This window comes from Pelobates fuscus, chromosome 8 (assembly GCF_036172605.1).
Source record: "Pelobates fuscus isolate aPelFus1 chromosome 8, aPelFus1.pri, whole genome shotgun sequence".
NCBI classification, from domain to species: domain Eukaryota; kingdom Metazoa; phylum Chordata; class Amphibia; order Anura; family Pelobatidae; genus Pelobates; species Pelobates fuscus.
Window position 1 is genome coordinate 119,940,631 of NC_086324.1, and position 72,089 is coordinate 120,012,719.

General features: G+C 43.2%; 1 protein-coding gene across 2 annotated transcripts; it reads left to right on the top strand.

Annotated features, from left to right (window-relative positions):
- Positions 1–8,249: 8,249 nt before the first annotated feature.
- DHRS7B (dehydrogenase/reductase 7B) lies at positions 8,250–55,826 on the top strand. 2 transcript variants are annotated; one of them, XM_063430251.1, is made up of 7 exons: positions 8,250–8,305; positions 31,521–31,693; positions 43,013–43,128; positions 44,192–44,402; positions 52,614–52,706; positions 54,703–54,855; positions 55,387–55,826. In XM_063430251.1, exons 1-7 carry the CDS (start codon positions 8,286–8,288, stop codon positions 55,590–55,592), a joined length of 972 nt encoding a protein of 323 aa, XP_063286321.1. In that variant the 5' UTR covers positions 8,250–8,285; the 3' UTR covers positions 55,593–55,826. The 2 variants fall into 2 exon arrangements, with proteins under 2 accessions (XP_063286321.1, XP_063286319.1); XM_063430249.1 differs by lacking the exon at positions 8,250–8,305 and adding an exon at positions 27,894–28,105.
- Positions 55,827–72,089: the final 16,263 nt, after the last annotated feature.

Sequence of the window (72,089 nt, forward strand, 5' to 3'; positions counted from 1 at the left end):
AATGAATAAAGGGGGAAAACGAGAGGCACACTTATCCCTAGGGTGGTCTGATTGTTCGGTAGTTTCATTAGTATGATGAACTGAGTGATTTTAACGAACAATCAGTCGAATGCTGCATACAATATGAATACACATAGCAGGAAATTACCGAAAGCACATTTTAACACACAATTTTGGCAGACAGCCTACTGCAATCCGCTACAGGCATCCACTGTGTTACTCTCCGGTATGCCTCGGAGGTGGATATTCCTCCTTCTGTGTCTGGTTTACAGTGCTGTTACTGATCGGGTAAGCTTGTGAATCTGCTGTGCTAGGTCATCCAACTGACTCTGCATGCTCTGCAGCCATTTTTCACAGGTGTTGTCTCTAGATTTCACCCCAATAATTCTTTGATGGAGGATTCCCATCTCCAACTGTGGCTCTTTGATGTCAGCTTTCCGGAGATACACAAGGAGATACATAAGGAGATTCTTTATGTTGCCTTTCATGGCTGGAGAGGGGTCATCATCTCACTTCATGGTAGACATCATCCACGTGAGATGAAGTGAGTTCTTCCCTTTCATCTCAGGCATCCTCATCACTTTGTGCTTCGGGTGCCATCTTGGAGGGAGTTGGTGGTACAGGCCCCTCAAGGGACAAGCGAATCTTGGGGTCTCTAGGTAGCAGTAGATGGTCTATTTTGCCTACCCAGGGTTGACTTGACACAAAGTCAGGATATGTTTGACTGGATTATCTCTATTGTGTGTGTAACTGTATATATGTGTTGTGTATATAAAGCTGTTTAAGAAGACAGGACAAAGGACAACAGCAACATCATTGAAAGGTCACATGCATAAAATGATAGACACCCTTCCAGCGTTCATGCTGGCAATCATTAATGACCCAATAATAAACCCAATAATAAAGGAGGTTTGGAGGGTAATGTCTATTCATGAATTTTTTATTTAAAACCTGAACTTGTTCTTTAAAACAAACTGGGTACAATTTCTCAAGAAATAATTTTGATTTTAAAGAACAAGTTCAGGTTTTAAATAAAAGATAATAAAGAAAAAATAGTGGAAAAGATAAATAGAACAGAAATTCTGAAGAAAACTAGATATAAAAGTAATAAAATAGATTTTAAGATTCCTTTTATAACTAAATAAGTAAGGCGTTTTTAATAGAAAAAGCCATTAAGAAACATTGGCCTATTTTACAGCAAGATCCATTTTTTCAAAAGTTTTTTCTAAAAAAACAGATAATTTATAAGAAAACGCAGAATTTAAAATCTATTGTAGCCCCCCTATCTTGAGGCTTAAAAGCTTTTATGCACAAACTAGAAGTATTTTTTGTGCCACTCTCTTTGTGAGCTTGTTTTTTTATATCAATTTTATACCATTAAATACTTCACTATGAATGTTTGTTTCATTTTACATGTCATCTCTGCTGACCAAGTGGTAATTATAACCCACATATTTGTGATAGTGGCGCCCTCACCTGTATATCTATATATCTTATATTTATACACCTTTTGTATCTAATGTTTCTGTGGGATTTGGGAGTGATCCCTATATAGAGTGGCTTGCCTACACTACTGTTTGCACCTTACCCCACTTACTGTACATTTCTTGTTCTTTACACAAAAAATGCTCAATGCGAAATACAGCACTGCAAGGATTGGCAAATTGTAGATCCCTAGCTGGCAAAGTATTCTGGGACTTGTATGACAGATGGAGATCTACATTTTTGGCCTCAAAAGAATTTCTTGCACCAGGGCTCTCTCCATGTTACTTTCACCACTAGTCCTGCGGGCCCCCCGCAGCCTGTATAGTAAAGAGGGGGTGCAGCACTATCAAGATTCCTGGGCCATTACGCATAGACACACACACACACACTCTCTGCATCAACTCTACACGTACTACACGCACACACACACCGCATCCACTTTACACACCCTGCATCCTTGTGGATGGGCTCGGGGTGGGCACTGTGGGCAGACTCGGGGATGGGCCCAAAGGGCCCAGACCTTGAACTATGTCAGTGGCCCTAAAATTACTGATAGCAGCTCTGTGTTCAAGAGTCTAGTAATTCATGTACTTGGGACAGTTTCCTGGTGCCCACTAATGCAGGACAACATTGAACCAACCCATGACATGGGGATAGGATCCAAAAATTGTGGGAATCCCACTTAAAGGGATCCTTTAGTGCCAGGAAAACAAAACCGTTTTCCTGGCACTATAGTGTCAGGATTACTGTTGATCCAGCATGCAGAAATAGTATCACACCTAGGACTAAGGATAACGTATAACCGGACCTTAGAATGGCCGGACTTAACGTATCCAAGAATAGTCAAAATACTTGCCGAGGTCAGGGATACAGAACGAGACACAATGATGAGGGAAAGATCAAAAGGTAATTTGGGTTTAAACACCCCTCCAGCGTTCATGCTGGCAATCATTAATGACCCAATAATAAACCCAATATATAAATTATCTGTGGTTTTTCAGGAAAAAAACTTTTTTAAAAATTGATCTTGCTGTAAAATAGGCCAATGTTTCTTAATGGCTTTTTCTATTAAAAATGCCTTACTTATTTAGTTATAAAAAGAATCTTAAATTCTATTTTATTACTTTTATATCTAGTTTTCTATTTATCTTTTCCACTATTTTTTCTTTATTATTTTTTATTTAAAACGATGAGGGAAAGCCAAAAGTCAAGGATACCAGAAATCAGGGAAGTCAAACGAAGCCAAAATCAAATACCAGAAATACTACGATCAGGATCGCTCTCTCGTATAACCAGCTAACGGAAAACATGACAGGGCACCGATTAAAAGGTAATTTGGGTTTAAATAACCCTCCTAAAGCTGTAATTGGCTGTATGTGGCCTCTGACCCCAAAACGTGCATGCATGTCTATGACGTGAAGTTGCACGCACGTAAGCACCATCAGTGGCGGCTCTAGACTTTATGAGGCCTTAGCGAAAGTCAAACAAGAGGCCCCCACTAACACTCATAGTAAAAAAACATAGGGGTTGCATCGTGTGTGTATAATGAGCTGCTGTTATATTGAATGACAGGCTTGCAGCACTGGATACAGAGATTTACTCTCTGTATTCACTGTTGGGGTGAGTGTGGCACGGTTGAAGGAGAAAGTGTACCAGTGCGAGGGTAGGTGAGAGTGACAGGATGAGGGAGGGTTATGTGACAGGATGAGTGTGGCATGTCTAGGCAGGATGAGTGACAGGATAGGAGAAGTTAATGTGATAGGGTGAGTGTGGAAGAGCGAGGGCCGGTTATTGTGGTATGAATGGAGAGGGTGAGAGCAACAAGATTAGGAGAGGTTAATGTGAGCGGGGCTGGGTGAAGGGGGCATGACAGCATGTGGGGGGTGACAGTGTGGGGGTGGCTGTATGTGTGTGGAATTGTGACGGTGGGTAGGTGAGAGTGTGGGAGACAGTGTTGAAAAGGGTGACAGTGTGTGCAGGGGCAGTGTGTGGGAGGAGTGACTATGTATTGGGGACAGTGTTGGGGGCTGACAATATGGGGTGCAAGTGTGTGAAAGGGTAACAGGGTGAGGGAGCAGTGTAGAGGAATGTGACAGTTTAGGGGGCAGGGTGTGAGTGGGTGATAGTGAGGAGGAAGATGGCAGTGTGGAGGATGGCGACAGTGTGGGGGGTCAGGGTGTGTAATAGTGTGGGAGGGCAAGGTGTGTGGGACACAGTGTAGAGAGGGCAGGGTGTGCGATAGCATGAGGGGGCAGTGTGTACGACACAGTGTAGGGGGGGAAGGGTGTGTGACCGTGTGGGTGGCAAAGTGTGTGGAAAACAGTGGAGGGGGCAGTGTTTGTGACAGTGGAGGGGGCAGTGTGTGTGACAGTGGGGGGGGGGGCATTTTGTGTGAGAAACTGTGTGGGGGCAGAGTGTGTGAGAGACAGTGTGTATGACAGTGTGGGGTGCAGGGTGTGTGAGAGTAATTGAGTCAGTGGAGGAGGCAGAATGTGTGGTCGTCAGTATGGAGGGCAGTGTATGTGGTGGTCAGTGTGAGGGGCAGGGTATGTGGTCGTCAGTGTGAGGGCAGTGTATGTGGTTGTCAGTGTGGGGGCATTGTATGTGGTTGTCTGTGTTGGTGGCAGTGTATACGGTGGTCAGTGTTGGGGGTAGGGTATGTGGTTGTCAGTGTGGGGGGCAAGGTATGCGGTGGTCAGTGTGGGGGGCAGTGTATGTGGGGGTGGTCAGTGTGGGGGGCAGTGTATGTGGAGGTCATCAGTGTGGGGGGCATTGTATGTGGTGGTCAGTGTGGGGGGCAGTGTATGTGGTGGTTAGTGTATGTGGGGTCAGGGTATGTGGCTGGCAGGGAAACGTAGGTTCAGTGTACGTGGTGGGCAGGGCAATGTGGGTGGCAGGGCAATATGGGTGCAGTGTATGTGGTGAGCAGGGTATGTTGGTGGCAGGGTAGTGTGGGGGTGGGAGGGCAGTGTTGGGGGCAGTGGGGCTGGCAGGGCAGTGTTGGGGCAGGGCAGTGTTGGGGCAGGGAAGTGGGGGGCGGGAGGGCAGTGTTGGGGCAGTGGGGGTGGGAGGGTAGTGTTGGGGGAGGGCAGTGGGGGGGTGGGAGGGCAGTGTTGGGGACAGGGCAGTGGGGGGTGGGAGGGCAGTGTTGAGGACAGGGCAGTGGGGGGTGGGAGGGCAGCGTTGAGGACAGGGCAGTGGGGGTGGGAGGGCAGCGTTGAGGACAGGGCAGTGGGGGTGGGAGGGCAGCGTTGAGGACAGGGCAGTGGGGGTGGGAGGGTAGTGTTGGGGGAGGGCAGTGGGGGGTGGGAGGGCAGTGTTGAGGACAGGGCAGTGGGGGTGGGAGGGCAGTGTTGAGGACAGGGCAGTGGGGGTGGGAGGGCAGTGTTGAGGACAGGGCAGTGGGGGTGGGAGGGCAGTGTTGAGGACAGGGCAGTAGGGGTGGGAGGGCAGTGTTGGGGACAGGGCAGTGGGGGTGGGAGGGTAGTGTTGGGGGAGGGCAGTGGGGGGTGGGAGGGCAGTGTTGGGGACAGGGTAGTGGGGGTGGGAGGGCAGTGTTGGGGACAGGGCAGTGTGTGTGGAGGCTGTAACAAGCCTCCACACAATTAAATACCTTATTTTTGACCCTGGTGGTCCGGTGGTTGAAGTCCCTGGTGGTCCGGTGCAGGGCCGGTGCTTGGATTTTTAGGTACATAGGCGAAGATGCATTTTTCCGCCCCCCCCCCCCCCCCCAAAAAAAACATCTTCACCTATGTGCCTCTTAACCAGCCCCTCCCTGGTCCCTTCCCTGTCCCTTAGTGTTCTTCTCCCCTCCCCCCTCTTTTCCCTGTCTCTTGGTGTTTCTCTCCCATTCCCTCCCTGTCCCTTGGTGCACCCCACACCCCTTTAGTGGTCACACTCCCCTTCCTGGTGTGTCAATGTGTACAGAGTGTAGCGGACCGCGGTACAGGAGCTTCAGTTTTCTGTACCCGGCCGAACTGACAGGGAGTGCTCTCTCTGTGAGCACCTCCTGTCAGTCTGGCCAGGTACAGGAAACAAAAGCTCCTGTACCGCGCTCCGCTCCGCTACACTCTGTACACACTGACAGACACAGACTCATTGACAGACACACTGATAGTCACACACAGACTCAATGACAAACATACTCTCACTGATTTGACAGACACACGCCGTCACTCGCACACACACACACGCCGTCACTCGCACACACACACACATGCCGTCACTCGCACACACACACACATGCCGTCACTCGCACACACACACACACACGCCATCACTCGCACACACACACGCCGTCACTCGCACACACACACACGCCGTCACTCGCACACACACACGCCGTCACTCGCACACACACACGCCGTCACTCGCACACACACACACACACGCCGTCACTCGCGCACACACACACACGCCGTCACTCGCACACACACACACACGCCGTCACTCACACACAGACACATACACTCACACACAGACACACACACACTCACACACAGACACACACACACTCACACACAGACACACACACTCACACACAGACACACACACTCACACACAGACACATACACTCACACACAGACACACACACACTCACACACAGACACACACACAGACACACACACACTCAGACACTCACACACACACAGACACTCACTAATTATTTTACAAATACATATTTTCCACCCAGCCTCCCTACCTGGAGAGCTGGTGTGGATGAGGAATCCTTCCCTGGGGTCCAGTGGGGCTGCTGGGCGGCGTGCGGCTGTGCCGAGATCAGATGCGGCGAGGGAGCTCTAACCTCTCTGCTCTGCTCCCTCGCGGGCTGCCTGTCTGCTGATACCGCGGGAGCCGGAATATGACGTCATATTCCGGCTCTCGCGGTATCAGCAGACAGGCAGCGCGCGAGGGAGCAGAGCAGAGAGGTTAGAGCTCCCTCGCCGCATCTGATCTCGGCACAGCCGCACGCCGCGCCGGGGGCCGAGATGGTGGCTGGCAGGAGGGAGAGCTTCCCTCCTGCCGGTCACTGAAATCTTGCGCCCCCAGAGCCCGTGCGCCCTAAGGCGGCCGCCTGTGCCGCCTTATGGACGCGCCGGCCCTGGTCCGGTGGGATAACTGCTCCGTCTGCAGCTCCGCGAGAACTGCAGACCTTGTTTTTGCGAGTGCCTATAAGAGCGTTGACGTGGTAACCCGCGGCAACGCTCTGTGTGTTCGCGAGAACCACATTTGATCTGCAGCTCTGCACTTGGCGGAGCTGCAGATCTGTGGGCAGACCATGTGGAGGGGCCACCCGGCGGCATACTGGGCAAGCCGCCGGGCCCCCTCTCACTGTCGGATCCTCGGTCATGGACCGAAGATCCGACAGTTCAGTCTGCCCTAAGGCGATTTAGGCGGCCGCGAGGCCTAAATCGCCTAATTAGAGAGCCGCCTCTGAGCACCATCTTTGATATGGGCAAAGGCTAATTCCCTATTAAAAACGGAACTGCAGCGGCCGGCGTCTCTTGTAACACCGCAGACGCTGATGACCGGGATGGATGATCTGCCGCGGGTAAGATAAGTATTTGTTATTTCTGACGGCGTGACCGCTGTGTTTCCGTGCGGCCACGCCGACAGATGTCCGCGGCACCGTGCAGTGCCCCCTCACTCGCTCTCCCCTCCCATGGCGCAGTGTCCATATAATATGGGAGTTATGCCGCTAAAAGGTTTTAGCCTGACTTTTCACTAAGGATTTCAACTCACCATAATTCACTTTTTACACCATATGGTTGTCTGTGTGCCATATAATTAAGTTGTAACATTGTAAGAGGTCTAAATAAAAATATCACCTGTCAATCCACCTGTTCCTGGTTCCCTGACACCATTCAACATAGTGACAGCAAACCTCTGCTCACCATTAGTTTCTGAACTCCATATCCCTTAAAGGGACTCTCCAGTGCCAGGAAAACAATCTGTTTTCCTGGCACTGCAGGTCTCCTCTCCCTCCCACCACCCATCCCTGGTTGCTGAAGGGGTGAAAACCCCTTCAGTGACTGACCTGAGACCCCCGCTGATGTCCCTCGGCGGTGGTTTCGGGTCACCACCGCTCCTCCCCTTCATCACGTTAGCCGGTGCGGGAAACTGATCCCGCCCACCGGCTGAGGAGGCGCAATTAGAGCTCCCCATAGGAAAGCATTGAAAATGCTTTTCAATGCTTTCCTATGGGGAATTGAGCGACGCTGGAGGTCCTCACACAGCGTGAGGATGTCCAGCGACGCTATAGCACAGATAATCTGTGCTATGAAGCAGGAAGTGCCCTCTAGTGGCTGTCTAGTAGACAGTCACTAGAGGTGGAGTTAAACCTGCAAGGTAATTATTGCAGTTTATGGAAAACTGCAATAATTACAGTTGCAGGGTTAAGGGTAGTGGGAGTTGGCACCCAGACCACTCCAATGGGCAGAAGTGGTCTGGGTGCCTGGAGTGTCCCTTTAATGTTTAGTCTGCTTTAAAGATTGGCCGAGCTTAATGGGCTATGATGCTCATAACAAACCTAAGGTGTAACAGCTGTCATTTTAAGATGATCATCACTGATGAAATCATTTTAAGACTATGCACGAAGCTGTCGGATAATTTGAGTATTTTTTTTTCCTTTCCTTTTCCCTAATCAAAGATGGCAGCCGAGAATGCACTGCACAAGATTCGAACGGAACCAATGGTAGTACAACATTCTATCTGATCCAATCACAGCAGTCAGGGGGAGGGAATCTGATCGAATGAGAGACTCCCTCCAAACCCCTTGTGCTACCGGGATCTGCGACTGAATGATTCCTGCGGAAAGAAAGTGAGTAAAAGCAGATAGTGATAGCAAAAGGGCGTCACAGCACGGCGATGACGTCATACAATGGCTTTGAGGGTGACAACACACACACACACACACGTGCATTGCCTAATAGAAACCTTATGGTGGGCCGCAATACATCGATATTCCTGTTAAAATTTATTAAATCATAGGGCTGGCAATATAATACTTTTAATTAAGCATGCCAATAAAAGGTAAATTCTTCACCGATGGAGGGCATATTGCAGTTCAAAGTCCTGGAGCAATTATGACCCTGAGAGGGCTGTGCTATCAGAGCATGATAATAATGCCATGTTATCGTTACGGATTTCCTTGGTTACACAATAAACTGTGTATCGTTATAATGTCACACTCCCCATGTGTCGCTATTTCTTTCCTAAATCCCTCTAAACCTCCTTTTTTAGTTATGTCTCTCTTGTAGGTGATCAGCATTTTGTAATATTTTGTAGGTGCTCAGCATTTTGAAATGTTGAAAAGGTATTTAATGCTCTTCTCTTCATAATTATGTGGTGCCTTTTTGACCACATTCTGTCATAACAATCTCATCAATATTAGGTTTTATGGAGCCAGGAGGTTGCTGACCCCTGCTTACCTTCAGTGGTTAAACTGTTCACAAAAGGTTTAACCCCAAAGTCAATGCTACACCATTCCCCTCTGCCCACCCACCATCTTTCCTCTTTCTGAAACACTTAAAGGACCACTCTAGGCACCCAGAACACTTCAGCTTAATGAAGTGGTATGGGTGCCAGGTCCAGCTAGGGTTAACTAATTTTTTTTTATAAACATAGCAGTTTCAGAGAAACTGCTATGTTTATCAATTAGTTAAGCCTTCCCCTTTTTCCTCTAGTGGCTGTCTCACTGACAGCCGCTAGAGGCGCTTGCGTGATTCTCACTGTGAAAATCACAGTGAGAGCACGCAAGCGTCCATAGGAAAGCATTATGAACGCGTGCGCATTCAGCCGACGGGGAGGAGAGGAGGAGGAGAGCTCTCCGCCCAGCGCTGGAAAAGGGTAAGTTTTAACCCTTTTCCCCTTTCCAGAGCCGGGCGGGAGGGGGTCCCTGAGGGTGGGGGCACCCTCAGGGCACTCTAGTGCCAGGAAAACGAGTATGCTTTCCTGGCACTAGAGTGGTCCTTTAAAGGGATATTTATAGTGTAAGAAATACAAACCTGTATTCCTCTTACACTATAGTTCCATCTGGTCCCTCTCTTCCTTGTGCCAGCCCTGCCAATAAAGGGTTAAAATCTGTAATTTACTCACCCGATTCCAGCTCCCATTTACCTCGGCTCTTGGTCGGTGCCTTACTTCCTCTGACATCACCTGACAGGGAGGGCTAATGCGCATGTGCTGCGAGCATTGCGAGCGCACCAAGCACTCCCCATTTCTATGGGGATTTAAGTGACCCTGGAGATCCTCATGCAGAGCATGTGGATGTGCAGCGTCAAGCGACCAGATGTCGCCTAGCAAGCAGTAAGTGCCTCTTGTGACTTTCTGACAGCCACTAGAGGTAGCCTTAGTCCTGCAATGTAATCATGCAGTTTCTTAAAAACTGCATTGTTTTACATTGCAAGACTAAGTGGGACACTGTACCCAGACCACTTCATGAGCTGAAGTCTCTTTAATAACAGAAGGCTGAGACAGGGGTGCGGCTGATTGACTTAGAGCCGTCAGGTGATGCTCTAAGCCAAGCATGTCAAACTTGCGGCCCACAAGGACCATCTTTGCGGCCCGGCCCGTACATGCTGGTGTGAAAGCAGAGTAGGCACCTGCTTTCCCCATATTGCAGGTGCCTACTCTGCTATAATTTACCGGGCCGGGGAGGAGGACCGCGAGGGAGCTCAGCCTTCCAGCTCCTCACTGCTCCCTCGCGTGCGCCGACTGAAGTGAATCTGGGTGCCGGAATATGACGTCATGTTTCGGCACCCGGCATCACTAAACCGCGCGAGGGAGTAGTAAGGAGCAGGAAGGAGATCTCCAGACAGAAGATCCCCACACCAGCTCCATAAGGTAAGGAGCAATAAATAAAAGTATGTGTGTGTAAATGTGTCTGTCAGTGAGTCTGTGTGTCTGTCTGTCAGTGAGTCTGTGTGTCTGTCTGTCAGTGAGTCTGTGTGTCTGTCTGTCAGTGAGTCTGTCAGTGAGTCTGTGTGAGTCTGTGTGAGTCTGTGTGAGTCTGTGTGAGTCTGTGTGAGTCTGTGTGAGTCTGTGTGAGTCTGTGTGAGTCTGTGTGAGTCTGTGTGTGTCTGTCAGTGAGTGTGTGTGTGTCTGTTAGTGTGTGTGTCAGGGAGTATGTGTGCGTGTGTATGTCTGTGTGTGTCTGTGAGTGTGTGTGTCTGTCTGTGAGTGTGTGTGTGTGTCTGTCTGTGAGTGTGTGTGTGTGTCTGTCTGTGAGTGTGTGTGTGTGTCTGTCTGTGAGTGTGTGTGTGTGTCTGTCAGTGAGTACGTGTGTGTGTGTGTGTGTCTGTCAGTGAATATGTGTGTGTGTCAGCGGGAGGATCAGATTTGGCACAGGGTGCTAGAGGGGGGTGCTGTGGTTTAGTAGAAGGGGGGCTGGGGTTTAGTAGAGGGGGGTGTGGGGGTTATACTGTACTCTTTAAAATAAACCTAGGTTTCTATGAAAATATACAGTATTAATTTTTTTTGCGGCCCACATAAACTTAAACCTTGTTTATGTGGCCTGATCCAGACTTTGAGCTTGACATGCTTGCCCTAAGCCATTAGTAGCTTTCCATTCATAACGGTTTCTTGACAAAGGTGACTGGTGCTATATAATGTTAATGTACTTTTACTTTAGCGTAATATATTCACTATTCACCATTCACCAAATTGTAACGAATTTAAATCTTAATTGCCAGTTTTAAGCAAAACAACTACTGATTTGGGACAATTATGCAGCTTACATACATTTGCAGATTGGTTCTTTATCATAGATTTTTTAATCAGGTTTGCAATTCACAATACAGTTTAGTGAATAAAGTGGTATGAATTAGGCAGTTTTAAATTGATATCACATGCAGACTTTGCAGAATCAGGGTCCTGCTGGCATTCTGGGTTATATCCAGGGCCGGTGCAAGGATTTTTGACGCCCTAGGCATAATAAAAGTTGCCTCCCTCCCCCCTCATATGCTCGGCCCATGATGTGACATCACAAACCCATATGATCTGCCCATATCATGACACCACATCTCCCACCCCTTTCTCAACATTTATATTAAAATAGTTAGAATGGTGGAGAATAACTATCATTACTTTAAGGGACACTCCAGGCACCCAGACCACTTCTGCTCATTGGAGTGGTCTGGGTGCCAACCCCCACTACTCTTAACCCTGCAAGTGTAATTATTGCAGTTTTTTATAAACTTCAATAATTACATTGCAGGGTTAACTCCACCTCTAGTGGCTGCCTACTAGACAGCCACTAGAGGTAACCTCCTCTTTCATAGCACAGATTATCTGTGCTAGAGCGTCGCTGGACGTCCTCACGCTGTGTGAGGACCTCCAGCGTCGCTCATTCCCTCATAGGAAAGCATTGAAAATCTTTTTCAATGCTTTCCTATGGGAAGCGCTAATGCGCTAGGTCTCCTTGGCGAGTGGGCGGGATCAGTCTCGCCCACCGGCCGACGGAGACAGTAGGGGGAGCGGCGCGAAGGAGGAGACAGCGCCGAGGGACATCGTCGCTCCCTCAGGTAAGTGACTGAAGGGGTTTTCACCCCTTCAGTAACTGGGGAGTGGGAGGTGGGAGGGAGAGAGTACCTCCAGTGCCAGGAGTGCCAGGAAAACGGATTGTTTTCCTGGCACTGGAGTTTTCCTTTAAGCCATTGCTAAAGAAACAAGCTTGGGGGGCGGGGCCGGGCCGCCGAACTGGTCGGTCGCAGGCAAGCAGAGCTCCTGCAACAACGCACAAATAATCGATTAAAAATATGCCTTTACACAAAAAAAGCTGACCGACGGCTACGAAGCCTAACGCAGAGGCACCGCTGGATCCAGGGAGAGGCTGGCTCACCGAGCTACAGTCCCCTGGAGGAGATATCCTCGTGGACTTACCTGAGGCCTACTCCGGAGGTGAGTGGGGCTGACGGCCGCTGCCCCACTGGCCTGCCACACAGCACCCAACCTGAAGCACGACGCTGGGCGGACTCGGCCCCGTTCCCCCCCCTATGGACCGGGGGGGTGATCCCGGTCCTCACCCTAAGGCCTTGATCGGGACGCCGCGGCCGATGCTGGGAGGTCTGACCGCTGGGCCCATGATGGCGGGCGCCATGTGCGCAAGCGAAGAAGTAAGGTCTAACACCTAACACTGGCGCCCAAGGCTGACAAGGCGGCTCCAGCTTTTGGACACGGCTAAGCCGAGGAGCGAGCTCACTTACCCCCGCAGCCACTTCAATCAACGACGGCAACGGCGACACAGGGGAGTAGGAGGTAACCCGCAGACTGACTACCGCCGCCTGAACAGATGGAACGTGTCACTGACACAAAGACAAGCCGACCTCGCATCCCACACCACGCCTGAGACAGACTCACCCAAGAACCGAAAACCTCATGCCGAGCTCCCCTCCACGGCTGACGCAGACAATATGAATATCGGGAGGGACGAGCACACTACAGCACAGCCACAGTCCTATGGGAACCAGCCAATACTCCACAAAGCAGCATGAGGGGACTGGGTCCTGGTGCCTGCCCCGATGGACATTCACTTCACCGCATACAACTAAGGCAGAGCAGATTCCTAAAGATAGTGGGGTCGCTGGACCGACAGTAAGACGGCCACCCGCAGAGGCAGCAAAGGTGGTCCCGGTTGGCTGGGGTGATATAAGCATTGAAGCATTGAAGCGACTTACCTATTCATGATTACTATTTACTCACAAAGCTTTAGTTGTCTTACACGATGTATATACTGTACCAGCATGTATTAGTGCATTTAAAGCGAAATCACTGTCCCTATATTACAATTACGCAAACATAACTAACCCATCAAGCGCCAATCATTTTATTTCACCTACTGTCACTTTGACACTCACGACATGTAACTTGTGCCCTAGTCTATGTTCCCTGTTGGTAACCTAAATAATTGTTAAATTAGCTGAGAAATGATTAATCCCTATTTTCCACGTATACCTAGCTCAAATGACGATTTAGCCATGTTGAACGACAGTTATCTTGTTGCATTTTATTTAATTTCACGCTGACGACACAACTGTTTAACCACGCTTGTTAAAAATTATAAAAATTTGTGCAGACTCTCATGCCACTGTTATGCCAATGTGTATCTTGAAATACGCTGTTGTGGCGTCTGTTGATTCCTTGTACCCTCCTGCACAGCAAAAATAAAGAATTAAAAAAAAAAAAAAAAAAAAAAAAAAAAAGAAACAAGCTTGTGTATTAGATTGTTTGGTGGCTCGTTAATTTGGTAACTTCATGGTTTCTTACCCAAATTTTGTTCGTTAGTGCAAAGAAAATGACCGATTTGTAAAATTGATCTACGTCGGTTATGCTTTCATTTAAGCTACTTTGACCTTAAATTTAGAATTCACTTTAAATTCTCATTTTAGTGAATAAACCTGTAACTTTTGGTTCAAGACACTGAGAAATTGCACAAAAGGCCATAATGTAAAATAATGTGTGAATTTAAATTGTTTAATACATAAACATTATGAAAGTGCAATACAACATGCAGTTGTTAAGAGAAAAATACATGCCACACATTTGTATTATAGTGGCAAACTTGCATAATATTAGTGCAACAATAGAAATGGTATGGTCAATCAAAGAACTCCAAACACATAGCAAAATAAATATATAAATGCAGCATACAATTTAAGTGCTATACAACTTTATACACAGCTTCAACAACTTTGTAAAAAACTTTGTAGAATAACTGCTAGAAAATATTTATTTAAGTAAATTTTACTTTTCTTGCTTTGGCATTCGCAAAGTCCTTCAGTAATGATTCAAACCACAAGCCGTTCTTGGGACATTGAAGAACGCAGATAATTTTTTATAATTTTCAGCTTCGCAAAGCTTCGCTCACCTGTGGCAACAGTGATTGGTAAGGTCAACATAATTCGAAGTGCAATTACCACATTTGGAGCAAATCCATTCCTCACTGCGTAGGCCAAAATATTAACAGGTGTCATCGTAGGTTTTATAACAGGAGCCAATACAGCAAGTTCTTCACACAGTTGCCTTCCATCTACATCACACTCCTTTGATTTTGCATCACTTAAGACATTCTGCAATTCCATGCAGAACTTCAGGAGTTCTTCATGTACATCTTTTAACTTGTGGATGTCATATAAAAATTGAAAAAGCGTGGAATGAAATTTCAGCTGTTCATATCTTTCATGTACAGATTTTATTGTTGTGTCTAATATTGTGTCTAATATTGTCAAGAAACATTCCACTTTAAATGTATTTTTAGGATCATCTGGAACCTCATACAGAAACAACCTTTTTTTCCCTCTTCTGATGCACTTGAAGGAGGAACACTGGGTCTATTTCCATTTCCACTGCTAGCTCTCCTGCTTCTTTAACCCCTTAGGGACACATGACATGTGTGACATGTCATGATTCCCTTTTATTCCAGAAGTTTGGTCCTTAAGGGGTTAAGTAAATCATCAAAACCATTATCTGTCCAATAAGATTGAAAAAAATGTCTTGATTGATTCCAAAAGTTCCACAACATCTGGCAAGTACATTGACTGGCTTCGAAGAACTTTGTTGACAGAATTAATTCGACTTAATATGTTAAACCAAAGGATGATAAAACACAAGAATTTAAACTTGTTTAACTCTTTTGCCAAGGATGAAGCCTCGATTCTTGCAAGAGCAGCAAAATTCACATCACCTCCGATTTCAAATAAGGTGTCCTACACTTCTCCAACATGGAACCTAAATGGCCGAATAGCATCAATTCTGCTTGACCATCTAGTATTGGATAGCGGCTTAGCTATCAGCTTACTCACATGTATTTTTTTTTTTTTTTTTTAAAACATCCCATCAATTTGTTGAACCTGATAAAAAACAAAAACAAAAAAAAACATATCTTTTCTGAAGAATGCCAAAAAATGTACTGGCAACCCTACAGCACCAAGAGTTAAGGAATGAGCACTGCAGGGGACATAGAAAGCACGTGAGTTCAGGTCCATGATTCTTTTTTGTACTCCTCAGTGCTTGCCCTTCATGTTGGAGCCATTATCATATCCCTGACCTCTCATATCAGTGAGAGGTATCTTCACCATTTCAAGCTCATTCAAAATTGCCTCTGTTAATCCTTCTCCAGATGAGTTGTGAACTGGCAGGAAACCAAGGAATCTTTCCTCAATGTGTATTTCAGGATTTACAGTTGGTGAGTCTCCTTGCTTAACAGATACAAACCTGAAAATCATAGTCATCTGTTCAACAAGAGTGATGTCAGGGGTGCAGTCAAGTATAATGGAATAATACTTGGCATCCTTAAGCAACTGCAGAATGCATCTCCGTATATCTTTTGCAATTAACCCAATTAGTTAATTTTGAATGTCTTTTCCTAAATAATGCTGATGAATTTCTGAATTCTGTATCTTTTTCAAGTGGCTTTGCATCACACTATCAAATGTTGCCATCATTTCAGGTTTCAAGTCACAATGACCTTCAGTCTAACTTTTTATTTACTGGAAGGATTTTTATGATTTTTGAGTACCGTATATACTCGAGTATAAGCAGAGTTTTTCAGCACATTTTTTGTGCTGAAAAACCCCAACTCGGCTTATACTCGAGTCACTGTCTGTATTATGGCAATTTACATTGCCATAATACAGACAAGGGGCTGTGTGCGGTTACTTACTTCTCCTGCAGCACCTGTCAGCTCTCTCCTCCTCTGCGGCGGTCCGTTCAGCACCTCGGTCAGCTCCCAGTGTAAGTCTCGCGAGAGCCGCGGGGTCATAGTGTGGCTCTCGCGAGACTTACAGTGTGAGCTGACAGAAGAGCTGCACGGACCGGCGCAGAGGAGAAGGGAGCTGACAGGAGCTGCAGGAGAAGTAAGTGCTCTCTGCCAGCCCCCCCCCACTGAACTGCCAATGCCACTGGACCACCAGGGAAGGAGAGCCCCCCTCCCTGCCATGTATCAAGCAGGGAGGGGGGCCGAAAATTTTTTCAATTAATAACAATAATAAAATAATAATAAAAATAAATAAATAATAATATAACAAAAAAAAATTAAAATAATAATAAAAATGCCCACCCACCACCAAGGCTCTGCATCACACTCTGCATCACACACAAACACACACACTGCACTCATACACACACACTGCACTCATACACACACACTGCACTCATACACACACACTGCACTCATACACACACACTGCAGTCACACACACACACACACACTGCACTCATACACACACTGCACTCATACACACACACTGCACTCACACACACACACACTGCAGTCATACACTCACTGCAGTCATACACTCACTGCACTCATACACACTGCACTCATACACACACTGCACTCATACACACACACTGCATTCATACACACACACTGCATTCATACACACACTGCACTCATACACACACAGCACTCACTCATACACACTGCACTCATACACACACACTGCATTCATACATACACACTGCACTCATACACACACTGCACTCATACACACACTGCACTCATACACACACTGCACTCATACACACACTGCATTCATACACACACTGCATTCATACACTAACTGCACACAAACACACACTGCACTCAAACACACACTGCACTCAAACACACACTGCACTCAAACACACACTGCACTCAAACACACACTGCACTCATACACACACACTGCACTCATACACACACACTGCATTCATACATACACACTGCACTCATACACACAAACACTGCAGTCATACACACACACTGCATTCATTATATACACACACTGTAAATAAATATTCAATTAATATATTTTTTTTAGGATCTAATTTTATTTAGAAATTTACCAGTAGCTGCTGCATTTCCCACCCTAGTCTTATACTCAAGTCAATAAGTTTTCCCAGTTTTTTTGGGTCAAAATTAGGGGCCTCAGCTTATATTCGGGTCGGCTTATACTCAAGTATATACGGTATGTTTATATTTAAAGGATGCTGATTAACCCCTTAAGACCGCAGGGCGTTCTATGCCGTCCTTATTTTGTTGGCTCTAAAAGCCGCAGGGCGGCATAGAACGTCCCTGCGATCTTATGTACTTACCCGGTCGCCGGCGATCCCACGCCGGCTATCCCACGCCGGCGATCGCGGTATGGAGACTCACCTGGGAGCCCAGGGAGTCCCCCTCCCTCCTCTTCGGCCCGCCTGGGCCATGTGATCGCGAGTTCCTTGCGAGGACCTCACGATCACATGGACGGCATAGCAGTCCAAGGCATTGCCAGCAGGGGGAGTGCCTGTAATGACAGGTACTCCCCCTGCTGTCTGAAAAAAAAAAACATGTTAAATCAGTGTAAAAATAAATAATATATACTTAGATCATATATATATTTATTATATATATGATCTAAGTATATATATATATATATATATATATATATATACATACACACACACATATACACACATACACATAAATATACATACACTGTCTACTTGTATTTTAATATTAATATATATATAATTATAGTACACGTGTAATGATATTGATTACATGTATATGTAATTTTCATTATAAATATTTATATATAATAAAAACTAAATAAATATGTAAATACGTAAAAAAAATAAAATTAAAAAAATAATACAAAATAAATAAATAAAAAATATATATACATGTGTAATTTCGTTCTAACTGTATTTTAAAATTAATATATATATTGATATCAAAATACATGTAGAACGAAATAATATATATATCTATATACATAAGTATATACATATATATCACTATATATATATATACCTATATATAAATAAAAATCATTGAAAAAAATTATATACATATATATATATATATATATATATATATATATATATACACACGTGTATATATATAATAATTCTACGTATATATTTATGTAATAATTTTACATAATTAGGTCATTTTATTAATTACAATTTGCAGGACCTGCCTGATAATCCAGGCCTAAAGTTCAGGGAATTTAATTTGCTAGCACTATATTTAACCCTGTAACTCTCCAAAACACAATAAAACCTGTACATAGGGGGTACTGTTTTACTCGGAAGACTTCGCTGAACACAAATATTAGTATTTCGAAACAGTAAAATGGATTACAACGACGATATCGTCGGTGACAGTGACATTTGTTGCATTTTTCACACACAAATGGCACTTACACAGACGATATAATTGTTGTGATACGTTTTACTGTTTTGAAACACTAATATTTGTGTTCAGCGAAGTCTCCCGAGTATAACAGTACCCCTCATGTACAGGTTTTATGGTGTTTTCAAAAGTTACAGAGTCAAATAAAAGGCTTGTGTTTCAGTTTTTTCACATTAAAATTTGCCAGGTTGGTTATGTTGCCTTTGAGACCTTATGGTAGCCCAGGAATGAAAATTACCCCCATGATGGCATACCATTTGCAATAGTAGACAACCCAGGGTATTGCAAATGGGGTATGTTCAGTCTTTTTTTGTAGCCACTTAGTCACAAACAGTGGCCAAAATTGGCATTCAAATTCGTTTTTTGCATTTTTAAATATTAACACTAACTTTGGCCAGTGTTTGTGACCAAGTGGCTACTAAAAAAGACTGTACATACTCAATTTGCAATACCTTGGGTTGTCTACTTTTGTAAATGGTATGCCATCATGGGGGTAATTCTTATTCCTGGGCTACCATATGGTCTCAAAGGCAACGTAACCAATCTGGCGAATTTCAATGTGAAAAAAATGAAAAATGTAACAAGCTATATTTGACGCTGTAACTTCCCAAAACACTGTAAAACCTGTACATAGGGGGTACTGTTTTACACGTAAGACATCGCTGAATACAAATATGTGTATTTTATTGCAGTAAAAGCAAACAGTATTTTGACATTCACAGTTAAAATGTCACGTAGAACTAAGACTTTTTTTAAAAAAATCATATTTTCTCCCATTTTTTTTATATTGTATTCATTTAAATTATGTTTCATAGCTAAATATTTGATGTTAATTGAAAGCCCTGTTTCCCCTGAATAAAATGATATATAATAAGTGTGGGTGCATTTAATATGAAAGAGGTGAATTATGGTTGGACAGACATATAGCGTAAATGCCAGGTTTTGTTTACGTTTTGTTTTGATCACAACTTGTACATTTGGCTGCGGTCTTAAAGGGTTAATAATATGTGGTTTTTATGAAGATTGGATGTGTGGTTTAAAGTTACAGTGTATGTGTAAAAATTTTATATTTTCTGCCTGTGATAATTAAGTTAGTCCAGGCCCGGACTGGCCATCGGGCAAACCGGGCAAATGCCCGGTGGGCCGCGATGGCCACGGGCCGAGGCCGGGGGGATCCAGCCGGTCTATGCAGGGCCGGCGCTATCTGAGTGCCGGCCCCGCTGTGTTGCATGTAGGGCCGGTGGGGAGATCAAAGATCTCCCTCACCGGCCCACATGCTGTCAAATGCGGCTGCCGGCTGGGAAAGAGAGGGAGGGAGCCAGCCTGGAGAGGCGGACCCGGCGGAGCTCTAACTTGCAGCTCCGCCGGGTTTCTCGCGAGATCCGGGCTGTTGCCATGGCAACCGGCCGGGTCTCGCGAGAGTGAACTCTAGCCCCACAGGCTAGAGTTCACTTACCACAAGGACCACCAGGGATGGATGTCAGCGCCCCCCCCCCCCTTCCAGGCTACAGGTAAGAAGGGAAGGGGGGGATATAATTTTTTTTTTTTTTTTATAATAACAAAAAACCTCAATATCGGCATTTACCTGCCTCCCCCCAATACACAATCCTTGCAAACACACACATCACCCAGCACCCTAACACTCACACAGCACCCTAACATTCACCCAGCACCCTAGCATACTCACCCATCACCCTAACATACTCACCCATCACCCTAACATACTCACCCAGCACCCTAACGCTCACCCAGCACCCTAGCTCACCCACCCAGCACCCTAACGCTCACCCAGCACCCTAACGCTCACCCAGCACCCTAACGCTCACCCAGCACCCTAACATACTCACCCATCACCCTAACATACTCACCCATCACCCTAACATACTCACCCATCACCCTAACATACTCACCCATCACCCTAACATACTCGCCCATCACCCTAACATACTCACCCATCACCCTAACATACTCACCCATCACCCTAACATACTCACCCATCACCCTAACATACTCACCCATCACCCTAACATACTCACCCAGCACCCTAACGCTCACCCAGCACCCTAGCTCACCCAGCACCCTAGCTCACCCAGCACCCTAGCTCACCCAGCACCCTAGCTCAAACAGCACCCTAGCTCAAACAGCACCCTAGCTCAAACAGCACGCTAGCTCAAACAGCACCCTAGCTCAAACAGCACCCTAACACTCACACAGCACCCTCACACAGCACCCTAACACACACACACATCACCTTCGCACAGCACCCTAACACATAGCCCACACACACAGCGCCCTCACACACATACTGCACCCTCACACACACATAGTGCACCTTCCCACACACACAGCACCTTCCCACACACACTATATTCCTCACAAATGCACACTACACCCCTCACACACACAGCAGCCCCCAAACACGCTGCATCACTCACACACACACTCACTAGATCTCCTATACGCACTCCTTCACACACACTAGATCCCCTACACACAGACGCTGCACCACCTACACACACACACACTACATTTCTGACATACACACTCTGGATACCCTATGCACACACTAGATTCCATTTAAGCAAACACATAGTGTCTCCATAAATGGGATACCGTGAGTATCCCAATTATGGAAACCCCTGAGACAAGTTTCAAGCAAACACAACGCAAGCATGTTATTAAATTTGCTTGCGCTGTGCAGAACAAATACAGGGCCCTTTTCTCATGCCCTGGAAGAGCATTGAACCAACATGCTCACTTTGAGATGGGGCGTGCTTGTCATTGGGGATGACAAAACACACCCTATCTGGCCCCGCCCCCTTTTCAGTGGGCCGCTGTGAATAAAAAATGCCCGGGCCGAATTTTTTCCCCAGTCCGGCCCTGAGTTAGTCTATTGTGTTGAGATAATTGTATCACAGGCAGAGGGGAGGATTTCTGCTGGGATGAATGGGCGTGGTTTACTTTATTGTATGTGTTGTAATGTTTTTATTGGTTGTTCTGAAAAACCCTGTGGGTGGTCCTATGTAGGGAAAACCTGCATAAAAGAAGGCCCTTTGGTGCCAAGTAAAGAGATCTTCTTGACACTCAATACATAGCCATGTCTCGTTATTGGAGGGAACTGCTATAATCACACTGGGGATTGCTATGCTCTGCATACTCCCTTGAGCTTTAATCACTTAGCTCTTCTAAGAGCTGTTCCTGATATGCTCTCCTGGAGGAGAGGTCTTCCCCACACAGTCCTGGATGCTGGAGGTTCATACAGGGTGGAAGGAAGAGGTCTTTCCCACACGGTCCTGGAGGACAGAAGCGGATCCAGGGTGGAAGGAAGACGGCGAGACTCCAGTTAGGCTACGGCGGTTGTGGAGTCTGCGGTGGTTGTGGTGTCTGGTGCGGTGCGGTGCTTGTGGTCCTTGGCGCAGGCTAGGAAGAGTCCATCAACGGAAGGTACTCGGTCGGAGTACAGGGAGTTCTGTTACAGTAACTTCACAGATCTGTCTCTTGCTCTCTCCTAAAGAGCCACACTCCACTCTCATCTGCAGTTCTGTAATTTTTTTTACCTTGTTTGTTTTACTAGCCCCCTTGTTGCCCTTCCTGTTGTGTCTTTATACGCCACTCCTCTAGACTGTAAGCTCATTTAAGCAGGGTCCTTATCTACCTATTGTTCCTGTATCATTTTGTAATTGTCTCAATTATTGTAAAATTTCCTACTTTCATGATATTGCAAAGCGCTGCAGAATAAGTTGGCGCTATATAAAGACCAATAATAATGATATACATCAAAGTTGTTTTAGTGGTTAGAGCAGTGGTAGGCAACCTTCGGCACTCCAGATGTTGTGGACTACATCCCTATTTAATGCTCTTACACCCATAATGCTGTAAAAGCATCATGGGAGGTGTAGTCCAAAACATCTGCCGTGCCAAAGGTTGCCTATGCCTGGATTAGCGTATACCTTTAAGGACTAATGACTAAGACTTTTTTTTTTAGAGGGTAAATGTTACACCATTGAACTACAGTAAGTGTGTTTGTTCCATAATTGTGTTGTTATTTGTACTTTACACACTCCTTGCACCATAACAGCTTGTTTATGAACAGCTTGACTTAATTAGCTTAGCAGGGCTTAGCTCATTGGCTGAGAGTGGGACAGAAGTTCCTGCTGAGGAACTTACTGCTTTTAGGAGATGGTAGTGGGGGTAGAGAGTGCCCCAGTATTACCCAGGTAAGAAGTCAAACAATTCAAAAATGGATTAATGCCTTAGGGTGGGGGGCACCAAGGCACTTATGACGCCATGACCACTCTATTGAACTGTAGTGGTTATGGTCAAATACAATAATGTTCTGCCAAAAATGTGTTGCTTGTATGCTAACAAATTTCACACTCATGTGTATGAGAGCTAAATATGCTCTGTCATGGACAGCATTGGTGATTTCGACCCCCTGCATGAGGGTCTACACGCAGTCCTTGATCACAGTCCATATGTATGGCAAACAGAAGGTTTCAATTGTTTTATACTCTACTTTTGGATACTTACAGACTCCAGGACCGTTCATAACTTCACTGTTGTACTCTTGTGCATGCACAAGAGTATAGCACTGATATGACTCCTTGCCAGAAGCTGAAGAAGAACAATTGAAACATTCTATGTTTCTATCAGAGTATAGGATATTTGATACCCTACTAACCTCAACATCTGAGGAAAGGGATTTATGAGTAATTATTTCAGATGACTTAAAGGTAGATACCCTCAAACCCTAAAAATAGACGGCATAAAATACTAAAAAACAGGTGGCCCCAAAAGGTGTGAACAGATAGAATAATATGAAGTCCAAATATCTCAATCCCAGCTGTTTCTGGGTTCTTGGGGAATGTTTGTTCTTGGTTAAGGTACTTGTAAATATATGTAGGGAGACACATAATGACAAATAATAGTGCAGACTGTTTTGGCAGAAAAATAGGACTCACAACAGTAGTATATGAGCTAGCACTCACATGTTATGGAGCTTAAACTAGCTCTAAGTAAAATTGCTTGCAATGGTACAATCCCCACTGATGGATATAACTTTTGAGGCGAGTATCTCGATGTGCAGGTAGGTATATGAAAGAAGAATATCTCTGCATGGGTGGTGTAATCCCCACCAGGGATATGATGGTAAATAGTTGTCCAGATCTGAATTTAGGCGTGCCAGGAACAAATAATATTGTAAAATTGCATACAACGTGTAACAAATAGTCTTCTATCACAAGGATAAGCAACCTTTTAGTAGTACAATGCCAAAACAAGATCTTGAAGTCCCTTGGCTTGCTGGTCCTATTTTGTTAAAAATTGAGGTGTGTATGGTGCCATATTGCACTTTTGTTATTTATGGGTGTTGCAGTTACTTTGTAACATTGTATTTGTGTGTATTTGGGCTGTTATAATGTATGTGTTCATGAGTAATTTGTGGTATTGCGGATTATACCTATGAATATTGGCTGTGTATGGGGCGGCTTGTGAAATTGTGTGTGCGTGTGTATAATGTCACATAGTGTGTTTGGTGGTTTATGAATGTGTAGGGCTGTGTGTGGTATTGCATGTGAGAGGCTGGTTGTGTACTTGTATGTGGATTGTCAGTGATGTGTTTGTGGGGACTGTGTGTGTGTTTATGTGTGGGCTTATTTTATTATGTGTACAAGAGATATGCTTACTCTGCAGCTCTGTGAATATCTAGCAGTGTAGGTGGCTTCCCTGGGGTCCAGTGGGGACCGAGTTGGCCAGGTACAGGTCAAGTGCAGGAGCTGCGATAGCTGCAGTGGGCTGCTTTACTCCAGTGCAGATTCCCATTCTCAAGTGCTGGGAGGAAGTGATCTGCGATAATTACTCAAAGTGCTGTAATACGTAAATTGAGCATTGTCCCTCACCACCTGCTATCACTGCTCAGATTGCATTAGCAGATATCTGAAGTCCCACTGGAACTCCTGCTTGGCCACATCCTGTTTGTCTCTAGCAGGCTTGAGTGCTGTGCAAAATAACCTCAAGTGCCATGCATGGCACACTTGCCATAGGTTGCTGACCCCTGATCTATCACAACAAAATTAATTAAAACCAAATATACTTTAATGTGTAAAAGAAGTAAAACATAAATGTTACAATCTTACACAACGCGTTTCACCAATAAAGACTTTTTCATGTGTAAACATATTGATCTGGCACAGTGGGGTATATATAGGGGTAGTGGCAATTAAAAATAGCTATTTTTAATTGCATTTTGTGTCTCCCTACATATATTTACAAGCACCTTAAAGGGACACTATAGTCACCCAGACCATTTCAGCTCAATGAAGTGGTCTGGGTGCCAGGTCCTCCAGGTTTTAACCCTTCAGATGTAAACTGCTTTGTTACATTGCAGGGTTAATCTAGCCTCTAGTGGCTGTCTTCCTGACAACCGCTAGAGGCGCTTCTGCGACGCTGGATGCGAAAATCGCATTCAGCATGCAGGACGTCCATAGGAAAGCATTGAGAAATGCTTTCCTATGGACTGTTTGAATGTGCTTGCGGCTCTTGCCGCGCATGCGCATTCTGCTCCACTCGGAAGCTGACGTTGGCGGGGGAGGAGAGGTCACCAGCGCTGAGGGAGCCCGGCGCTGGATAAAGGTAAGTGGCTGAAGGGGTTTAAACCCCTTCAGCCCAGCGGGAGGGGGACCCTGAGGGTGGGAGGGACCTAAGGGTTATATAGTGTCAGGAAAACGAGTTTGTTTTCCGGACACTATAGTGATCCTTTAACCACGAACCAACATTCACCAAGAATCCAGAAACAGCTGGGATTGCGATATTTGGACTGTGAATATTTGGACTTTTTATATTATTCTATCTGTTCACACCTTTTGGCGCAACCTGTTTTTTTCTTTTTATTTATTTTTTATTTTATAACTTTTAGTATACTTAATTTTGTTATCTACTTATCGCTATCCATTTGTAACCACCTCTTTTCTTTCAGCAATTTTTTTTTCTCTTTTACTGTTAAAGTAACAGGAAACTTGGGCATGTTGTAATATAAGACATAACACCTGTATGTATAGTAATGAAATGCCTAGTGAATATTATTTGTGACAGACTGATCACTTTGTAACGTGTTGTTAATAAGTACGTTATTGATCGACATTAATCGGCAAAACTAACTTACAAATCGCCCCAAATCATCCATACACACAGGTGCCCTACCTGTCAGCAACAAGGGCGAGACCCGGTCACACCACATGCCGTTTTTCCAGGCGGCCAAGACGCCAAAAAAGAGACGGAAAACCGGGGCCTACCCCACCACCCAAAGCCTGGACCTGGCGGCTCTATTTGGCGCCTTCACACCGCCGGGTGGGTCCGGAGAGCGGCCGACACGGCAGAACGCAAGTGCCGCCGAGATGGGACGCAGATCCCACAAATCACCTGCACATACACCCACAGGGGCGCAGCACATCGACCAAATGCTCCAGAGGCAGCCTCCGCCTAAAATGGCGCCGAATGAGAACAGTAAGGCCGCAGAACCTCCAGAGTGCCCCTCACAGCCTGTCAAACCTCACGCTGGGCATATCACACAGGCTGCAGGAGATGGATCAGCCCCAGTCACCCAGCAGGACTTCCAAAACCTGGTGGGGGAAATCAAAAACTTGCTGGCAGCTAACGTGACAGCTATGAAGGCAGATATACAGCAGGTTAGTGGTCGAGTGACAACAGCAGAGGGAGACATCACTGACTTACAACACGGTATGAAAACCGTACACGAAGCCATCCAACATCTAGAAACCTTGCAACACTCGCTCTCCATACACCTAGCCACACTGGACGACAGGTCAAGGAGAAACCATCTAAAAATAAGGGGCATACCGGACACGGTGACCCCTGAAGAACTCCCTCACTATGTGAGACGCCTGGTGGCCACCATTCTGCCGGCCGCACAGGCCAAAAAAGTCACCCTAGATGGGACTTACCACCTGCCTAAATCCAACAGAGCTCCAGCGACGGCAGTACAGGACGCCATAGTGCGATGCTCGCACTACCACGACAAACTCTCCATCTGGTCAGCACTGCAAGGCAAGGCCGCTCATCTTTGAAGGCGCCAGCCTCGCCTTCTATCAGGACCTCACGAGGTCCACCTTACAATGGCGGAGATCCCTGCAGCACCTCACAAGCCAGCTTCGATCAGTTGGCATCAAATACAGGTGGATGTCCCCCAGGCTACTAGTGGTGAACCACAAAGGGACAATACATAAACTCTCATCGATGTCAGAGGCCCCGACCCTCCTCACGGCGCTGGGCCTACCTCCCCTAGAAACACATGAAGACAGACGGGCGACCACCCAGAGGTGGAACCCCTCCCGATCTGCCCCATTTGTTCCTGCCGCCACACCGGCCACTGACCCGGGAACCTGAAACCCTAAGAGTCTGCAGTCCAGGCCGCTAAGAGTTACACCAGAACTGTTTATAAACTGTTCATAAGTTGTTACCAACAGAATGTTAACGCACCACACACACGACATATGCCCACGGAGAACCTACCACCCCTTCACTCACAACACCTAGGACCCGGGCGCCACAGGGCAGGCGTATGGCTACACACCGGCCAGCCCTCCACCCCCCGTGACCCCCACGGTAAGGGGTACCACCTATGGCGGGCTAGATAACCCTCCTACATTTGACAATAAGACGGCACCACTCTGAACAGCCCGACCTGACACATCCTTAATACCAAACTAAATTAAAGACCAAATATGCACAAACTTCACGCACACTAGCACCTCTACAACCCATCTCTGAGACACTAACTCACACACGCTTAAACAATTAAAACGTGCAAGACAATCATTGCTATATATGTTTCAACCATGCAAATGTTTTATGTTGATTAAACGTCGCTGCAGCTGTTGGGGCGCAGCAGTGTATTATGCTGGATGTTACCACAATATGCACGACAAAAATAAAGAATTTAAAAAAAATAAAATAAATAAGTACGTTATTGAATTATATAGATACAATTTTGATTATTTTTTTAACGTCTGCAATATTGTATGTTGTGCATGATTTTGATTTTACTCTTCCTGAAAGGAATTCTTATAGCTTGTTTGTCAAGACTGTAAAAAGCAGCAAGTATTCTAGTATGACTGAATTATCCATTTTAACACCCCTGTGTTGTAAAGGTCAGTGAGATCAGAGATGTATTTCTCTGTGTTATGTAGTTGGAGGAGCGTGTGCGACATCAAGCCTGTTTTTGGCATGCAGCCATTTTCTAGTTTAAATTTGTCTGCCCTTGTTCGAAGATCACAGGGAGACTTGAACACAGTCCGATTTTATAGTCCACAAAGCAAAAGTGTGAGACAGATAATCATTATATCACAAAGTAGATCTGCTACAACTTCAATCTTGCTTCTGTATGCAGCATACTGTATCTTCAGAGTGTGCTGTCACTGAAAACTTGAACCCATTTGGCAGGTGTGAGTAAGTATGAGAGGTTATATATATAGTTTTTTTTATTTTTTGATGATCATTTTTCTTTTTTACTTTGGCTAATAAACTTTCTGAGCTTAGTTGAAATGAATATAAATATGGGTGTGTATTTGCAGTGCTGACTTCTATTTAAAAAACGCTTTTTACATATAATGCTTGCATTAGTTTTGTAACCATGTGTTCTTTTTTTTACCCTATTTATGTATACCATTGTTTGCAAAATTTGTGCTGCATATTGTTTTTATTATTATTTTTATTTATTACTTTTTATTGCATACCTGAGTAGATAATAAAGAACAAACACATAGACATAAAGAAATATAAATACAATTTAATATGAAAAACTGCATGAATGTATAAAAAAAGTGCACGAGACTGCATGTAGACTGTCTGTGTGATCTTCACAAGACTTAAAAAATGTACTTGCCATGGTACATAGACAGAAAAAAAACATGTATGCGGTATACTAGCGCAATCTGGAGATGATTACATTTTCTTTAAAAGCAGCATAAAGTTTGGTTCCTTACCCACCTGTCTATTCCATGGATATGTGCTTTGCGGGAAAGAGCAGGGGGACCTGTCCACATGCAATTCATGGGCTGTCCTTGCTATTATTATTCCTCTGACGCTGATGTGTCTAGAGGCAGCAACATACAACATATTTTACAGAGAAAGGGGGAGTGCCCCACTGAAAAAGATAAGTTCTAGAATAAGGAAAATAGTTACCAACATTTTAAATGTTAAGACACTAAGACACTGGGAAATTGCTAGCAATTAAAATTGTAATGGACCTTTAAACGATCACTATAGTGTCAGGAAAACAAACTTGTTTTCCTGACACTATAGCATCCTTAGGACCCCACCCTCGGGGTCCCCCCTCCCTTGGTGCTGAAGGGGTTAAAACCCCTTCAGCTACTTACCTTAATCCAGCGCCGACATCAGCTCCTGAGTGGAGCGGAATTTCTCAATGCTTTCCTATGGATGTTCTGCACGCTGAATGCAAATTTGTCAGGAAGACAGCCACTAGAGGTTGGATAAGATCTGAAGGGTTAAAACCTGGGGGGCCTGGCATCCAGACCACTTCCTTTAGCTGAAGTGGTCTGGGTGACTATAGTGTCCCTTTAAAGAATAGTCCATATATTTTTTCCAGCTTGCTCACAGTGCAGAAGAAGAAAGAAAGTGGCCAGGTTTAATTGGAAGTAAAAGGGCACTCCAAGTAAAATAACCACTACACCTTGTAGTGTTTGTTTCCCTGGCATTAAGGAATCTTCTCCTCCTTGGCCACATTGATAACGTGCTTGTGCAGTGTCAATGTTCATTTCATCCAACTTGAATTGGTAGGATCATAGTGGGTTAGCTAATTGGCATTTAATAGAAAGGGAAAAATGCCTAAAACTGACTGAGAAAAAAAAAATCACCCAACGTAGCTAGTTGTAATCTAGGGTTTGACAAATTTGGTTGGCATATAGGAGCCAGCTAAACAAGTTAGGAGCTAGGTTTTTTTAAAACTAACAAAGTTTAATTTTCAACAAGAAAAATGCAATTCTTAAAGGGACACTAAAGTTACCATAACTACAGCATGATGTAGTGGTTCTGGTGTCTATAGCCTGTCCCTGCAGACTTTTCAGTGTAAACACTACCTTTTCAGTTAAAAATCATTGTTTTCATTGCTGCTTAGTAACACCTCTGGTGACAGTCGCTCAGATGTACACTAAAGAGTCCTGGGTCACTGCTGCACTGTGCAGCACCCACGTTCAGTGTCTCCAAGCTCTGCATGAATTTTCCTTGTAGAGATTAATTAATTCAATGCAACTCTATGAGAAGATGTGGATTGGCACATTTGCTGCGCATGTGCCTGATTTGCTGGGCATGCATAATATCCTCCCAATGCTTCACTATGGGAAAGCATGGCTTAGCTGAGATCATAAAGATTGACAATCTCCGCAATGGAGGCAGCACGGCATGGGAAAAAAGGTGAGTAAAAACACCTTCCTCATGTGATCGGAGGGGGCAGGTACCTAAACAAACACTCTGACAGGCTCACACACACTCTGACAGGCACACACACATACACACACTCTGACAGGTTCACATACACACTCTGACAGGCACACACACTCTCAAACTGACATTTTTGTTTTAATTTAAATACACTCATCCTCCCTACCTTTCAGAGAGCTGAGTGGATCTTTCCCTGTGGTCCAGTGGGGCTGCTGTCTAATCTTCCTGCAGTTTCTCTCTGTGCGCTCTCTGTAGTGATGCCGGGGCCGGAGTGGCATCATATTCCGACACCTTGCATCACTAAACTGCGCGAGGGAGCAGAGAGGAACGGCCGGAAGATTACTGCTCCCTCACGCGCCACCCCATTACTGCCTCGGTCGGCCGCCTCCATGCTCCCCAGGCAGACGGCTCCAATATTCCCTGCAGCCGCCACCTTCAAAGCTCCATTGGCGGCAACCTTAGCTAAAGAGCTGCCAAATCCCAGGCGCCAGGGTGACATTTCTAGTTGCCGTGGCGACCTGACGCCTGGGATTTGTCAAGCTCTGTTGTAATCAACTCTATTGTACCAAACGTCTGGAGTGCTTCTTAAATGCAATATGCACCAAATGTCTGATGCAAATAAAACATATGTATGTAGAAATTGAGAGAAAGTAAACCTTGTATATTTTGCCAAATTGTGCTTATTCGTTGCCAGTTTGATTGTCATGTGAATAATTCTATGTCTAATTCATCTATAATCCATCAACACCTGTGAAAGGTCTCATTATACACACATATGATATATATTAATATAGAGGGAAAAGACTGTAGTCCATCTGGTTCACCCTATCACATCTCTGTATTAATTCTGATTATATTAATCATTTTATTGTTAAAAAAAAACATCAAATAAATTAACTATATAAAATTAAAAATCTACCCTGGAATGTCCTGTTCATGGCTAGGTGTGACACTACATCGTTTCACACAATTTGCTTAAAATTCAGAGGCTAAGGAGAGGTATAAAGATTAGCTTTGTCTCTAACAAGAATGTGTCTTTCCTACACTAATAACCAAGGATGTAGAAAAAGGGCGAGGGATCAGTAGTGGAAAGCAGACACTGAGGAGGGTGTAAGGTGGGGACACAAAACAGGGAGAGATGGAGAGACACTAAAGTGAGAGGTGAATTGGTGCTTTCAAATACATAGGAACACATGGAAATATAGGAACCTATGCATGTGTTAATATGTAAATTATATTAACATGCTCATCTTCTTCATGCATAAAAGGCCTGGATGAATAACCTGCTATGCTTTATCAGTGTGACATGTATATGTGTGGACATTATATATATATATATATATATATATATATATATATATTTATATATGAGCTTTTAAGCCAGTATAATCCTTTTTGCTTTTAGACGTGGATTACCATTGAAAATGAGCTTCCTGACATCGTGGGCGATCATTCCTCTTTTATTAGGCAGCGTGGGGGTCTACAGTCTGTACAGGCTGCTTCGGAGGCTTCGCAGCAGAGCTTACATCCAAGATGCTGTTGTTGTAATAACAGGGGCTACATCTGGTCTTGGCAAAGGTAAACATAACAAGATTGAATCAGTTAATATTTTGTTGAACTTTCATCATCACGTAGTATTTTTCACAGTCAACTATTATATATATTAAGAAATTATTTAAAAAGATTAAATGCACATTGTATATATTGTGAAATTTTCCCTGCATAATTACATCTTAGCTTTACATACAGAGTTGTGCTCAAAAGTTTGCATACCCTGGCAGAAATTGTGACATTTTGGCATTCATTTTGAAAATACTGACTGATTATGCAAAAAAAGTGTATTTTATTGAAGGATAGTGATCTTATGAAGCCATTTATTATCACATATTTGTTTGGCTCCTTTTAAAATCGTAATGACAAGGGGCGTGTGTAGCGGAGAGGTGATTTCCCACAGCTTAACTCCACCAATATATCAAGAGGATGCAGGAACAAGTAATAAATCCCAGAGAATATCCAGCACAGTCAGCAATAAAATCCAATAGTATCCCATCACCTTTCCCAATCACTGGACGACACACAGTATCAGGAGTAGAACTGAAGTTTAATGGCAACATTCCTGCTTTTATGAGATTCTCCCATGCAAGGGAAGGATTCACATTAATTATACATTACACCAATCATATAGACGTTACCTCCCACACATCTCCTCCCCTTAGCTTCACAGTTAATACAATTATAATGCACATACTTTTCCCCACTTTTTAGATGTACCCCAAATATGTGTGATATACCTTTAAATATGGTAGCCCTGATCTGGGTGGGAAACATATCCAAAAATCACCCAGATCAGACCAGGGGGTCGGGAGTTATAGGAAGGTAAAGTTTTGACCAACCGCAGGGGTAAAGAAGCCGAAAATAGTTCCATGAGATCTGGCCCTGCGGTCGGTCGGTCTCAATTCGTACCCCAAAGTCCCGTAAGGCTATACCACACATAATGGAGTCGGTAACCGGATGAATCCCCTAGTTCGTGGTATTAATCGTGCCGAATGACGGGCGGTTCTTGGGTTTCTTTCGTTGTTTTCTGCCGCCCTGGAGGTCTTAGCGGTGTTCGGCTAGTCGAGTGTCCGTTTTGAGTTCCAGACACTTGACGACCAAACACCGCTATTTGTGGGTTTAAGATTGCCGCCGCCGCCACGTGTTCAGCTGCCGAAATGGCGGCCACCCAGGGAATGTAGCAGCGTGTTCGTGTGTAACAAGGGAATAGGAGAAGCGATCAGGGAGGTAAATTACATGAATACGGTACATCAGGGTGGTCCGGTTGTTCAGTACTTTGTTCGTATACCAAACAAAGTATGGCCATAGATGGTGCAATGTAAATCTGTGTACTCCAGGCATATGAAAAACTTCTGCAGTGCCAACAATAAAACAAGAGATGGGACAGACAAAAAGGCATTCTGCTACAGCGTGGTCTGCAGCCGGAGCAAGATGGACGTGTCCAAGTGAAGCTCCGCTAGGACCACGGGGCCAATAGCTAACTACAGCGATTAAACACTGACCTCAACAAGAAAATTCACAGGACATAGATAAGCATGCCCCGAAGAAACAGCCTAAGAAGCCGGCAGAACAGGGCACCACGGTGTCCGACTTGTTCGCGGCATCTCGCGCCATGCGATTGAGCAACCAAGATGGCGGACGGGAGAGCCCGATGGCGCCGCGCTCACCTCCCAGCCCGGGCATGACGGCAAAGTTGGAGGTTTCGGAGGCTAACACAGCACAGATCTTGGCAAATTTGGCGGAGGTACGTTGTTACCTGGCTACCGAGATCACGAGAAACACCAATGAAGTTAAGGCAGAAATCCAGGCCTTGGGCGCGAGGACGGAGGTGCTTGAACAGCGGGTGGAGTCCACGGTTGTGGCTCACAATACTGCCACAGCACATATTAACAGGCTATCCTCCAGACTGACGATAGTGAAGTCCGCCCTGGATGACATGGGCAATAGATGGGCCTGCCCGGGAGGGAGAGGGGTCGCTGACGGAGGTGGTGACTGCAATCCTAAAGCCACTGCTCCCTGGGGTGCCGGAACACCAGTGGCACATTGAGAGAACTCATAGAGCACTCCAGCAGAAATGGGCAGAGGATAAGCGCCCTAGAGACATTATTATTATTATTAAGTTCCTATTCTTCCAGATGAAGGAACCCCTCATGAAGCGCAGCCGAGAGGGCCCAATTAAATATGGTGACATGGAACTTACATTATTCCAGGATTTAACACCTGCGACCCTTCAGAAGCGGAGATTGTGGCGTTCGGTGACAGAACTCCTGCAGAAGCACAGGGCGAGGTACGTGTGGGGCTTTCCCCTTTGGCTACTAGCGTTTCAGGATGGGTGCACTAAAACCCTGCACACAGACGGCGACCCTGCAGAGTTCCTGCAGGACGAGGGGATCCAAGATCCAATCGAGATGGCAGCGCTTCCCCGACGGTAGAGGAGCTCCGTCCCCTCCCTCGCGAGTGGTGTACGGCTGGAGAATGAGGCCCATGGAGATCGGCTGGCTCGTGTTGGCCTGCAGCTGGCGGTGGGGCGACACCGATTTGAGCGGCTACAGGGGCGGGTATGTAAGCAGATATTGGGAGGGCTGATTTGGGGGCCCAGTTCCACCCGGGGGGAGCCCTACAGGGCAAGTTGATCGGGTACGGCTGAGGGTGACTGTAAGGGATGACCTCCGGTAATAACGGGAGGTGGGATACAGGGGAACTGCACCCCATTTTGGGCGGGCTAGGGTTGTGATGTGCTGTTGTTTAGTTGTGGTTGCAAGGTTTGAGGGAAGAGGGAGAGGTTGGGGTCCATGGGTACTGCAACATCCCTCTTTTGTTATATATGCCTTTGGCCCCTCCCAACTCCCCTATTTAGGGGATGGGGGGGAGTGACATGGGGGACCTGTTCCCGGTGACAACCCCTGCCGGGAAGGGGGAGGGGGGAGATGGATGGCTGGGCCGGCGGGTCCAAGCCTTCGGGGTTAGCTTCTCTTCCAGTTTCAGGGGGGGGAGGGAGGCGGGATCCGGGTTCTTCGGGGGGCGGGGGGGGTGATGGGTCCTTCGGGGGGCTGAGAATTTGAGATAGGCGGACCCTCTGGGGGCACCGGGAAGATTATGTAGTTTAGGGGCTGTCTAGTGCAACCCCCCCTTCTGGGTGTATTCGCCCACTTGAATAACTAATTGTATACATGCATGTTGAATTACAACTGGACTGCACCGTGATATATGACTAGGTTTAGCAGCTATATTATTAGCCCAACACTGGGGTCTAGTACTCTGGATTGCCCCAGCACACTGCTGGATGGCAGACCCTGCTCATGGACGTTACCTGGGACTATTATTCTTGCTTGCTACAGGCACAAAATTGCTGTTTGCACAGTTTATTTTTGAGAGAAAAAAAAAAAGGATTTACAAACATAAATAAATACATTTAAAAAAAACAAACAATCTGTAGCATACGGCAAATAGCTGTAGGTAACTGGTGATTGTATTGCATATCTCTCCACACTCTGCAGAGATGTTCCCCCTGCCTTCCTTGCTGGATATAGACGCATAGGTTACAGTGTTTCTTTACATAGTTTCAGTTGGCACTCAAGTAGTACCCTTATTGGCTGGTCCATGTCCCCATCACCCCAGGGCTCTTTTGAAGTACTGGGGGAGATGGGACATTCACCCCAATCATGCCTGGCTATAGGTAATACCAGGTGATTTCTTTACAAAGTTTATTGCTTCTTACTTCTTTTCTATACTAGTTTCCTTCTACTTTATCCCCTTTTTATCCTTACCCATTCCTTTATCTCCTCTGGGGGGAGGTCGGGGGGAGCCCTGGGCGTCTGGACTAGGAGCAGAAACGACAGAATGTTTAAATAAAGAGACACCCCACAGGTTATGACATGCCTGTGAAACTAGTATATCTTAATGTTAAGGGCCTTAATGCCCCTAAGAAATGAAGGCTTATGTGTAGGGAACTTAAGCGTATGAACCCTGACGTAGCCTTCCTGCAGGAGACGCACTTGCCAAAATCGGCAAAGTTCGCCCTTAGGGACCACACCTATAGCACCACATATGAATCGAGAGCCCTTAACAAGAGGAATGGAGTTGCCATCCTCATACATCGTAGATGTCCAATTAGGGTCAGCAAGGTTAGCATGGATCCAGGGTTGCGCTTTGAACCTTACACTATTTGAACCTTACATTTACACGTTACCCACATTCTCAATCTATACTCACCAAACGACCCATCCAGAGAATTTTGGGCGGAACTCACTCACACTGTCAATACGCTTCCTCACGGAATGGTGATAGTGGGGGGGGGGTGATTTCAACGTGGCTCCGTACCCGGCAGTAAATAGGGGGCCCTGCAGAGGAGCCCCACGGTCCCACAGGAGAGGCGGACAAGATAAGCTATTACATACATTCATACAACAGTCAGGCCTTATAGATATCTGGAGAGCCCAACATCCGAACGATAATGACTATACATTTTGAAGAGCAAAAAAGAAATGAGAGAAAAGGAAGCTAGAGGAACACTCTATAAGGGGTTAACCCATGGGCAAAAAGCATTAAACAAACAAGAAATGAGTGTCCTATACATAAAATATAACTTTTATTAGTTCTGTTAAAATTGGTGCGTTAAACAGGGATAAAATATCCAATTGTCAAATATATGTAAACCAATATTTCAATATGGTAATATACCAATGTGCCAATGTCAACTATTTAGTAAAGGTAAAAATAGATCCCATTATAGGATATTCTTAAACCTTATCAAATAACTCGAAAAAACACATATGCATCTGAATTGCCTCTAGGGTCAGGTATAGAGTGTAAAAATCTGAACTTTCTGATGCAATATTAAGACACATAAGAAATAGGAAATTCTGAAAGATTAAATAACCATAAGTTAAATCTCAAAAGGTTAAATATTAATAAAATTGGGAGATTCTGTTCAAAAGTTTTCAGAAACCTATTCCCAGATGTATGTGCAAAACTTAGTTTTGCAATCCACAGTGGTCGAGACAAATATCTATTGCTAAATAGTTTGTGCAAAAATAGTCTCAATGTTGCATTGTTACCTGTCGGTAAACCAATGCAATGTAGCTAAAATGTAGCCTCTAAATGGAAATAGACATCCCTTCTTAATAGTGTCAGATAGGGGTTCCCGAATATGAAAAATTGTTAATAAAGTATCTGCCTAAAGAGGTACAAACAAGCCACCTCTGTGGATCGAGAAAACCGTAATTGCTGTGGGGACAATAGAATGGCTTATCAATATCTAATGGATATCGGAGTATAGCTAGATCGCTAGAGATATAAGGGAAAAGCCTTTATTGTCTGGGTATAGCAATAACGGTTAAGAAGTGTATAGCTCAGGGCATGAGATAGATATAATAAAAGATTCCAATAGTAAATGTCTCTGTAGCTCAAAAATCCCCGAGTGCCCCAGACGCGCGTTTCGCCCACAACTCATCAGAGGGGAACTGATGTGTGGGAAATGAGACTATTTTTGCACAAACTATTTAGCAATAGATATTTGTCTCGACCACTGTGGATTGCAAAACTAAGTTTTGCACATACATCTGGGAATAGGTTTCTGAAAACTTTTGAACAGAACCTCCCAATTTTGTTAATATTTAACCTTTTGAGATCGAATTTATGGTTATTTAATCTTTCATAATTTCCTATTTCTTATGTGTCTTAATATTGCATCAGAAAGTTCAGATTTTTACACTCTATACCTGACCCTAGAGGCAATTCAGATGCATATGTGTTTTTTCGAGTTATTTGATAAGGTTTAAGAATATCCTATAATGGGATCTATTTTTACCTTTACTAAATAGTTGACATTGGCACATTGGTATATTACCATATTGAAATATTGGTTCACATATATTTGACAATTGGATATTTTATCCCTGTTTAACGCACCAATTTTAATAGAACTAATAAAAGTTATATTTTATGTATAGGACACTCATTTCTTGTTTGTTTGACTATACATTTTATTCGTCGTCACACAACACATATTCCAGGATAAACCTGTTTCTGGTGAACCCCCAACTGTTCCCAGAGTCTCGGAGTCCACGGTGGAATCCATAACTTGGTCGGACCATGCAGACGTGTCTATTACTTTAGATAAACTGAGTGCGGCGACACCATGGTCATGGCGGCTAAATAGTTCTCTACTTCAGGACTCTGGAAAGTTGAGACTATTCGTAGAGAGTTGAACGAATATTTTGTCAGGGAGGCAGAGTCGGGGGTGTCGAAAGCCATAGTGTGGGCAGCGCATAAGACGGTCATTAGGGGTATACTGATTAGGGAAGCGACACTAAAGAAACAACGAAAAGCTCAACTATTGTCGTCACTATTAGTAGCTTTAAGAACGGCGGAACAGCGACATAAGTTGAACCCTACACCTACTAATTTAAAGGCGGTACAGGAATTAAGGAACTCTATTCGTGAAATGCTCCTCGACGACACTGCAACACTTTTATGAAAAGGCCAACAAAATGGATACCCTGTTGGCAAGATCCCTTAGACCACGGCAACGGAACACTCATATCACGAAAATCAAGAATAATGTAGGAGACTATCAGACTAACCCCACAGAGATCACCAAAGTGTTTACGGATTTTTACACCAAACTATATAACCACTTGACAGGCGAAGCTGTGAACCCACAACAGGAAATGGATGGGATACGAGAATTCCTCTCTTGGATACACCTCCCCAAACTATATGAGGCGGACTCCGCAGCTCTAGGTAATCAGATCTCGGTTGAGGAAATAGATGTAGCAATTTCGGCCTTGAAAAGCAAAAAGGCATCTGGCCTAGATGGCCTTGACGGAAGCTACTACAAGATAGTTAGAGAGGAGCTCCTACCCCACCTCGAACTGTGGTTTAATGACCTTAGGGACGGGGGGATCCCAGATAGAGACATGTCACTAGTGAATATAGTCTTATTGCCTAAACCTGGCAAGGATGACTCATTCCCAGAGAATTTTCGCCCAATCTCTTTAATTAATCACAATTCCAAAATCTTAGCAAAAGTGGCTAACAGACTGAACCCGATTCTTACTAGTCTGGTCCGCCCAGACCAGGTGGGTTTTGTGCCGGGTAGGCAACTGTTCGAGAATACGAGACGCAATATAGATCTTATAGGGAGACAAACTAAGATGAACATTCTGACATTGATACTGTCACTAGATGGCAAGAAGGCATTTGACAGAGTTAAATGGCCGTATCTGTTCGAGATATTAAAACATGTCAGCATGCCGGCCCAGTTTATGACGACAATTAAAGCTCTATACTCTAACATCAGGGCGCAGATCCGGATAACGGGAGCACAATCCATTCCATTCCATCTGACGGCATGAGACAGGGATGCCCTCTTTCGCCGTTGCTGTTTGTTCTATCACTAGAACCCCTCATGCAAACAATATGCGCAACCCCAGAGGTCAGGGGAGTCACCGTGGGGGGACAGCAATATATTATATCGGCATTCGCTGACGATATATTATTGACATTGACGGACCCAAAGGAATCAATAGCGGCACTGACAGGGATACAGGCGGAATATGGTAAAGTAGCCGGATACAAGGTCAACTTACACAAATCGAGCGCATTCCCCATAGGTATGAGAGACGAAGACGCGGCATTTATAGGGAAGACCTATCACGGACACATAGCAAAAGATCACATCAAATACTTAGCATATGGTTAACGGCGGACCCCTCCCTCTTGCATCAACAGAATTACGTCCCACTAATTAGACAACTAATACATGACATGGAGACATGGGTAGATAAACCAATATCGTGGATCGGAAGAATACATTCTGTGAAAATGAATGTGCTACCTAGGATACTATTCCTCTTCCAAGCTCTTGCGATCCACTTGACTAAATCTTACTTGGGAACACTTCAGCAGGCTATTGACAAGTTTATCTGGCAGAATAAGAAACATAGAATCTCCTGTAATATACTTTATAGGGCTAAGGATAGGGGAGGTCTGGGACTACCAAACCTTTACTATTATTATGTGGTGGCCCAGCTAGCCCAAATAGCTCTATGGCATACAGGTGGGTGGCTTTGGAGTCCTCCCTGATGGGCCCAGTTATACCCCAGTTCCTTATGTGGATACCTAGAGAACATAGGCCGCTAGACCAGGTAACATGCCAGGCGATACAAGCCTCCGTCAGGGTCTGGGGTGCGACCGCCCTCAAATATGGCCTGACATCTGTCCCGTCACCAATGACCCCATTCTTGAGAAACAGATTTTTGTCCCGGGCATGCAAGCTAGGGATTTTAAGGGACTTGAAAACACAGGACTACAGAGACTACGTCAACTGTTTGAAAATGGCTCCTTTGTAACATTTGATGAACTGAAAAGTAGGGCCCCGTTAAGACCTTTCGACTATTTCCGCTACCTTCAGCTTAGGGACTATGCCCGAGATACTCTGATCAAAACAGTTGCGCTGACACAATTAACGTTTTTCGAATGAATGTGCATGAGGGAACAATTCCCGAGCGGCTTAATCTCCAGTCTATACTCTCACCTGAGTACTCATTAACTAGAATCAAGTATAAAGACCAGTGGGAAGCAGATTTGGATGAGGTACTGGAGGGCATAGAATGGCAGGAAATGTGGGAGGCTGCTGCAACATCTTCAGTGTGTGTTTCCTTGCAGGAACAATCATATAAGACTTTGTTTCGGTGGTATACCACCCCAGTGACATTGTGCCGAATGCGCAAAAACCCGACAGACTTGTGCTGGAGGGGCTGCGGACATAAGGGCACGTATATTCATATATGATGGGAATGCCCAAAGGTGCAGACCTTCTGGAAACGGATTGCAGAATTGCTGCGAGAGGTGTTCGGCAGGGAGGTGAAGCTAGACCCGTGGGTCCATGGATGACTGGACAAGAACGGAACAAAACCTCATACAAAAAGTAAACCTAGCCGCACGAAGAGCCCTAGCACAGAGGGACACCCCTACAATAGCGATGGTAAAACAAAAAATAAAATATACTTTCCGAATGGACAAATTGACAGCACGGGTCAGAGGGACAATAAATAAATTTGATAAGATATCGGGTCCCTGGACCAATAGTACAGCGAGCAATTAGAAAAGCAGACTGGACTAAAACTTATAACCGTACCACTCAGGGCACTGGAGAAAAGTAGCAGAACGTACCACCCATTTCACAATGAGAAACTTGGTAGATGCCTGAGATAGACGAGGTTGGATGGGCAATACACTCCTTGAGAAGCCTATCATTAAGCGGCTCCCCTTGGGCCTTTCCCCCCCCCCCCCCCCTCAGTTTCCCCACACACTCACCCCTAATTATTTCACTGTACCTCCTCTGTTTCTCGAGGATGTTTTCTTTCTGGTTCCTCTCTTCCTTTCTATTCTCTCTCTTCCTTACAATTGGATGGTCGTGCATAAAGGGAAAACAAAAGTGTTACGATGAAGTTATAGAAGCAAATATGATTACATATAGTACTCCTAGTTGTTCTTAGTGCAAACAACTGCACGGTAATTACATGTTTTATCTACTATAACAAACCAGACGGGATGTCTTGAGATAATTAAAGATGTGAATTACCTGGGGTAACACAGGCAAAAACGCACGATCTCAACTTATGTACTATATACAAATCATAATGTAAAATGCCAACAACGCAGCGTACATGCCTCTGTAAACATGTCTTGATGTTATTGTATATGTAATGTATAAGATGTCCTGTCTTGGAATAAATAAAGAATAAAAAAAAAAATCATAATGACAAAAGAAATCATGCAAATGGCCCTGATCAAAGCTTTACATACCCTTGAATGTTTGGCCTTGTTACAGACACACAAGGTGACACACACAGGTTAAAATGGCAGTCAAGGATTAATTTCCCACACCTGTGGCTTTTTAAATTGCAATTAGTGTCTGTGTATAAATAGCCAATGAGTGTGTTAGCTCTCATATGGATGCACTGAGCAGGCTAGATACTGAGCCATGGGGAGCGTAAAACTGTCAAAAGACCTGCGTAGCAAGGTAATGGAACTTTATAAAGATAGAAAAGGATATACAAAGATATCTAAAGCCTTGAAAATGCCAGTCAGATTGTTCAATCACTTATTAAGAAGTGGAAAATTCAAGGATCTCTTGATACGAAGCCAAGGTCAAGTAAACCGAGAAAGATTTCAGCCACAACTGCCAGAAGAATTGCTCGGGATACAAAGAAAAACCCACAGGTAACCTCAGGAGAATACAGGCTACTCTGGAAAAATGTGGTGTGGTTGTTTCAAGGAGCACAATATGACGATACTTGAACAAAAATGAGCTGCATGGTCCAGTTGCCAGAAAGAAGCCTTTACTGTTACAATGCCATAAAAAGCCTGGTTACAATATGCCCGACAACACCTTGACACACTTCACAGCTTCTGGCACACTGCAATTTGGAGTGACGAGACCAAAATAGAGGTTTATGGTTACAACCATAGGCGCTATGTTTGGAGAGGGGTCAACAAGGCCTATAGTGAAAAGAATATCATCCCCACTGTGAAGCTTGGTGGTGGCTCACTGATGTTTTTTTTTTGGTGTGAGCTCTAAAGGCAAAGGGAATCTTGTGAAAATTTATGGCAAGATAAATGTAGCATGTTATCAGAAAATACTGGCATTCTTCTGCACGAAGGCTGCACATGGGACGCTCTTGGACTTTCCAGCATGACAATGACTTTAAGCACAAGGCCAAGTTAACCCTCCAGTGGTTACAGCAGAAAAAGGTGAAGGTTCTGGAGTGACCATCACAGTCTCCTGACTTTAATATGATCGAGCCATTCTGGGGAGATCTCAAACGTGCGGTTCATGCAAGACGACCAAAGACTTTGCATGACCTGGAGGCATTTTGCTCAGAAGAATGGGCAGCTATACCACCTGCAAGAATTAGGGGCCTCATAGACAACTATTACAAAACACTGCACAATGTAATTGGTGCTAAAGGGGGCAATACACAGTATTAAGAACGAAGGGTATGCAGACTTTCAAAGAGGAGTAATTTCAGGTTTTTCTTTGTTGCCATGTTTTGTTTTATGCTCGTGATTCTGTTGTAACCTACAGTTGAATATGAGTCCCATAAGAAATAAAATAATGTGTTTTGCCTGCTCACTCATGTTTTCTTTAAAAATGGTACATATATTACCAATTCTCCAAGGGTATGCAAATCTTTGGGCACAACTGTATTAATTATTCAAATAGAAAACTGTGAAATAATAATAATTTTTATGGTACAGAAACAGTTAATGCTGGGGCTAATTTCTAGTGCCGGTGATTCACTTTTTTCATCAATATTGTCTATTTTCCTTCAGAATGTGCCAAGGTATTTTATGCAGCTGGTTCACAGTTGGTATTATGTGGGCGCAATGAAGAAAGTCTGGAAGATGTGGTGAGAGAGCTTAATCGAATGCGCAAAGGTTCTGTAAAGGTTTGTTAGTTTTTTAAATATGTAATTCCCTTTCTAGTTCTGCCTCTGATTATACTGCAGCAGTTGTCCCTATCTGAGTGAATAAAATGATGGGCACACAAAAAAAGGACCCTAGTGAATTTTTATTTAGTGAGTTCTAAATTTGTAAGGCAATAAAGATGTGCATGTACCTTGACAAAGTGCAGTCATATTGTGGGCAGGTACATCCCTGATTCTCTTGTTCACTTGTTACCATCTTTCTTTTGGAATATATTGGACACAGACATTTCTTCATTTTAAAACAATTTTCCATCCCTATACCATGCCACCTATACACTTCACTTAGTATATGATGGTATTACACTATATATATATGGCATATACAGTTGTATTCAAAATTTAAAGGGTGCTATACTAAGTATTAAAGATGCTTGCCATGAAGGGTTAAATATTTTTTTTAGTGCTTCCAACGTTGTTTCTAGGAACATTCAGTGCCATTTCTATCTTTTTGTATCCTGTTCCTTGTTTGTGAAGAGCGATGATCTCGTCTCTTAACTTATTTTGCCATATCTCTAACATGCAGTCAAACGTGACACTCAACAAACCCCTAGCCAGTTCATGTATTTCAAGTATTCCAGCTTGAGCACCCCTGGTGCAACTAATGAAGCAGTTGTTTAATTGCATCAGGTGTACTTGAGACAATACCTGTTTTGCATATTTGCACTGTTGTGAGGAATTCTATTCACGGGGTTGAATAATTTGAGACTGGAGATAAAATGCATTTTCAGTTGAATTTGGGGAAACCACTTGAAGTATTCATTGTATTGAGCTATTTCACTTGCTTTTGTTTGATTTGTTCATTGCAGAGAGTGATAATATTGACAATAAACCTGGAGGTTGAATAATTTTGATTATAACTGTATATAACACTCCTACGTATGTATCCTAGCAGTTACCTTGTTATTATAATAATACCTCTACAATATCTCCAGCACTTGCACAGCCTTTGTGTGGTTAGGTGTGGGTAAAATTGTTGATCTGTAGATATTGTAGCAGATGATTAAATCTCTTCTCTGCCCAACAGACGCACAAGCCGCATAAGGTAATATTTGACTTGTCTGATGTGGAGGCTGTTTCCAGTGCAGCAATAGAAATCGTAAAACTTGTGGGAAATGTGGATATCCTCATTAACAATGCAGGGATAAGTTATCGTGGTACTATTTTGAACACTAAAGTCAGCGTGGACAGAATGATAATGGATATCAATTACTTTGGACCAGTGGCTTTAACAAAAGGTGAGTAAACACTGTCCTTTTGATGTGATCTTTCTACCTTGTCGTCAGACTGATGGCTTGGCACTCTCCTTACCAGGACTTTATATCCAACTGCCTGGGTGCAATCCAAATGCATCCAAACAGTATACAGTAGAAATCCAGGATGCACATACAGGTCTTTCAAAAAAAGTATGATGTGATTTATTAGAAGTGAATTGGCATACAGCAAAAAAAAAAACCCATTTATTTTATTTTTTTAATTTATTTTTTTTATTCTTTATTTTTGCTGTGCAGAAAGAAAAAACGCCTACTATGCCAAAACAGCAGGAGTAGGCACATTAATAACATTTAGAAACATAGGTATGGCATAAGAAATAAGAGCACATTTTTAAAAAATAGTACAGTATTTTCATCAAGCTTGTCCGTCGTGTCTGGAACCAGGATAAAACAAAGTTTGTGTCAAAGTCAGAAAATGGAATAGACATGAAGAGAGTGGTATAGGTATATGACAATGAGTTTAAGCAGGCTAGTAGTACAAGCTGTATCCACTGATATCATGCACATCACAATGTAAAATAATGTAGAGTGTAACAAAATGGCATCTAGTTAACTGTATGGGCGCTTTGCCCGGTCAGTAGGTTGTCATGTTATACACCAAGACAGGATGGAAGTGTGAAATTAAACTTCAAGAATAGAGCCCTTTTTATATTAAATAAGACCACAATTCTATGAATTTAGGCAGAAAGAGAGGCAGGATAACTGTAAAAAGAACTGTAAAATAAAACTGTATGTAAAATCAGGAGAGAAATACCACAGGGTGGCCAGGTTTGACTGTTGCAAATAGTTAAGTATGCACAAGTACAGAGTAAAATAACTTGGATATGTGAAGCATTATGGTCAGTGAGATCATGTTTGTGTCAGAATGTGGGTAAAGTCAGCTGATCTTTCTTCCGACTCCCAGGGAGGGAATGTCCCAGTCTCTGCCACCCCAAGCTCCAACACCATTCCAAGATATTATCTTGATCTTCGTCTGGGGCTCGCATCTTTGGATTAGCGGCTCTGTGTAATTGGCCACGTGCGTTGTAGGACTCCATAGCAGGTAGGGTGTGTCGAGCTTGAGTAAGTTCGACACCGCCTACTTCTAAGCTTCTTGCCCCATAGTTGGGGTGAGTTGTTTTGAGTAGGAAGGCTAATGCCTGGAAGCATAGACCTCCTCCACGGCTGCCTTTTGCGCTTTCCCCTGTGTAGTGGGGACACTCTGGTGGTATCCAAGCTTGCAGCATTGGCCAGTAAGAAGGTTCTGGATGACCACGACCCAGATAGGGAGATTAGAGATAAGTCCCTGTGCAGGAGACTTCTCCCTAGAGGTTGGAGCGCCAAAATGAGACTCCCTTTTCTCCCCGTGGTTTCCCTCTGTGGGTTGTATTCGTGAGGCTGATGCACGCTCTTGCAATACTGCCCAGAATCTGTCAAAGATTTCCTCCAGGCTTGTTAGGCAGCGCTCCACATAGCTATGCTGGATTGTTCCTATCTGTGACACGTTGTGCCTGGGAAGATGGGGCCTGTCCGCCATTTTGGTCAGCTGGGCTGTGGTGAGAGTGTCAGTGATGATGGTGTACTGAAACCACAGCACATACCTGTATCAGGCCAGTGGGGACCGGGAACACCCCCACCGGTCCAGAGGGTGGTAGGAGTACAGCGGGTCCACACTGTGAATCGGAGAGCGAGGAGAGCGGCCGCCTCACTCCAGCTCCGTTTTGGAGTATGCCCCAACAGCAGATCTCGGGCTTCTGGAGGATTTCAGTCTCAAATAAGGACTTAGGATACTCATCCAGTATCCCCTCGTTCGAGTTATAACCCCAAAATCACCATTGAAATCAGTAGAATGTTTGTGAACATTAAGGACTTTTTTTTTTTTTTTTTTGTCAATCATTCTTTTATTATGGCATATGCGTTATGGGGTACAAAAGAGAAAGAGGAGGCATTGTGGGGTAACATGAGTTAATGATAACAAGATGGTGTGCAGTGCACCTCAAAGAAAGATCGCCATAGTTTTTTTTTTTTTTTTTTGCAAAATCGTCATGTAAACATACAAGCGTGGTTGTTAAAATAACAGGACATGTAACAAGTTATACGCAGACAAATGCACATTTTCATATGGTATATCCTTCTGTGTGTGCTGTAGTACAGCTTGCGTTACAAGTATTTGCTTGCTTACTAAGATGAACTAAACCATGTGGTGGAGATGATATGAACATAAAGGATCATAACTTAAACCTATGTTACATGCAGGGTTATACGTAGTGTAGTGTACTGCAATCGGTCGAGGAGTATATTTATGAGTCGTTGCAGGAGAAGGAACAAATTAAGTAAAAATTAATGTAAGCAGCTAGTTGCTCGTGCGATGAGTGGTAGTGAGAGACATATATGGCCACGACAGTGTTTGCAGGTAGTTTGCTGGACACTGCAAGTCTTAGTCTTAGTACATAACATATTTTCCAAGGAATTAAAATGAAATTAACAGATTGACATAAACAAAAATTTTAAAATTATGCAGGCTGCTGGGTCTAATGAGCATGGGACAGTGTTAGGGTTACTGGCGCTGAAGAATGTGGTCGGTGGGATAGGCAGGTTATGCTCTGTGTCCCATGCTTGCCTAAACGGTGAGGATTAGTCGTATAGCAAAGAAGAGTTACGGGAAGAGAGAAACTGAAACCAAAGATGCAATGCTCTGCATTGCGTACATCGGCTTGTGTGGCCTTTATGCTAACAAGCTCTAAAAGCTTGATTTTCGCAGTAGTTGTTACGTCTAGGAGAATCTCCCGAAAACATAGCGGGAGTTTTGCTGAGTATTCGTTTCTGCTAGTTATTGTATCGGATAGGTCGGGCTTAATACAGAGATCGGCTAGTGTTCGAGCTTACGCCCTAAACTACACTCGATTCACGTTGTGCTAACCGTATGAAATAATAACAGTAATGAAGCTGTGATAAACACTGCCATTAAACAAGTAATATAACGTTATTCGTAGTTAGCGGCCTAGGCAACAATACAAGAAATACATGTTAGGGGCATCGGCAACTGTCCTTAACAATGGTGTTCCTGTCTGGGACAGTAAAGCTGAGTAGCTCATAGCAGTTCAGTGGTGTACTGTCACAGTGTGGGATATTTTGTAATATACCAGTCCAGACGGCGTATGCTCCAAGGCCCGGTGGTCCCGGTGTAACATGCACGAGGTGAGTGCGACTAGGCCAAGTCTCTGAGTGTCCCAAAGTCTCTATGACGTGACAGTTGCATAGGCCTCTGGAGTGGAGCTCTGGGGTACAAACGGAGCGCTCCGATCTGGATCCCAAGTGTGGGTGCGTTCAGGGGAGCAGGTGTTGGCATTGCCCGTTGTGGTTGACTCCTTCGGTGTTAGCAGATCTTGGGGTAGGTTTAGTAGCCGGAGAAAGGCCGGGGCGTCGCGTATGTCTTGGATGCTGTGTGTGGTCGACCCTCTTGTGACCGATAGAGTCCTGGGAGGTCGCCACCGATAGTCCAATTTGTGGGCCCGGAGGAGTGAGGTGAGGGGTCTGAGCGTTCGGCGCCACGCCAAGGTGCTGCTGGATAGATCCGGGTACAGGGAGATTTCCATGTTCTCAAACCTGAGGGGGGTCTTGCCTCTGAAGGCTGCGAGGATCATCGCTTTGTGTCCGCTGTTACGGAGGTTCAAGATGACATCCCTCGTAGCAGTGTTTGGTGCATTTGAGGGTTTGGGGATTCGGAAGACCCCCACTGGGGTGATCGTCTCTTGCCGCCCCTGCGGCAGGGTTGTGAGTAGTATGCGGTCGACTAGTTTTGGCAGTTCGGCGTCGGCGATGGCCTCTGGAATTCCCCTGATTTTAACATTAGAGGCGCGCCTGGCGTCCTCCAGGGCCGCGAGGCGTTGTTCGTACTGCCAGTTTTGGTGCTCCAGGTCTTGCACCGTGTGGTGTAGCGCGGAGATTTCCTGGGCTTGGGCTAGCGATGAGCCTTCTAGCGTGGTGATGCGGCCTGTCAGGCCTTGCAGGTCCGCGCGAAGCGCTGATACCTCCTCGCGGAAGCTGTTTTTCAGGTCCGCCATCATTCCTTTCATAATCGCCACGGTGAGCTGTTCTGGTTCTGCCTTTTTACTCTGGCGTTTAGTCTGCCGCGGTGGGTCGGGAGGTGGCAGGTATCCCCCTTCTTCCTCCTCGGATACTTCCTCGGAGAAGTCCGAGCACCCTCTGTGTTGGGCCGCCATGTTGGCCTCTGTGGCTCCTCGTGCGTGCAACCACATTTCCCCGATCGTTAGTCCCGGGGAGGGCTTGTGTGGTACCGGTCTTTTCCCCTTTTTCCCCATTAGGTTACTTGGCGTGTGCTAGTGAATTAGTGGGATAATGGGGTAATTACAGGCGTTTTTCGTTGTTTGGGGCTCGGAGCTCCGTTTACATGCGTCTGGTTTCTTCAGCGTTCAAGCCCCGCCTCCAACATTCAGGACTTTGAACCTGTTTTGCCTTTATAAATCTAAATGTTGTATTATAATTGACATCTTTTCTATTGGTGTATGGTCAGTGAGTGTGTGTATCAGTGAGTGTCTGCCTGTGTGTGTGTCAGTTAGTGTGTGAGTGTTTGACTGTCAGTGAGTGAATGTATGTCAGTGAGTGTCTGTGTGTGTGTGTGTCTGTCAGTGAGCATGTGTCTGTCAGTGAGTGTGTGTTTGTGTCTGTCAGTGAGTGAGTGACATGAGGGTGCGGCAAAATTGATCTTTGCCTATGGCGGCAGAAATCCTAGCACTGGCCCTTTGCAAGGTCATGTGGTGTCCGAGGGTAAATCAAAAAGTTGCACTCCCCATCAAAGCTCTTAATCTACCACCAAATGAGAACTTTAGAAGCTTGAGAAAGGATCAGATTGAGAGACAAAACATTGCCTCTGTTCCTATTAAAGCATGCTTTTGGATTTAACCTTTGTTAACCACTTTGTGCACCATACAAACATACTGACACATACACAGCAACCCATACAAACATGCTGACACACACATAGTAACCCATGCAAACATACTGACACATACACATAGTAACCAATACAAATATACTAACACACAGTGATCCATTCAAGCATACTGACACACACACACAGAGTGACCCATACAAACTTATCAAGACAAAAATTGGGGGAACACCCAAAAAATGCATTTCTCAGCAATAGTGCTGCCGTAGAGAACAAAATATTTATATATAATACAGATTAAGGAACAGCGCACACATAAATATACCATTTTGAATGTTATAAGGCTACTTAAAATCACTTGTCTCCGCAAACAAATAAGGGGATTCAGTTCCACTATATGGCCATATTATGTTAAACCCACCACTACTTTGCAGTACCCCAATATCAATGGTTCCTACACTAATTCCAACGTGGGAGACACATTAAATAATGTTAGTGCTAAATGAGCTAAAGTGTTTTTAATAATCTGTTGTAACACAATATGGCCATTTGGTGTAAATTAACCCCTTAAGACCGCAGCCAAATGTACAAGTTGTGATCAAAACAAAACGTAAACAAAACCTGGCATTTGCGCTACATGTCTGTCCAACCGTAATTCACCTCTTTCATATTAAATGCACCCACACTTATTATATATCATTTTATTCAGGGGAAACAGGGCTTCAGGGGAAACATGAATACAATATAAAAAAAATGGGAGAAAATAAGATTTTTTTTAATTTTCTTAGTTCTACGTGACATTTTAACTGTGAATGTCAAAATACTGTTTGCTTTTACTGCAATAAAATACACATATTTGTATGCAGCGATGTCTCACGTGTAAAACAGTACCCCCTATGTACAGGTTTTACGGTGTTTTGGGAAGTTACAGGGTCAAATATAGCTTGTTACATTTTTCTGTTTTTTCACATTGAAATTTGCCAGATTGGTTACGTTGCCTTTGAGACTATGTGGTAGCCCAGGAATAAGAATTACCCCCATGATGGCATACCATTTGCAAAACTAGACAACCCAAGGTATTGCAAATGGGGTATGTCCAGTCTTTTTTAGTAGCCACTTGGTCACAAACACTTGCCAAAGTTAGTGTTAATATTGAAAATGCAAAAAAACTAATTTGAACGACAATTTTGGCCAGTGTTTGTGACTAAGTGGCTACTAAAAAAGACTGAACATACCCCATTTGCAATACCCTGGGTTGCCTACTATTTCAAATGGTATGCCATCATGGGGGTAATTCCTGGGCTACCGTATGGTCTCAAAGGCAACATAACCAACCTGGTGAATTTTAATGTGAAAAAAATGAAACGCAAGCCTTATATTTTACTCTGTAACTTTTGAAAACACCAAAAAACCTGTACATGAGGGGTACTGTTATACTTGGGAGACTTCGCTGAACACAAATATTAGTGTTTCAAAATAGTAAAACGTATCACAACAATTATATCATCAGTGTAAGTGCCATTTGTGTGAAAAATGCAAAAAATGTCACTGTCACTGACAATATCGTCGTCGTAATCCATTTTTACTGTTTTGAAACACTAATATTTGTGTTCAGCGAAGTCTTCTGAGTAAAACAGTACCCCCCCCCCTGTACAGGTTTTATGGTGTTTTGGAAAGTTACAGGGTTAAATATAGTGCTAGCAAATTAAATTCCCTGAACTTTCGGCCTGGGTTGTCAGGCAGGTCCTGCAAATTGTAATTAAAATATTTAAGTAAAATGACCTAATTATGTAAAGTTATTACATAAATATATACGAAGAATATATATATATATATATATATATATATGTATATAATTTTTTTTAATTATTTTTATTTAGATATATGTATATATCTAGTGATATATACGTATATACTTATGTAGATAGATATATATATGATTTCGTTCTACATGTATTTTGATATCAATATATATATATATTAATTTTAAAATACAGTTAGAACGAAATTACACATGTATATATTTTTTATTTATTTATTTTTTTATAATTTTTTTAAGTATTTACATATTTATTTATTTTTTATTATATATAAATATATATCGAGCCCATAGGTTTATGATGTCAAGTTAAATGAATGGATATATAATATTGCGCATGAGACCTGCATGTCTCCTCACCACTTTTCATGCTTATACACATCTGCATTTCCGTCAATAAAAATCATATTTACAAAAAAAAAAATATATATATATATATATATATATATAATGAAAATTATATATATATATATATATATATATATATTTAATCAATATCATTGTACGTGTATTTTGATATTAATATATATATATAATTATGTATATAGTAATATTAAAATACACTTAGACAGTGTATGTGTATGTGTGTATATGTGTGTATATATAGTTAGATCATATATATAATAAATATATATGATCTAAGTATATATTATTTAATTTTACACTGTTTTAACATCTTTTAATTTTATTTTCAGGCAGCAGGGGGAGTACCTGTCATTACAGGCACTCCCCTTGCTGGCAATGCCTTGGACGACTATGCCGTCTATGTGATCGCGAGGTCCTCCCAAGGACTTCGCGATCACATGGCCCCAGGGGGCCGAAGAAGACGGAGGGGGACTCCCTGGGCTCCCAGGTAAGTCCCCATACCGCGATTGCCGGCGTGGGATTGCCGGCGTGGGATCGCCGTCGACCGGGTAAGTACATAAGATCGCAGGGCGTTCTATGCCGCCCTGCGGCTTTTAGAGCAATCAAAATAGGGACAGCATAGAACGCCCTGCGGTCTTAAGGGGGTTGATCCCCATATTTGTTTGCTGAGATAGGTGATTTTAAGTAGCCTTTTTTTGTGTGCGTTGTTCCTTACTCCATACAAACATATTGACATACACAAAGAGTGACTGACACATACATAGAGTGGCCCATACACACATGGTGACGAACACACAAAGTTACCATACAAACATACACACACTTACAAACAGAGTGACCCATACACATACTGACACACTTTGCCCTCAGTTAAGTTGTCTCATACCAAAAGTGCCTTGAGGCCTCACTGCACCTGGACAAGTCTGGTGATGCCTGTCCCCCAGCTTATCTTCCATTGCCCAAAGTCTTGACTGCTGGGATATAACATTTATATATCCCCCGCTGCCTTTAATTTTAAAAGTATCGTGAGAAGGCCTTTTATTATACTTATTTTCAGTCTGTATTTACTTGCTATGACTTTTTTTTTCTCCCTTTAAAGCTCTTCTTCCTTCCATGATCAAGAATGGGCGGGGGCATATTGTTGTAATCAGCAGTGTCCAAGGCAAAATAAGCATCCCTTTCCGATCAGCATGTAAGTATATAGCTCCCTATTAATTCCCTATTAATTCCCTATTAATTTTTTTAAATTGTATGATTCTTGCAAGATGCACTAATCTGTCTAAACAAGCACAGTTCATTAAGTACTGAAGAAATGCATGAATTATGAAATATTTCCTTCCTCCCTTCCCCACCTATCCCCCCCTTCCCTTCCTTCCCCACCTATCCCCCCCCTTTCCTTCCTTCCCTCCCTTCCCTTCCCTCCATCCCTTCCCTCCCTCCCTCCATCCCTCCCTCCCATAAATGAAATAGGGAGAAGGAAAATAAGAGAAACAAAGGTTTAGGCAATATGCCCTGTATAAATAATAAACAAAATGTAGGTAGATAGTAAGAGAACCTATAGATGAAAGTATAGGTTGAATATAGAGGGACAAGTATAAAAGAATAGAACAGAACAACAAGGTTTCAGGAAAATAGTAAAATTAGACTTTAGTGAATCAGCCCCCTCTTGGAAGGAGTACTGATAAAGTGTGGAAATAACACCTTGCAATATTAGAGGCAAAGTCCATATTGGTGTAAAGCTGGTTGGCAGGATAAAGCAGAGCAGAAGTGTAGGTTAGGCTGGTTTGGAGCAGGTCGGTATAAAGCTGGTTGGCAGGATAGAAGTGTAGGTTAGGCTGGTTGGTAAAAGGTTGGTATAAAGCTGGTTAGCAGGATAGAAGTGTAGGTTAGGCTGGTTTGGAATAGGTTGGTATAAAGCTGGTTGGCAGGATAGAAGTGTAGTTTAGGCTGGTTTGAAACAGGTTGGTATAAAGCTGGTTAGAAGGATAGAAGTGTAGGTTAGGCTGGTTTGGGACAGGTTGGTATAAATCTGGTTAGCAGGATAGAAGTGCAGGTTAGGCTCGTTTGGAACAGGTCGATATAAAGCTGGTTGGCATTATAAAGCAGGATAGAAGTGTAGGTTAGGCTGGTTTGGAGCAGGTCAGTATAAAGCTGGTTGGCAGGATAAAGCAGGATAGAAGTGTAGGTTAGGCTGGTTGGTAAAAGGTTGATATAAAGCTGGTTAGCAGGATAGAAGTGTAGGTTAGGCTGGTTTGGAATAGGTTGGTATAAGGCTGGTTGGCAGGATAAAGCAGGATAGAAGTGTAGGTTAGGCTGGTTTGAAACAGGTTGGTATAAAGCTGGTTAGAAGGATAGAAGTGTAGGTTAGGCTGGTTGGTATAAAGCTGGTTAGAAGCATAGAAGTGTAGGTTAGGCTGGTTGGTATAAAGCTGGTTAGAAGGATAGAAGTGTAGGTTAGGCTGGTTGGTATAAAGCTGGTTAGAAGGATAGAAGTGTAGGTTATGCTGGTTGGTATAAAGCTGGTTAGAAGGATAGAAATGTAGGTTAGGCTGGTTTGGAACAGGTTGGTATAAATCTGGTTGGCAGGATAAAGCAGGATAGAAGTGTAGGTTAGGCTGGTTTGGAGCAGGTCGATATAAAGCTGGTTGGCAGGATAAAGCAGGATAGAAGTGTAGGTTAGGCTGGTTGGTATAAAGCTGGTTAGAAGGATAGAAGTGTAGGTTAGGCTGGTTTGGAGCAGGTCGGTATAAAGCTGGTTAGCAGGATAGAAGCGTTGGTCCACAGGAACATTTACAGAAGCCAGGAACTTTCAGGATGACCATCAACTACATTGCAAAGGCAATGTAGTAGGTTGTGTGTAGCCTTTTGTAGCTTCTTGATTAGTCCAGGTGAGGATGACAAACGTGAAATCCAAGGTTAGTGGTCAGGGTGGCCACTAGTGGTGCAGATCTGGAACTAGTTATTAAAGAAACAGGAATAGACGAACATAAACTTAGTTGTCAGGATAGGATCTTTCTTTCTCTCTTTCTTTCCTTCTTTCGTTCTTTCATTCTGAACAAAGGTTTATTTTTGCAATAAAAATGGGAGTTTGTATAGTTTATAGTACACATTGATCTATTGATGATTATAGGAGTAAAGTAGTGCCATCCTATGGTCTATATTAACTTTTTAAATGCATGTTTTGGCAGATGCTGCTTCCAAACATGCTACACAGGCATTCTTTGACTGTCTAAGAGCAGAGATGGCAGCTACTGAGATCAACGTTACTGTGATAAGCCCAGGATACATCCAGACAAATCTGTCTATGAATGCAGTAACTGATGACGGATCCAAATATGGAGGTTGGTTACCACTAGCTGGTTATTTAAAATGGTAAATAAGAAAAAACAAGGTGAAATGTTACAGGCACAACATTCAATTGAGGGTTATGTATGTCCCCAAAGAAAACATGCATGGAATTTATTTTGCCTATTTTCATTCGGGGTAATGAAAACTTAAATGGTTACTCCAATTACCATGAACACTTTTTAGTGATTTGAACTTTCGTTGTGCAAAATGACAGTCATTGGCTGAGAGCAGTCAGCTGTCACTCTCAGTCAATGAATTGCAACCACCGCGGCTTCTCCAGCTTTGCAGAAGCCGGAAGCGTGTCACTGGATCAACAGGTAGCATCAGAGCTTGGCGGTGACCCAGGTGATGGGGCAAACTGTTTAGCAATTCAGCAACATTACCAGGGAGTTAGTAAAACCTAGGAAAATAAATTATCAGGCAATAATTCTCATTTCCAAATGTAAGTTAATTGTGAGAAATTAAATAATCAGTAGTTATGTTTGTCCTGCTAAGTGAACATGTCTCTTTCCCTCACTGTTTAGTAACGGATAAAAACACAGCTGAAGGAAGATCACCAGAAGATGTGGCACAAATTGTTCTAAGAGCTGTGGGTGAACGAAAAAAGGAAGTCCTGGTGGCTGGAGTGGTTCCTACTTTAGCAGTGTACCTAAGAACTATTGCCCCTAAATTATTCTTTGCTATAATGGCAGCAAGAGCCAAGAAGGAAAGGAAGCTGAAGAATGCATAGAGTAATATAAAGATAAAGCTAGGGAAAGACTGTGAAAATGGAAATGGTATTACACATGCACTGTTGCTGGTGGAAGTCACAAAACCCTAATTCCAGAGCTACAGAAATTGTAGTGCTCATTAACTTTTGCTATTCTTTGGAGACTTGACATTATCTAATTTTTGTGATGCTATACTTACTCATAATTTTGAGAGCCAATTGATTTCTAAGAAATAAAATGTGAGCTGATAGCAACTGTAGACTCTGGTATGTTGTCTGGGATAGGTAACACCAAGTAGTTTAGCAGATCATCCCCTATATTTTTGCTTATATTTCGTGGAAGACAGGAGGAAGTCTTTGGGGATACCATTGGAAGCTTCACCCTATACAGAGAAGTTTATTTCTGCGTGTATCTAATTAGGCACTAATTAGGCCATGAAACTACAGTAAGCACCTTTAGTGGGAGACAGCCACTAGAAGCAGTCTTAACCCTACAATGTAAACATTGCTGTTTCTGTAAAACTGCATTGTTTTGCATGACAGCGTTAAGGGGACAGGGACACTGCACAAACACTTCAATGAGATGAAGTGGTCTGGGTACCTATAGTGTCCCTTTAATTAAAAGTAATTTTCAAATCTTAGGTCAAATCAGCTAAACTGGACAAATTCTCTAGGACAGCTATGTTTTGTTTTCATAGTCTGTGTTTGTTGTGTGTGCGCGTGTGTGTGTGTGTGTGTGTGTGTGTGTGTGTATATATATATATATATATATATATATATATATATATATATATATATATATAAATCAAAGTGATGGTCTGCACTCACGGTCTTCGTAAAACACTGGCTAAATGTAGTATTGCCATATATGCCAGGTGCCAGACCAAGGTCATTGGTATACAAAAAAAAATCAAAGTGATGGTCTGCACTCACAGTCTTCGTAAAACGTAGCTTTTAATCTTTACATAGAAAACGAATATGATGCTAGACAGCGTCAACGTTTCAGTCCCCGTTCGGGACTTTCCTCAGGACATGCTGTCCTGAGGAAAGTCCCGAACGGGGACTGAAACGTTGACGCTGTCTAGCATCATATTCATTTTTTTTAATGTAAAGATTAAAAGCTACGTTTTACGAAGACTGTGAGTGCAGACCATCACTTTGATTTTTTTTTGTATACCAATGACCTTGGTCTGGCACCCGGCATATATGGCAATGCTACATTTAGCCTGTGTGCAGGGAAATTCTGGATCTGGATATATATATATATCTACACACACACACACACACACACACTAAGGACTAAGGAGAGGCTATTCTTAAGAGAATCTCAAAGCACTATCCTATCCACAGCTTACCGGTATTTGCAGACGTTTGTATATGTGCTATTTATAGAGCCTCTTCTTTTAGAATAAGTAGCTTGGGGAAGGATAGAATGAGACTATAGACTAAAGACTGCTTTACTGAGTAAAATAGGACCTTTAAATAATGATTCTAAAAATAACAACTATTCCTGTCTCCTAAAAGCTTCTATTCACTTTTCCAAATACAGAAGTCGAGTATATCAGACTGGCACCACTTCTTTTAGAATAAGTAGCTTGGGGAAGGACAGAGTGAGACTGTATAGACTACAGACTGCTGAGTAAAATAGTACCTTCAAATAATGATTCTGAAAATAACAACCATTCTTGTCTCCTAAAAGCTTCTATTCACTTTTCTAAATGCAGAAGTATAGTATATATATACAAGAGTATAGCAGACTAGCCCCACTCATACTGGTCTAGAGAATTCAAAGTGAATTTAACATTTAAGGCCAAAGTAGCCAGACTAAATCAGCATATGATTTTTTTTTTTGTATTTAAAGGGTTACTCCAACCACTATGACCACTTCTACTTTTACTTTTTTTTATTTTTATTTTTTTTATTCTTTATTTAATCCATTCCATATGTGTTACATCAACGGTTTGTAGAATCGCAAATAAATCACAGTTAAATCAGTACGATATGGTAGTTTCGCATAAAAAGGCATTTAGAATGGGGTTTTATAAAATAAAATTAAAACGTGAAGCAATAAGAGATAACTGGCTAGTAAAGCCCTTCGCGAGGGGAAGATGGAATCGGTAAGTGCCAACTCAATAAGACTAAAATCCTTGTAGGGCTATACCCTCCCGGTTCTATAGTGGTGGGCTAAGGAAACATTATCAAATATTTTGGGGAGAGGGAGGAAATCGGAGGGGAATATGCACACAAATAGATCAGAGCTAATATATCAGAATAAAGGCAGCAACCACAACAAAGGGAATTCCTCTTACCCTTTGTAAGAACAGAAGTATACCAGAGTCAATATGGGCTGCGCCACAAAGGTTTAAAATAACTTAAAATGTCCAGAAATACAAAAAAAATAAAAATAAAATAAAAGACATTGTAATTCACACCAAATGGTATCTTTGCTGTATGTTCAAAGGTGAGATATGGGTTCTTATAACTTCGGAGTAGTGTCCGTAATCGGTCTCTCCAGTATCCAGTCATATATATATATATATATATATATATATATATATATATATATATATATATATATATATATATATATATATATATATATATATATATACCGTATATACTCGAGTATAAGCCGACCCGAATATAAGCCGAGGCCCCTAATTTTACCCCCCAAAAATGGGAAAACTTGTTGACTCGAGTATAAGACTAGGGTGAGAAATGCAGCAGCTACTGGTAAATTTCTAAATAAAATTAGATCCTAAAAATATTACATTAATTGAATATTTATTTACAGTGTGTATATAATGAATGCAGTGTGTGTGTATGAATGCAGTGTGTGTGTATGGATGCAGTGTGTGTATGAGTGCAGTGTGTGTGTGTGTGATGCAGTGTGTGTTTGTGTATGTGTTGCAGTGTGTGTGTATGAATGCAGTGTGTGTATGTATGAATGCAGTGTGTGTATGTATGAGTGCAGTGTGTGTGTATGAGTGCAGTGTGTGTGTATGAGTGCAGTGTGTGTATATGAGTGCAGTGTGTGTATATGAGTGTTGTGTGTGTGTGTGTGTGTGTGTTGCAGAGCCTTGGTGGGGGGGTGGGCATTTTTATTATTTTTTAATTATTATTTATTAAAGTAATTTAGGTGACTATAGTGTTCCTTTAAGGTTTGATTTAGGCATAGGGATAAGGTCCGGTTTAGGATTAGGGATAGGATTAGGATTGATATGTTGAAATGGTATCCATATGGAATATTATTGTACTCAGGAAATGTTGCTGAGTACAGTGAAGAGCATTTCATTACAGTGGTACACATGGCATTTAAAATATAAGCAGCAAAAATGCAATGTGTATGTGAAAATAATACCACAAACTTTGAGAAAACAATGGCACCTCAGTTAAAGCTCAAAATACATAATGTGAGAGTCCCCATTTCAAAATGGTATGCCTTTATGGATTAATTTAAATATGTGAGCTACTAAAATGACGCAAAATGCACCACAGACCCATCATCAATTTGCCATTTTTTTTAACTGCACTTAGCAGGTTATAAAGTATGCCTATATTTTCACAAAAAACTTCATAAAGGTATGCAAACTGCATCTTTCTGAGCAGAACTGGGTGATTTTTATTATAGTAACATACCGGTACATCAAGTTTACAAAAGCACTAAGTAGCAATGTGTATGTAAAGAAATGCAAAAATAAAATAATACCATAAACTTTGAAAAAAATTGATGCTAAAAAGGATGTACCTTAAGGCTCACAATATACCATATAACATGCCCAGTGATATCTACTTTTACAAATACAATAATGGGATAATTTGAACTGTCAAACGGTACAAAGCCCTAAAATGTACAAAATAGTCTTTAAATGAATTTAGCAAAATTGTAAAAACTAAAATATACAGGTCTCTTATATTGCGCTGTAACTTCACAAGATAGTGGCAAAGGCATACATTATTTTATAGGTATTATTTTATTCAGAAGCGTTGGATGAGCATCATTTGGAAGGGAAGGGAGGGGGGTTCTGATCACAGTGACACATTTCAGATTTGTAAAATGCCCAGCAAAAATGTAATGTGCAATTAAAAAAGGCAAAAATTAAATATTCCACAAATTTCAACATAAACGGGTGAAAAAATGTAGGCATCTAAATCACAGTTCACACCATATAAAATACCCTGGAGTGACAACTTTCACAAATGATAGTCCTTTGTGGGATAATTTGAACAGTGAAACTGCTATAGTGCCAGCAAATCCCGAAAATGAGACATAGGCCCATCTAATCCTTTTATGGTCAAGTGTCTTATATTGTACACAGAAGATGTAGCTGACCACAATGTGGAATATTGAAATACACATACAAAAAAACACACAAACACAATTTAACTACAATATTTAACAGAGGTTGGCAGTTAAATGGCTATGTAAAAAATGTTGATATACCCTTAGATAAATAACCTGTAATGTCTATGAAATATATATTTTTATGAACTTTAAATGTATTTAATGTGTTGATATAAATATTATAAGTTTTATTCAGATTGCTTCCAGAACACTGAAATTGAGAAGCCATACCTTGGCCTATAGTTTTACAGACTTTCATTGTATAGGAATGGAGACCACATCTGGTTCACTTTAAGAGTGATGTTGAAGGGCTTGTTTATAGTAACCTTTGACCTAAGCTTTGCAAGATAGAATCCCTGGGATGTCTCACATTTCTACATTTCTAAAGGCATCTATTCATTTACCATGCATATATAACTCCTTTGTGTAGCTTACCGCCAAAACTATAACGTATGGCTTTAATCATAGATTTCAAATGATGCTAAGTCACACCCCTTTTTCTAAGATAGCCACTTATTTTAAAGTAAGGCAATCTTATGTATACTCCCCTCTGTAACTGAATTTTAAACCCATAAAACTAATTGTAGTTTAGAATTCGTGGCCAATACCTTTAACATCAAAAATGGATAACACCTGGAACACTGCTATGTATTGGACAAAGACTGTTAATTACATGTTATTACCGGATGAGGTGTATGTTTGAATAAACATAAGTTAAACTGCAAGATACTTGATTCGATTTGTTAAGAAAACTGGTATGTGACAAACAAAGATTTCACGGAATGCCAATTTCCTACATTTAATGGAGGAGAATGCGGGCAACCTTTTGATTTAAGCCTGAATTATGACTGACTTAATCTGTAAGTGTTCTGCTACAAGCTACAAGACGATTACAAGAAGAAGATAAGACACTCACTGAAGAAAAGTTGAAATTGTTCCCTGAAGAAAAAAGCTTTAGTACCCGGCTTGAAACAGGAGAAACACAAGTGACTGATACAGCAGGATGGCATCCCAAAAATCCTTTATTTAAACATTCAGCTTTACTATGCGAAAATAGAGTTGCGCAGGGTGAAAAATCGCTCGAACGTGGAAATTTATGCTCAGTACTGAAGGAAGAATTTGACGATAATAATTGAGATGGACAATCCGGGTCCTTTTATCCATACTTTATTTATGAAGAAATAAATGTTATGACGAAGTGCAGATCGAAGATGGCATTTCGGAGGATTCTCAAGAAATAACTACATATTCCAAAAATTATTCTTCCATCTGATGATGCGCACACCTGTGGAAATCAAATACTTCAAGGGTATGTGTCTTTAACCCCTTAAGGACACATGACGTGTGTGACACGTCATGATTCCCTTTTATTCCAGAAGTTTGGTCCTTAAGGGGTTAACATGTCTGTAGAAGTTGCTCAAATGTATATTGTTGTTGTTGTTAAACAAATTGTATTAACTGTTTAGTTAATTATGGATTGGCAGCAAAAGACTGCTGTCAAATGTAAATAATCTGTCTGTAAAAGAGTTAATCCTGAAAACGCTATTGTGTATTGAAATGGTTAGACAGATTAACTGGTATTGAGCAAAGCAATGGGGTTAAAAGGGAAAGAAAAAGTTGCATTACTGGCAAAAGGCTTTCTGGAAACTAATGATTCTATAAAGGAATGGTGTCAACTTAAAAAGACCAGTAATTGTTATCTTTGTAATACATCGAAACAAAAAAGAAATGTGTTGTTATAAACAATTGAAAAATATATGTGTTGTTGCAAGGTCTAGTAATTTACCTAGCCCCTAGCTAAACTGTAAATCTCCTTAAAAATGTTAAAAGAAGGAAATCGCCCCACATGGCTCTCTTTTGAGAGTGCATTGGATGCAACATTTGTTGAAACAAAAACTCAGACTCTCGGCAGTTGTTGAAAGGATTAAGTAATGTCAAGGAAATTAAGATTTTAATATAATGAGAGAAATGCTTAAGAATCAGACTGATCTGTTAAATAGGACCCATAAAACAATGTCTCACATGTCCAAGATTAGACTTTGTTACTAATTTTGACATTTTGCAAAAATTGTTAGTCTGGGGAATGTTACAGATATTTTGTGGAAAAATCTGAAAGATTTGGATTAAAGTAGAATTTGTGTGAAAAGGGCAGAAGAGAAGAAAAGATATAGAAAAAATGGGAAATTGTGCAAGGAAAAGGGTCAGATGGATACTCTCAGATTAGCCAGATTGATTAAAAATGTGTCTAAATATGATGAGCAGAGAGGACCTTTTTACAATATGAGTGTTTTTGAAGGTGAAATGAATAAAAGAAAATTTAGTGATGTGGTAGCCACCAGATGTCGTTTGATCTGGCTGCCAGTCTCATTAAGTGAATGGGTTAAAAATTAACTTATTGATGTGTTGGAGGATAAGGAATGTGAAAAGCCCAGAGTTTAGTTGCAGGAATTGTTTCCAAATATATTGCTAATGGTTGTACAGTGTGCAACTGGTTTGGATAGTTTTTAATTTTCTATTCTTGATTAATTTAAATGGAGAAAATTATGATATACATGTTTGTGCTAATTTAAGGAATAAGGCATGGAATTTGATTAATGATACAAAACCGTCTGCTATGTCTAAAGAACAACACAGGCAGAGTGTTAGTGAATTGTCTCTAGAATATCAGGGTTACCAAATTAGAGAAATTAAGAGATTTTGCTGCCATGGAAATTATAAAATCCTTGTAATTGTTAAAAAGAAAAAACACAGAAGCAACAGGCAAATGTTGCACAGACACACTTTTGTCTAGGGATACTTCAGCAGGACTGGCCCCTATTAAAAATGTGTCTAGTGAAGAAGGTAGAAGGAGATATGAGGTTATTAATTGAGTATGGGAATTTTAGAGTGAGGTTTAAGGAAAGACCACAAAATTAACAAAATTACCAGGGTACTAAAAACTATTCGGCCACACCCCAAGATAGATATTATAGGGTTTTATTAGAGTAATTCTATGGTATGCTATAATTGCAACCAAGAAGGTCATGTTAGGAGATATTGTCCTAAATATGAAGAAAAAACTTACCCAGTGAAAGGGAAAGAAAATTGAATTTCCCAGACCATAAGAATCTACAGAGAGTGGCAGCTGTAAAAGCAGAGCATACATCTTCAACCAACCCCCCTCACATATCAAATTCATGTGAAGAGTGTGTACTGATGTTGAATGCCATTGAAAGAAAGGTGGAGGCAGTCACAAATCGACAAGTAAAATCTGCCTAAACTCACCAATAAATAGGGATGTGTAACCCCTAGCTATTATCAGATCGATCTTGCTGATAACGAAGTGAAGATGGGCGACCATATATTTATGGAAGACTAGAGGGAAATATAACAGAGTTTTATTAGAAACAGGAGCAGGAATGACTCTAATAAAACACGCTTGCCTTTAAAAATTTAAGCATATCAACAAATCCCTTCTAAGTTTTAATGGAACACATGCACATGCAACTCTATCCACTGATAATGACGTTGAGTTTGAAGGAGGAAAAATCTTTTGGTGATTTATAGTTGCACCTCTCCTTCCACTGTACTATTATGGGAATGGATGTTATCAATGGAAAAAAGTTGTATGTGGATTTATTAAATTTGGTTTTATGGCAAGGTTTAGGTGAGAGCAAAATAGGTTGAGTGGTTAAACCTAATAATTTAAGATAGTTTAGTCATGATATAACTGTAAAACAGAGTGAAGTGTCATCTTCTATACAACAAGATGATGAGGTTGTACCATATCTTAAAGTAAAATCCCCCACAGTGTGCTGTAAGTCTAAACAAGATTGTGGGATAGTGAATTTGCAAGTTGTAATTGTAGTTCTAGACCCCCTGCAGTTAAACAATATAAGATCCCAAAGAATCAGAATAGGCTTGATAAATTTTAGCAGAGAATTTATATATGATATGGCAGGGATAGCAAAACCCTTATGCAATATGCTAAAATATAAAAGATAAGATCATCTGGACAGGGGAAGTTGAAAAGAGTTTGAACATGTTAAAAGATGCTCTCACACAAGCGCCTGTGCTAGCTGCTCCCATTGAAACAGTACCATATATTGTTCAATGTTATGCAGGTGTCTCTTCATTAATAGCAGTTTGGATGCAAAGGTAGCATGAATCTTTACGAATACTGGGATATTTTTCTAAAATTATGTATCCAGTGGAAAGAGGAATGTTTTCCTGTGTAAAACAGCTCATGGTTGTATGATGGGCTTTAGAAGCAACACAACACATGGCAGGATTTGGACAGATACATTTACAAACCCCCCAAATATCTAAAACTGTTACAAAATTGTTCTGAATTAGGAGTACATAGCCAGAGGGTAGCTACAAAATAAACCACCCAGGGTAGAACTATGTTATTCCTGATTTAATGTCAGAAGGAAATGGAAATATAATGCAGATCTCCTTTTGAGAAACAAATAATACAAGGGATTTCTAGTTTGTATGTGGAGGAACAAGATTTTATGTTGATGGATCACATCACACAGGTTATGTCATATATGACGATTAAACAAAAGAATTGCAAAGATAGACTGCCAGGCCATATGTCTGCTCAGAAAACTGAGTTAGAGTCTGTAAAGGAAGTTCTAGAATAACAGTATATGACCCAGTGAATATAATCAGTGACAGCAGTTATGTAATTAACGCTTTAACACTTCACCTCCCAATATGGAGAAAAGAGGAATGGTAGATTCTCAGGATAAAGCTTTAAAACATGCAGGTATTCTGGCAGAGCTGTTTAATTAGGCAGGAAAAAGGGTTTAACTTGTTGTTGTGAAACAGACTTGTAGCTCAGGAATCAAAGGAAACTTTGTTTGAGGAGTTGTAATACTTGAAAAATGTAATGAGTGCAACTGTTAGTAAAAGACAAATAACAAATACCCTATAAGATCAGATAGAGAATGAAAGGATGTAGCTTTCAGTATAGAAAGAATGGATCTAGATACTGAAACTGGCTTGTACAGGGTTAAACACAATGAAACCCAAACATTTGTACCTAGTGGCTTATTACAAGGGCTGATTGTATTCAATCATCGTACACAGGGCACTGTTTAAGGTCCTGCAAAATAAATGGTATCATCCTAATTTAAAACAAAAAGTGTATAAATATATTTCAGAAGTGTCTCATATGTGCTCAATTTAATCCAAGACCTAAATACTAGAAACCAAAATTGCAGAGGGTTCCTTTGGCAAAAAGACCATGGGACTCTATATAAATTAATTTCTAAATTAAAATAAATAAAATAAAATAGAAATAAAAATGCTTTAAGATAAAGAGTAATTGGTTAACATATTTACCAGGAGTATTAATGTCTATTCCTGCAAATCCAAACTCAAGTGTCACCTCATGAGTTAGTGACATGTAGAACTATGTAATCACTTTCCCTAATGAACCAAGTACATTCAAAGTTACAGCAGAACATGCTGAATAGTTGAAAGTATTACAGGAACATCTACTGTTAGATTTTAAGTTTTCTACTTTAAATGTCGTCCCTTATGGTAAACTATGTGTTAAAGTTGTACAGCGCTACGGAATCTGATGGCGCTATATAAATAAATTAAATAAATATAAAGAAGTAACACAGGGGAATTATGCACATACGCTTAAGCCAGGTTACAAGGCAATGGTAAAATCATTTAAAACACCAGGTCTATGAAAAACAAGTTGGGAAGGTCCTTATGGTCCTTATGTTGGTCTAAGAATAAAAATTAGGACAAACTGTGTTACAGGTTTAAAAAGCAAACATTGGTACAAAGTGTAATAAATCAATTCTTGTGTCTAGTGATCAATGTAAAAGAAATGTACTAAGGTATAAGAAATGTACTAAGGTATAAGAAATGTACTAATGTATAAGAAATTTACTAATGTATAAGAATAGTAAACTGCCATCTGTTTTTCATTACAGAACTAATACTGTTTTACATGGACAAAAACCTGTATGATTTTAAATAAAAGGACAAATTGTTTGGACTTTCAAAGGACATTATGGACTTTCAAAGAGACTTGTGGATTCGATTGGAGAGGACAATATTTCATGGACTAAATCAAACTGATTGTGTTTTCTGGTTAATGTAAACTGTATACAATTGCACAGCATAATAACTATGATACTGTTATTATTAATGTTAGGTAAAATCAATGCCCAAGGTAAATTAATGAATTAGTGAAAAATGTAAAGGTAATTGTAACAAGAAGTTTGTTCTTAGGAGTTCAGAAATGAAAGGGTTAAAATGACTTGCTTCTCCTTCTTGGAGTGTAAAAAGCAATACAGACAACTGGAAATGGCTGTGTTAAAAGGCCTTTCCTTGTAAACTGATACTTAGATCAATATCAGAGAACAAAATTAAAATCCCATAAGTAATTGGTATAAGTTATTATGATGCAATATTGTATGTATTAAAATAAGCATCACAGGGGGTCTTGAAATATATATATATATATTTTTGACATTCTGTGTTTTTATTTAGGTTATAACGAGAGAAAAACACAATACATAGTACCATACAATGATGCTGTTACAATTTTCACGGAATGAACAGAAGGGGGTAGTACATGTGAAGAAGTGAAGAAGTGAGTGCTTAGGAATCTTCTTTACGTTGTGAGAGCTGGAGTCCTAGCTAAGTATATTAGCCTCGTCGTAGTGGGGGGAAACTTAACTTTGGCTAAGTGGATACGGCGGGATGCGCGGGTCAGGGATCTAATCATGTTGTCATGCTAACTATCGGCAACAGTGGGTGCCGGTCAGGCCCTAGGAACCTGCAATCGAAGCTTTGTTAACCTAAATTCTCCCATGACCCAAGGTACATGTTTCCTAGGTTGCCAAACCACTCACTTCTGTGTAGTTACAGTCACATTTCTAGCCCCGGTACGTGAAATGAACGGAACAGGCGCAACTGCGCACTTAGAACATTTATAACCGGTCTTAGCCTGTCTCCCTAGAGCAGTGATGGCGAACCTATGGCACGCCGGGCCCTTTCTGTGGGCACATGGCCATAGGTTTGCCACCACTGCAGAGTAGGCACCTGCCTGCCCGAAATGGCATGCGCCTACTCTGCTTCCGGTTCGGGAGGCAGGGGGAGGCAGGGGAGGGATCTTTGAAGCAGCTCCCCTGTCCTCCCGCGAGCAAGCTGTGTGGAGCGTTGCCACACGTTACCATGGCAACGCTCCACACAGCATCGCGCGGAAGGATAGGGGAGCAGCTTCAAAGATCCCTCCCCTGCCTCCCCCTGCCTCCCGAACCGGAAGCAGTACTTGCCACCACCGGACCACCAGGGATGACTGTGTCCCCCCTCCTTCATTAAAGGTAAGAAGGGGGGGGGGAGAAGATAATAATTTAATGTACTTTTTTTTTTTTCAAACAGTACCCCTACCCACAGTACCCCTACCCCCACAGTATCCCTACCCCGCACACACAGCTCCCCTCCCCCACACCCAGCACCTCTCCCCTCCCCCACACCCAGCACCCCTCCCCACTACACACAGCACCTCTACCTCCACACACAGCACCCCTACCCCCCCACACACAGCACCCTTACCCCCGCCCAGCACCCCTACCACCCCACACAGCACAGCACCTGACACACAGCACAGCACTCCTCTCCCACACAGCACCCCTCTCCCACACAGCACCCCTCACACACCCCCACACAGCACCCCACACCCACCACCCCACCCCACACACACAGCACCCCTCACAGACACACACACACAGCACCCCTCACACACAGCAACCCTCACCCCCCCCAATGCAGTGTGTGTGCGTGTATTCAGTGGTCTGCATGTACGCAGCAGTCTGTCTGTCTGTGTACGCAGCAGTCTGTCTGTCTGTGTACGCAGCAGTCTGTCTGTCTGTGTACTCAGCAGTCTCTCTGTCTGTGTACTCAGCAGTCTCTCTGTCTGTGTACTCAGCAGTCTGTCTGTGTACTCAGCAGTCTGTCTGTCTGTGTACTCAGCAGACTGTCTGTGTACTCAGCAGACTGTCTGTGTACTCAGCAGACTGTCTGTGTACTCAGCAGACTGTCTGTCTGTGTACTCAGCAGACTGTCTGTCTGTGTACTCAGCAGACTTTCTGTCTGTGTACTCAGCAGACTGTCTGTCTGTGTACTCAGCAGACTGTCTGTCTGTGTACTCAGCAGACTGTCTGTCTGTGTACTCAGCAGACTGTCTGTCTGTGTACTCAGCAGACTGTCTGTGTACTCAGCAGTCTCTCTGTCTGTGTACTCAGCAGTCTGTCTGTCTGTGTACTCAGCAGACTGTCTGTGTACTCAGCAGACTGTGTACTCAGCAGACTGTCTGTGTACTCAGCAGACTGTCTGTCTGTGTACTCAGCAGACTGTCTGTCTGTGTACTCACAGGAGGGGGGACAGGGGGCACCCCTGCCGCGTACCATTGTTGATGGAGAAGGCTGGGGATAGTGCACCGTTTATCCTCAGGCGGGCCTTCGGGGACGTATATAGGGCCTCTATCCAGGAACGGATGTTTGGGCCAAAACCCATTGCCCATCACCCATGAACTGCCAGTCGACTCTGTCAAAAGCCTTTTCGGCGTCTGTGGAGAGCAGGAGGCCCCCACGGGAGGCGGCTTTAATGGAATGGATGAGGTTGAGGGCCCAGATCGTATTATCCTTCACCTCACGTCCTGGGATGAACCCGGTTTGGTCCGAGTGCACCAGATCCGGTGCCACCTCCCCAACACGGCAGGCCAGGATCTTTGTAAAGAGCTTAAGGTCCGCATTGAGGAGGGAGATGGGCCTATAGCTTGCGCAGGACGTGGGATCCTTTCCCTCTTTCGGAACCACCGCAACCGTAGCCATCAGGGTATCCTCCGGGAACCTCCCACCCTCCAGGACCGAGTTGAGGCTCGAAAGCAGCTCAGGTAGGAGTAGCTCCTCAAACGTCCGCAGGTATCCGACCGGGAAACCGTCCGGGCCCGGGGCTTTGTTCGTCTTTGCGGCCTTAAGGGCACTCTTGAGCTCCTCTAGAGTGATGGGGGCGTCCAGGTCATTGGCTTGAGCCTGCGTGAGCTTCTGGGTGAGGTGTTGCTCCAAATATTCCCGAATGTCGGCCCGTCTTTGCTGAATTGCCTCCACTTTATCTTCTTTCGGCAGGTTGTACAGCTTCGCGTAGAACTCCCTGAAGTCTTCCATGATGGCATCTGGTCTATTTTCGGGGGGCGAATTAACCTTTTGCAGGAGAGTAATGCGGGACTGTCTCCTTTTCTTGTGGAGCATACGGGCCAGTAGACGTCCGCATTTGTTAGAGTTCTCATAAAATAATCTCCGGGACTTGCAAAGCGTATGCGTTAGGTTCCGGGATAGGAGGGCCCGGAGGTTCCTCCTCGCTTCAAGCAGGGGGCGGAGATTGTCCTCTGTCGGGTCTGCCCTGTGTGTTTTTTCCAGCTGTGATGTGAGAACGTACAGGTCCTTCAGTGCGAGATTTTGTTCCCGTTTGCGTCTCGAGCAGGTCTTGATGAAATGGCCGCGGAGGACACATTTGTGGGCTTCCCATCTTACTTGGGGAGATGTGTCCGTAGCCGGGTTCTCCATAAAGTAGTGCCGAATGACCTCCTTCGCATCGGCACGGACGATAGGGTCCCCAAGCACTTGTTCATTCAGCCTACATTGTCTGTCGCTAGGTTTAAACAAGGGAGAGCGCAGCGTGGCTAGAACCGGGGCATGGTCCGACCACAGTGTCGTCTGGATGTCACAGGTCAAGAGGAGGTGTAGGTACTCCTGTGCAATCAAGATATAGTCCAGGCGGCTATGGCCGTGGTGGACCTGTGAGTAGAACGAGAAGTCCTTATCTTCAGGATGAAGGACTCTCCAAGCGTCGGCCAGGCCTGTATCGCGCAGTGCCTTCCCTACAGCTCGGACACAGAGATCGGAGTGGGAGTTGCGACCTCTGGAGGTGTCCAGTCGTGGGTCCAGAGGGACATTGGTGTCCCCTGCTACAATGAGTAGTCCCTCTCGGAACTGGTCCAGTAGTTTAAGGGTCTTGGAGAGAAATCGGTGCTGACCCGAGTTCGGGGCGTAGATTGAAGCCAGCGTGTACTTCCTATCTGCAATCGTACCTTTAAGAAATAAGTAGCGCCCATTCGGGTCAACTTTCGACTCCAGGCAACAGAATGGCACATGTTGGGCAAAGAGTATCGCTACCCCTGCTTTCTTCGCCGACTGGTGGTTAGCAAAGTATCCAGCTGGGAACCTCGAGTCCCTAAGGGGGGGGGGGCGCATCACTCTTGAAGTGGGTCTCCTGAAGGAATGCTATGGAGGCCCGAGCCGCCCACAGGGACCGAAGCAGGTGTGACCTCCTTTCCGGGGCATTCAGTCCTCTCACATTGTTGGTCCAGAGGCGCAGGGGGGCCGGGCCGAACCCCCCACCCAACACCCCCGCCATATCCGACTGGGAGGGAGGGGAGGGTAGGGTCTAAAGGGCAGGGGGGAAGGAAGGTGTTTAGTCTGGAGGGGGGACTGCCGGGGGGGGGGAGGGAGTGTCCGAGGGGGATGGGGGGAGGTCAAGAACTAGCGGATCAACCGCTACAGGGGGAAGGTAGGACTTGACTGTATGGGAGGCGTCCGTCAGGTCTGAGTCCCCAAACCCTTTAGTTGACTCAGTCACCCGCGGTCCTCCCGTCCGTTACCCTCAGTCTGTCCACGGGGTCGTACGCGGTATCCGTACAGGTAGATCCAGGTCTCACTATATTAGTGTGGATAAGTGTGTATAGGTAATTGGTTTGTGTAAAACTACAATGTCCGGCCCTCGGCCGTTCTATTATGAGCAAAACTAAGGCCTAGGTTCATGTCCAGGTTCGGTTGAAAAGTTACAAGGCAGGGGGTTGACTCTCACATATCCGGTCGGCTCTCTCAACTCAGCTCCCCAGGCACTGCTGCCCGCTGCAGGCCAAGTCCCCCAGTGCCCCTCACAACACCCAAACCCCCCCCCCCCCCCACCCCCACATTCACCCCCAACCCAAGCCCCCACAATAACATCATCCGAGCCAGGTAGTTCTGCCAGTTCCCCCGCGTCCCCACGGGCTCGCGTCTTTCAACGACCAATCCCCCTCCCAAATCCCAGGTGGGGGGAACTATTGAAATATATATTTTTATGAACTTTAAATGTATTTAATGTGTTGATATAAATATTATAAGTTTTATTCAGATTGCTTCCAGAACACTGAAATTGAGAAGCCATACCTTGGCCTATAGTTTTACAGACTTTCATTGTATAGGAATGGAGACCACATCTGGTTCACTTTAAGAGTGATGTTGAAGGGCTTGTTTATAGTAACCTTTGACCTAAGCTTTGCAAGATAGAATCCCTGGGATGTCTCACATTTCAACATTTCTAAAGGCATCTATTCATTTACCATGCATATATAACCGCCAAAACTATAACGTATGGCTTTAATCATAGATTTCAAATGATGCTAAGTCACACCCCTTTTTCTAAGATAGCCACTTATTTTAAAGTAAGGTAATCTTATGTATACTCCCCTCTGTAACTGAATTTTAAACCCATAAAACTAATTGTAGTTTAGAATTCGTGGCCAATACCTTTAACATCAAAAATGGATAACACCTGTAACACTGCTATGTATTGGACAAAGACTGTTAATGACATGTTATTACCGGATGAGGTGTATGTTTGAATAAACATAAGTTAAACTGCAAGATACTTGATTCGATTTGATAAGAAAACTGGTATGTGACAAACAAAGATTTCACGGAATGCCAATTTCCTACAGTCTACTTTATATAAATATGTACTTTTGTGTGGCAATTTTGTTTTCTGCCATAGCTATTAATCAAAGACAAACATACCTTTTTCTACTACTTGATTTTTGTGACCTGTAAATACCAAAAATAAACTGCCCTCAATTAGCCCTCAACAGGAGCCAGCACATCCTGCCCACCAATCGAGCATACCCAAATCGATATCCCAGGTTGACCACAATTGTTCTAATCGTAACCCTCCGAGGGTGTGAGCCATGTGATGGGGACCAGTCCATGGTAGCTTCAGGCTCAGATGAGTAGCGGTAAGCTGGTATTCTCTCAGGCTTCTGGGGCGACTTATTTGTTTCAGGAGCAGACTCAGCTTGTTTACTTTTTAAGGAGAAGAGCTCTTTTTTCAAGTGTCTCCTA

What these genes read in the sequence shown, in the direction of transcription:
- DHRS7B (XM_063430249.1), top strand. Translation starts at nt 28,041, where the DNA reads ATGCAGCATACTGTATCTTCAGAGTGTGCTGTCACTGAAAACTTGAAC. An exon ending in CATCCCTTTCCGATCAGCAT is followed by an intron (nt 52,707 to 54,702) that starts GTAAGTATATAG and finishes ATGTTTTGGCAG; the next exon opens with ATGCTGCTTCCAAACATGCT. An exon ending in TGACGGATCCAAATATGGAG is followed by an intron (nt 54,856 to 55,386) that starts GTTGGTTACCAC and finishes CTCACTGTTTAG; the next exon opens with TAACGGATAAAAACACAGCT.